At 41.0% G+C, this 72089-nt stretch overlaps 1 protein-coding gene across 1 annotated transcript; it reads right to left on the bottom strand.

The window, feature by feature from the left end:
* Positions 1–36847: 36847 nt before the first annotated feature.
* On the bottom strand, positions 36848–68953 carry Tspan8 (tetraspanin 8). Its single transcript, XM_032912565.1, has 8 exons — positions 68500–68953; positions 59610–59672; positions 54520–54657; positions 52585–52659; positions 52370–52477; positions 44692–44817; positions 42596–42679; positions 36848–37132 (listed from the first exon to the last, which is right to left on the bottom strand). The coding sequence occupies exons 1-8, from the start codon at positions 68557–68559 to the stop codon at positions 37079–37081; spliced, it is 708 nt and encodes a 235-aa protein (XP_032768456.1). The 5' UTR covers positions 68560–68953; the 3' UTR covers positions 36848–37078.
* Between the last annotated feature and the right edge of the window lie 3136 nt (positions 68954–72089).

The raw sequence follows: 72089 nt of genomic DNA, 5'->3' as shown, positions 1-72089 counted from the left end.
ACCTAACAACTCCTTCTCTAGACATATGCCTAACAAAAATGCCACCGCGTTCACCAAGGATGGGTAGTAGGACACTTGTAAAAGCACTAATTATAACAAGCAAAGCCTAAAGACTATTCCAACACTTTTCCATAATAAACTACACAGGCTATGCCTTAGTCCTCTACTGGATTCAATCTGCAATGGAATAGACAATTTCAACTGCATGCCATGAAATTATGGACCTCGCAAGAAACACTGTTCAATTCCATTTGTACTAAAGTACAGAATTTGGCAAGAGAGCTCTAGTGTGCAAGAAGTCAGTACTGTGATTACATGGGGGAGTCGTGCTAATAGGGAACCCAGGGTTCCAGCAATGTGCTGTTTCTTACTCTAGTGTTCTGTTCACTACCCATACTCTTATAGCCTACACGGTTCTCGTAGGTTACACGCCAATACCAACATTGTGAGTCCTCACAAGACATTTCCACGTCTTGTACAGGGGTTTACAACAAAATTCAAATATACACCTAGGTAGGTGTATATCAAGACATTAATTTTTAAAAGAAAAACAAAGTCAGTAAGGACTCAAAGTTGTAATATATTCAAATAAGACATGATGTTTAGTTATTTTAAAATATTTTGAATAGGTATTTATTCCATGTTATGCACATCTATTTTTAGATATTAATAAATGAAAAGAATATATTTGATGTGTCTCAGTTGTGAATGTCAGGCTACTATCTTGCCTATCTTAGGACTACTCCCATTTTTATTCTGTGTAAAACACAAAACCATGTGTCATTACACTTGTATGCCTGTCCTGAAAGTGACAAGTCTTTATTTCCAGTAGTAGGATTACAGTGATGGTGGTAAACTTTCCTACCCTTTCAAAATTTCTGTACTGAAGAATTTATTTCTTCTAAAATATAAAGATGCTTACCTCAATTGTTAGAAAAGAAAGCTTAAGTTACAACTTAATCCCCAACAACTTATTCATTAAGGTGAGCCGCTTGATGTTTTGTCAAAAAGCATGGGGGGAAACTTTATTATTAAGTTTCTCCGACCTCTGATTAATCAGTGAGGAAAGCCTACAACAGTGCCCTCGGCAAATGTCTGCCTACAGCAATACCAGGGACACCAGAAACAAAATGGAAACAGGAAGACAGACAGTGGCTCCAAACCCTTCCAACACACTCGCTAATGTCTTTCCTCTCATGGCAACAACTCCTCACTTTCCAACATCCACTTTTAGTTCCAAATTTCTTTATGGACTTGTAGGCCATCCCAGCCAAATGAGCTGTCCTCCTTCCCCTAGACCTCGGTATCATTTTTAATCAGTACAATGTGTTCGGTTCTTAACATAGCCTACCCAGGCTCTCTTCCCAATTAGGCACAAGGCTTTCAGAGCACAGAAAAAACAAAGTACATTTTTTTTTTACTTTCAAATAACTGTTCTATTGCTTTCCCACAAGAGCTTTGTCTTACAGATAAAATATTTGTTAGTTCGCAGTAAACGATGGGTTGACTGGTGGATCATGATGGACTTCTCTGTGAATGCTGGACGTTTAAGGACAGCTCTAATACCGGTTGTACCGAGGTAATTAAGTTCAGCCCTACCACTTCTGAAACAGTGTGTAAATATGTGAGAATCGAGAGTAGAGTTTACCCTTTGTAATGAAACTATTTTGGAGATCCAGTTCCTCTGATGGGCAAAGTGGGTCATATCTCATGAAAAGAACTAAAGAGAACTCTGGAAGCATGTGGAACGCAAGCCCATTAGTACCACAGCCCAGTCTGCAAGCATCAGAGGAAAGACAGTGGCTTCAAAGCCATGGTAAATGTATCAGGCCTTTTCTTTGTGAGGAAGTCTATTTGGATGAATCTCTGAGACACAGCCCCAAAGATCAATGCTAAAGTTGGGTGTAAAGCATGGAATCTGCTTGCAAACTGTAGATGTTACAATTGGGGGAGTTGAAGTAGAAGTTAGACACAGAGCAGAGTTCTCTCAACAGAGACGGGAGTTTCAGAAAACACATGGCCAGAACAATTGCACACTTGAAGGAAGCAGCATTTTGTTTCCCAGGGCTGAAATCTGCTGGAGGAGTCTCGGGCTCAGAGCAGGATATAGTTCTTTGCTTATAAAGAGCTCATATGGTGAAGCCATGGTAGGCAGACAATGGCCCTGAGAAAAGGTGGCTGACCCATGAGGATACCACTTCATTACGGAGCAGCAGACTGAAAGAGCTACTGGAAAGCAGAGCTCCACTGGAGGAAGGAAATCCCTTCCCTGGTGGCGTGCTCGGCAGGGTGTCCTATCTCCTGTGCCCTCCTATTGTTCTGCTCCCTGACGGGTGAGGTGAGCAGCTCTGCTCTTTGTACCATGATGCTCCGTCTCACCAGAGGCCTGTAGCCATGGAGTCAGCCAGCCATAGACTGACTCCTCTAGAACTGTAAGCCAGAATACACCTCCCTCTTTTCACCCGGTCTTCATCTATGTTTGTCACAGCCGCTAAAAGTCTGACTGATGGGGGAGGTATGGTGGAGTGAGGATTCTGGAACAGGTGAAGCACGGGACCACATCAACAAAGCAGTCTTTTGGCCTTAACTGCATAGATCTTCCAGTAGCGTTTTTACCTGACCCAAAGGTACCTGCTGTGTTTCTTTCAAGAGGTGTCAATGCTCATGTGCGGACTTAGCAGCTGTTGAATTCAAGAACAAAGAGAAAGGTTTCCTAATTTTCATGGGTTAAGAAAATGTCCCTTTTACTTTCTTCTGATTCAAAACAAAAGGGCAGAGAGTCAATTTCCATGATTCTGTTTCCATTTCTCCAGAGAATGAGCAGATATAAAAAGAAACTCATGTGAGATTTTGTTTTTTTCTTTATATTTTTATGGACGTTTCATTGATTATTGTCTAGGTCTTATTCCATTGAGCATAAAGCCAGCTGTCCTTATAATCTGTACCATTTGCAGTTCTGCGAGTGACTCACAGTGAGCTGGTTAGTGTGTACAAATGCCGCGCTGGAAGAGAGGAGGTGTGGGTTTATAAACAAAAGCGTCTCCTGGACTTGACGAGCCTCGGGATACAATAAAATGCTAATGGAAAGTTTCCAGAAGGAACCTAGAGGGACAGTAATAATAACCACGTAAACCGCCACTGGTTTATTAGGATTCCTTCATCCATCGTCACCGCACCTGCTCAGGAAGAGCAGGTCAGACGGAAGAGGTTTCTCCTAAGGCTAAGGATATAGGCAAAGAATTACAGAGAACAGGATGAACATTTCCCTGGTCTCAGACCTAGGCAGGATATAAAAGCATGCTTTTCTACATTTTGCCTTCAAACGCATATTCAAGTACATTTTTGAAGTGGCAGGTTTTGAAGAAAGAGGGACTCACTCGGGTTCTGCTGAAGTACACTGACTCTTTAGTCGTTTTTACTAAGTAAATTTGTCAATAGTAAATAATTGAAATTGGTTTCCAATCATTTTACATTCCTCATAAAGAATTGTTCTGAATACTTTATCTATTAATATACTATATTTAAAGTAATTGTCATATGTTGAAATTTCTAAAATAGTCTTAGAGTCAAGGGCTAAAACTACACACAGATAGATAGATGGATGGATAGATGAGTGAGTGGATGGGCAGCAGACAGACAGATGATAGGCATGGGTTTAACTGATTTAACCTTTTTTCTTTTTCCATTCTGCAGATATTCCTATGTTGTCTTAGCACTTTATGTCACTGGGGACAGCTTTGATCCCCTTCATTATATTGTGTGTGTGTGTGTGTGTGTGTGTGTGTGTATATATATACATACACATATATATGTATAATATTGTATTACACATATACTATTATATTGTGTTATATATACACTATATAATATATAGTATATAATATATAACATGTAATATACTATACAATATAATATAGACTATAGAATATGATATATGACATATATGATATGCAATGTACAATGTACAATATGCAATATAAGATTATGATATGTGATATATGATGTGAGATGTGATATTCAATGTGTGATATGCAATATATGACATATATATGTATATGTATGTGTATATATGTATATATATATTCACTACATGTATATAATGGAAATGAGATGAGTAAGATGCTCTCTTGGTGGCACTCCTGCCCTGGTCTGGCACATCCATGAGCCTTACATCCTCAGATCAAAGTGACATTTGTTTTTCTAACTACCAGAGAAAACAATCATCAGATACTTATTCAGAGCCTGTGGAAAAGTTCCAAACCTGTGAGCTACAGAGTTGATCTAAAAACATTTCAATTGGATGTTTTCCTCAAACTTTGTGCTCTTTCCCTTCATTTCTTCTTCTGTTTTATTTCCTCTCTTTGTGTCTTTGTATAAAATCTGGAATGTAAAAAAAACTAAGAATTATTTAAATATAAAACATAATTATAGCATTTATTAATGAGTCTAGCGGCATAAAATAGGGTTCTACTTCTCCTCAGTCATTGTTCATATACAGTCCCTTAAAGTTTTTGTTACTTCACACAGGGAGCTTACATTGTAAAAAAAAAATGTCCATTGTTTACAAAGAATAATTTTTAAGTAGTGGGAGATAAATGCCACCATCTAGTGTATGGTGGCGACTTCTGCCAAAATTCCCAAAGTCCGATTTATTTTTCAGTACCTCACCATCATATATAAAATAAATATTTTATAGTTTGAAAGATATGCCCACAGCTGGAGTAGGGGCGCTAATGTCACGGAAGACACCAAGGGTCTTCTGAATAGAATTAAGGCCTGCTCCACAGAGGTGCAATCTGTACCTTCAGAGCATGTGGAAGAGTAGGGGCAGAGAAGCTGTGACTAGACAGGCGACGGGCTTTTGAGGAGAGCCTACTAGTGTTATTGTGCTTATAGGACATTGTATTAAACTGACTATGAATTCTCTTTATACTCATAGACTAGAATGGTCTACAAACCTCATCAAAGAAACTATTGTATATTGCAGATGGAAATGAACTCAAAGACTTAACTGCCAAGGCTGAGAGAACAACTGACTATAAAATACTGAACCCTAAATGTGTCATATATATATATATGTATATGTATATATATATGTGTGTGTTTGTGTGTATATATATACACACACATGTATACATACATATATGTATGTATATATTATGCACCTCTCCTCTCAAGGCTCAGAGATTATTGCGGAAGAGAGGTAGGGAGAATGTGAGAACCAGAAGCTGTGGATGCACACAAGGAAACAATATTTTCTGGATACCATGGAGCATCTGAACGTATAAACTCACAGAGGTTCTGACAGCATGCACAGAACTGTACAGATTCAAGCCGACACAATCCCAGCATGAGTGGGTGGTAGCTATGAAGTCCCACACCTAGCCAAGAAGCTACTGATAATTGATGGCTACTGAGAAGGGGGAGGGAGGAAGGGGAGGAGGAGAGGGAGAGGGAGAGGGAAAGGGAGAGGAAGAGGGATAGGGAGAGGGAGGGAGAGAGGAAGAGAGAAATAGCTAATTTTATTCAAGGGTCTGATCTCAGGTAGGTCCAATACATGGCAGTGCATGGGTACACACTTCAGAGTCTACAGGCAACATTAATGGGACATGGTGGGAATTTTTTTTAAAATATGAGTACCGAAAGTTGAACGGAAACAAATGGGGAATAGATATAGAAAGAGTTGGGGGAAGGAGGTTGAAAACAAAATGTATGAAATTCTCAATAAATTAATTTAAAGCATTTTAAAGAATACATGATCTGTCTTTTACACAAAGAACAGAAAATGGAAAATCAACTGAAACTCCCAATTTGTCACTCGCTCTATGTAAAAAAAAAATTCTCTCCAATAAATCTGGAAGATGTTAACGATATTATCCCTGAAGCTAAAATGAGAGAACAGACAGCACAGTGGTGCCTGGCAGTTCTAAATAAAGCTGTTATGCAAAGTCTAACTATAAAGAGAAGAGCAACGACAGGAGGATCAAGGATTTACACCTACATCAGAGTCAACAGAAGACTTGACAAATGTTCGAACGACTCCTGGAGGATGTATGCTATGTCCCAGCCAATTTCCAGTGCCAGGATGTTGAAATGCATCAGAAAAATATCTTTGCTCAGTCACACTTGGCACTAAAAATCCTTGAGGACCAGAATCTGAGCTAATGAGAGAGAGAGAGAGAGAGAGAGAGAGAGAGAGAGAGAGAGAGAGAGAGAGAGAGGAGAGACGATCTCTAAAGTATCTAAAGCAAAGATGTAATTTCATGCATTTTTCTCAAACAAGAATTGTTTAGCGCCTCCTCTACGAACATTTCCCTAAGACTCTAACAACCACCTTCAGTTTACTGACTCACAATAAATTTGGAAAAGAGAAAAAGCCTGTTAGTTACATATGGCTAACAGAAGACATTTATTATTAAATGAGTATTAATGATGGTTAGAGGCAGTCCATGGTGCCATGGATATGTCTTAACTGTAGATTTCCGTTGTGTAAAAACACACATAGAATATTTTCCCTCCAGTTTTCATCCTGGAGAGAGCAAGGACGAACCTACATAACTTGAATTTTTCTAAGTCACTCTTGCAATAATGAACCCAGTCCTAGGACAACATTAATTCTCATAAGGGCAGAGACCTCCTGGCCTAAATGCCTCCTGAATGTGCACCCTTCACCACCATTCCTTTGAGCTTAAGCTAGAAACATAGGAGCTTTGCAAGCCACACGCCAGACATAGCACATTCCACTCCGGACTCCTAAGTCCCTTTGAATGCCCTCTCCACTGGAAAGGTTTTAAGTTCTCTGTGCAGCTGTGGGATCCCAGTTTCTGTCTTGATTTTCTGTCTTTGGCTAGGATCCATCTTTGGCTTGGATTAAGCATGTTGTGGTGAATCACAGTATTTTTAAACCGATAACATTTCAGCAGCGTGGGGATTGCAGTGCGATCACTAGTTTAAGGCCATATGAGAATGTCTAGCAAACATTAGGAGCTCTATAAATATCGGCGATTTTATAGGATTAGCCAATCAGCAGATCTGCAGAAGGAGCAAGATAAACAAGTGGACCACGAAGACATGGCAAACCATAAGAAGAACTAAAGGAATAGCAGAGGTGAATGACAGCTACTGCAACCTTCTCTTGAGGGGACGAGCCGAGGTCTTGCAAACACACACATCAAGACTATTGACTTGGCACACTTAAAGACAAATGATTAAAATAACTTTATTTAAAATTCATCAACTTGTGCAATCCAGGGTTAAATATCAAACCGCAGGTTTAAATATCACTGTATATACCAAAAGTGTCCAGAGATCAGTAAAATGGCTAAGTGGGTGAAGACACCTCCTGGTAAGCTTGACAACCTGACTTCTGTCCCTAGACCTCAGACGGTGGAAGGAGAGGACTAATCCATGCAAACTATCCCCCCAAAAAGTGGGTATTTCTACTACCCCTCTTTACCTACCCCTCCGCGTGGACCATGCTACAAAGCCACTGCCCAGGAGCCACCCCAGGAGCCACGGACAAAACACACACACACACACACACACACACACACACACACACACACACACACACACACACACACACATTAACTTTTTAACACACATTAACTTTAAAAAGCATTTTTAATATGTTTTTCAGGTCAATGGCCAGGCACATCTACGCCTCCTGTGGCTAACGTGCCCTTACTTTCACTCCCAGCTCAACACCTCTGAATCTTCCCTCCCCATAGTTGCATTTCTAATCTCCTGCCTGCTACTCCAGGCCCAGTCCAGGGGAAGTAGCCAATAGCCACTCCACCTGAGATCTCACATGGCTGGTGGCTCTTTCTCCCTCTGAAGCGTGGGGAATCCCTTTCTTCTCCTGAGTCTTCTAGCAAGCCTACTGGAACCAGGAAGTCCCGCCTCTTCCACCCAGCATTGGCCAGTAGCATCTTTATTGATTGATAAAGAACCAATTGGGGAACAGGACCTTCAGCATTACATGCAGAACGCCCCAGGCCCCATCAAAGCCTCAGAACCAACCCCTACATGGCACTTACATGTGTCTAGATAAATAAGTAAATAAATGTAAAAAAAAATTTTCAAACTAATGGGGCTATTGCCTCATAAAAATTTAAAAGACATGTTTCTGATACTATCAATCGCTTTTTGAAATCTAGACCATAGTTAAGAACTAGTTCTAGCAAAGGTATTTAAAATTTTTAAATCTTGAGGCCGGGTTTCTGTCATAGGAGAGTTTACCTTCTCTACAATATGTGGACCCAGGACAACAAGACATATGATTTAGTATAAATGGTGCCTCTTGATTTGGAGAGTCTGGCATCAGAAATGAGTAAACACACAGGATTACGCTCGTTAAGCGCAGGGAGAATTAGAACAAACTTCCCATTAAAAAAGACACAATGAACAGTACATGGATCCAGAAAGAATGGAACATTTTTGAAACTGGGACGGCAAAGGCCAGAAGTGAGAATTACAGTTACCCGTGGGTACAAGGACACATATTTAAAATGTAGCTAAGGACTGTGCTAGCTTAGTAAAGTTGTAGTTGTAGTATTTACTCAAGATCCATGACTTTACCAGCCCTGGAGAGTTGGCTAGGTTTCCGGTAGCAGACACGGTTGCCTTCTCGCTAGCAGGTCTTGAGCATGTTAGAGAGCGGTTGGTTACTGCCGAGGTATGAGTGCCACCCTGCCCTGTGAGGGCTGTTATGCTGGTTGGCGTCGTGGTTCGCAGGCATCTTGCCTCACAGAATAATAGTTGCTTCCTTCCTTCGGGAACTTGTATGGTACCTCCTGTACCATGAAAGTTAGACCCCAGAAAGGAGCTTTTAGGTCATTTCCAGTTCAGGAGTCTCTGGGCCCTGTAGGTGTGATCATTTTTGATTAATAGCTAAGCTCACAGTTCCAGATATTAAGAATTCACAAGGCTGGTATCTGGTGAGGGTTTGTTTGTTTGTTTTGCCACACTGTAGCAGTGGGCATTGCAGACAGAGCAAGTATGATAATCCAGACTGCCTTTCATCTTTATTCATTTTTTATTGAAGAATATTGTATTAGTAAAAATTTACTAGTAAAGTAAAATTACTAAAGAATTTCGTAAGTATTTTTTGTCATATTCAGACCTGCCCCCTGCTCTTCTCAGATCTATTCGCTCTTCCTCCCCACCCAAATTGTGTCCTGGGTGGTCATTGTCTGATCATTCTGACAGCCACTAATACTCATACTGGAACCCTTCCTCATTACTTTATTTAATTCTCAGTACCCGCCTAAGCACCACTAACATATGGATTTGAAGATTATGTTTGAGCATGTGGGTTTTGGAAGGACAGATTTTGAAAACAGTGTTGTCCTATTCTAATCATGACAAAGTAGTAGGTATGCCTAAATTGACACGCATTTTACAGAATGAGCTTCCAAAGTGTCAATGCCATCAAAAGCAGGGAAGGACTAAGGAATCACCACAGGTAAGAAGAAACAGACATAAACACTAAATGTAGTGGGGAATCCTCACTGGATCCTGAACAATACAGATTATATGGCTGTAGTGGAAAAACTGATGAAATTCAAAACCAGTGAAGCTCAGTTACTAGTCTTGCACCAACTATTATTCTGTATACTGTTCATAAATATATCATGATTATTAGAGTTGATAACATTAGAGAGAGTCGGTAAAATATTCATGTGAACTTTCTTTGTTAACTATAACTTTTCAAGAACTATAATATTATTCCAATATATTCCATTTATATAGTGTATGTGTATATGTATATATGTATTATGTATGTATACTTTCAGCTCTCCAAGCCTGTGTTCAACCAACTATGACAATGTCAGTGGAAGAGCCATAAAATACTCTCTCCTGGACATGGCATGAAGTCACACCTGCATATGGCTGGACCAGCAGGACACCATTTAGTTATGGATGAGGGAGGAGCTCATAGGGCCTAGTCCCTTACTATTGGCAGTTGATGGTTTCTGGAGGAGAAAACTGTATTGTCTTTAGTGAATCACTGAGGAGTTATTCATGATGCAGTGCATAGATTCATAGCCCAGGTCACATGTACAGTCCTGGTTAAACTCAGGGAGTCACAGGAAAGACATGATAGTTGAAGGGGTCTCGTTGGAGGAGAGGAGATACTAGGAGTGGAAGAGATATAAGGCAGGGCTGAGTGTGACCAGAACATGTTAAAGACGTATATGAAATTGTTAAAAGGATAAATCAATAAATAGAAGAACATGTTTGAGGAAAAAACCTCCCCTGTAGAAATATGTAAAGATGCTTTCTTTTCCTAGCCACTATTGTCTAAACAATATATTATAATACCTATTTATACAGTGCTAGGTTTATGAATAATCTAGAGATGATTTAAAGTATTTGGGAAAGTTATGCAGTATGGAAATATTACCCATTATACGTTCAAGACAGGAGCATGTGGCGATTTTGGTATCCAGACAGAGAGAAAGAGATCCTCAATGAATCCCCATGAATACTGAGGGATCACTGTATGTTTAAATGCATTTTGGTGGGGCTAAAGAGATGGCTCAGGGGTTAAGAGCACTGACTGCTCTTCCAGAGGTCATGAGTTCAATTCCCAGCAACCACATCGTGGTTCACAACCATCTGTCATGGGATCTGATACCCTCTTCACATAAAATAGATAAATCTTTAAGAAAAATAAAATGCATTTTCAAAAAAGTATTGAAATACAAAAGAGTATCAAAGTTCATAATTATTTATATAAAACTTGCATATTACTTATACATATATAATTAAATAAATTAAAAGTGAATGTCAGGATGAAAATCCTTCATATAGGAAAAAATTCGAATATTTGCCATCCCAAAGAACTCAAAAGTGAAATGGAAAATCGCAAAGGGCAGACATTGTCCAAGCACACGGATATAGTTGAATCCTAATATCTTTATGAAGTGCACAATCATATAAGATGAATATCTACCTTGAAATAAAATGATGGAGAAGCATATTGACCTTGTGGCTGAGAAATGGGCCAACGGGTGTCAAGCCCCAGCCCTTGTCTGTTGCTTAGTCAGTTACCCTTACAGAGCCATGGTCTCTTACCTGGCAAATATGCTGACCGGACATCACTTACCGACCTAGAAAGACTGGAAGGAGATTTTACAAGGTCCTTCAAATCAAAGCCTTTGCCAAGATACACTGAACACTGTCCCACACAGACATCTTTCTATGGTCTATAGAAAAAGGTAAACTATAAACTCAGTCTCTGAAAAACTGAAGTGTTCTAGAGCCTGGTGTGGTATAGGAAGTTTTCAGGTAACGGCGATATTTACTGAATGGCAAAGGCTTTTTCCACCATTACTCCTTAAAAAAATGAAGTTTTCTATATTTCATTCAAGTAGACTGGAAGAATTCAGAGTTAATAGCAGATGTATTTTGTTCCCCGGGGACATTATCCTGTCTGTACACAGTGGGTGGTAACAAACACTCTGGTTTCTCACCTGTAGAATGAAGGCATTGGTAGACACCCCTGGAAACTCTAATTCAGAAGTCTTTGGGGTAAACTAAATTCAGGTAAGAACTGGTTAATTCAAAGCAATGCTCTGCAGGGTTACAGTTGGAGTTTACCCAGAGAAACCATGTCTGCGTTGCTTATAAGATTACTGCAATTTTAGCACATGCTACACGAAAGTAAAATCCTATACAGCCTTTATAGTCTGTCCTTGCTGTCACAGAAAAACCCCAATACCTGTTAAGATCCTTGGGAAATTGCAGTCACGGTGATCAATGCCAAGAAGGCAAAGAAGCAATAAGCCACAATTAGAAAATGTCCAAAATGGTTAACATCCCAGAGATTATAACTGAAACGAACACAAGCAAATCCTCCACTCAACTATTAACTACTGTGACAAAGACACAGACGAGCGAGTGTCTCTCTCATGTACTCTCTCATGTGTATACCCAGGGGTGCCACAGCTGGATTGGGTGTTAGCTTTATTTTTAGCTTCGGGAGAGCATCCACCCTGATTTCCACAGTGGTTGGATTTGTTTGTACTCCCATGAGCAGTGAATAGGACTCTTCCCTTCCTTCTGTACGTCCTCAGCTACATACGTGTTTGCGTCCTTCTCTGCGGCCGTTCTGAAAGCTATGAGGTCAGATCTCAAAACACGTTTCCACTCACATGTCCCTGAGAGTTAAAACTGTCAAACACACTTCAGATACTTTTCTTGGTGGAGCTGGGTTGGCTGCGCATAGATCTTGAAACCAGAGAGGAGACCTTGAGAGGGGAAGAAGTGCTCTTAAGGAGGCCTGGAGGGGAAGAGGGCCATGGAATGCGTGCACATAAAGGCAGATGGAAGCTCTTGTGGGGAAGAAATGAGAGGGCAGGAGGCAGAGCAGGGCAGTGATACAGGAGAACGAATAGGAGCGAAAGCTACATCAACATGTCTTCATGACGTCCATGACTTGGTATGCTGAATAATTTATAAAACAAATACCCTCCATTCATGTAATTGTGTGTATGTGTGGTTTTAGGATTTTTTGTTGTTTTTCTCATAGGCCTGCATCAGGCTGAAAATAAACCTCATTGTTTTCAGGCGTATAAAATTTCCTAACTATCTCCAATAGGCAAAATCAAAGTAATCAACTTCTCTTCTCTTCAACTCGACCACTTCAGAGGGAAAGAACTAATAAATCTAGTTCAGACAAATCTGTTACATATCAGCCCAGAATAATTACCCAAGACCAGCTCGAACCCCATCCAACTGACCCCGATTGGCCAATCCTTTTTATCTCTGCGATGTTTACATAAATCTTATCTTAATCATCCTCACAGTTTGGCTTGGGTGTGCAAAAAGAATAACAACAATTTAAAAAGAACAAAATTATGTTAAACTCACTCTTACCAGTAGTTTTCTTAAAAAAAAAAAAAAAAAAGACCCTCTGACCAGGGCACCATGACGATATTTTCTGTTTGTGAGTTAAAAATCGAATCATATAGGAAAGCCTCCCTACTTTGCTTTCTCAGTTTCCTGAAGACAATCAGAGCTACTACGGTACCCTGGATATAATTGAGAGAATGGCTATTGCACCTTCAGGCTACCGTCTGTTGGGAGGGTTTATATTCGTTTATTATTTGTACGTGTTTCTGTAGCTAGTATGCATACATACACATATGTGTGTTTACCTGTGCCTGCCTGCACACGTGGACATGCATGTAGATTCTCAAAGCTAAAGTCAGATTGTAGCTCCAGAGAAATATGAATCTCTACACACAGAGGAATACACAGAAAGCTTATTAATAGCTTCCATCCATCCAGGACAAGTTTTCCCTTCCAATAAACTATGGGCATAAAAAAGAAAAATCACCTCTCAAAACTTCTGTGTGGTTGAGGCATGGCAGCCCAGGAGAGAACTCCCTCTTGAATCTATAAGGACAGGAGAGAGGCCCCCTTCGTTGAATGCTCCCCCATCGAAGAGAAGCTGTCTCTCTCTCCAATAGTTAAAAGACTCTTCTGAGCCTTGATCCTGTCTAATTGAGACACCAGCAAACCACCTTCAAAAGGACTCCCACACGTGCACCGGCACATGGGTGTGCTTCCACTGCAGGCTGTGCGGTGACTTAACTCTCCTCCTTTTAATGCTCACAGATTTAGACGACAATCCTACTCACAGTGGAAATAGCAGCCCACCTGGCTGCGTTTATCCCACTTCTATATTAAGGACAATGTGACCCAAAACCTTTATCTTCCGGCCTTAAACATCTCACACAGGCCCACTAGAAAATTTATTGTCATCTTAAAAAGACTTGTCATTTTCATTTAGTGTACCCCACTATAAAAACCAGCTCTGTACCTGGTGGCCATCTGGTCTCTGCGTACACATAGCAGGCCAAACTTTCCAGATTTCCTCTGTAAGGACGAATCCGATTAGGTGAAAAAGAGCTCTGGAAGATTTACAAGTTATTATTCTGAACACAAATGACATTTTCTTTAATAAGTGTTCCCAGACTAAATAAGCTTTGAACTCCGGATCAGCCTGGGTGCCTGGCTTTGTTTGCTGTGGTCACGTAGCCAACCAACATGATGATGATACCTTTGGCTATTTCCCGGGTTCTTTTTAATCATCAAAGCACGGTCTACAAAACAGACTCAAACGGCCCTTCCGCACCATGTCTGAAATGTCCAGGAATCACTGTGGGTGTTTATCAACACAAAAGGAACAGAATTCAATCAGGCCTTCAAGTTGTCCTAACTGCCAGTAGCCACCAAGGTCTCATATCACTAACGGGAGAGTGACTTCTTGAGAAGCCATCGGTGATATGCTAGTGACAACCCATGATGCTGAGGGCCTGGGAGGTGGACCATGCCTCTTCGATGGCTTATTAACAATTTCCTCTAAGTCAGTATGTCTCAAGTCAACGTGAACATTAGATGCACCTAAAAGGGGGAAGGGAGAGACGTCACTGAGTCAGAAACAAACTCAGCAGCTCCATGGACGTGCCCCTGATGTCATACTCTGACGCTTACTCACATCGCCACAGGACTGAAATGCCCAAACAAGCCAGTCTCTCAGTCATTTGACACACCAAGTGCAAACTACATCCTGGGATTTTTTTTAAAGAAAAATTAAGGTCATACTGACAGTGTTGTATGGAGTGGACGGGGTCACATCGCACAGGCAGAAGTGTAAAGAGTTCGTATTATTTATTTACTTACTTTTTAGTCTGTGAGGATAAAGCACAGGGCCTTACATATGTGGAGAAAGCAAGCACTATTGAGCAGTATCTCCAGGCCCACCTTAGATTTTATTATAAACGAGATGAAAAGTCATGAGATAAGGGTTTGATTGAGCCTGACATAATCTCATCGTACGTGGATTTTTTTCCCTGCTTTTTGGAGTATTAAATCAAATCAATGCCAGGGATATCACAAACCAACTTGGGGACGAGACCGTGGAAACTGTCGAGAACCTGCTTTGTCATTACCTGTGTCTGGGATCAGGGGAGCGGTGTACTTGCTGATTTACAACGTCAGGACTCCTTAAGGCTCTGTATCAGACAACTGACTGACCCCTCATGTTCAGAGGAGATGTGTCTGACTTCCTCCATTTAATTGAGCGTGAATTGACTGTTTCCTACCACTGACATTCCTTTTAAAATACAATAAAAGGAGTATAAGTAATCTGTCTTCCCAGCTAACATACATGTGCACTGTGCAGTGACTCGCACTCCACTGTGGGCTGTCTACAGGTTGGTAACAACCACAGCTTGTGAAGAAAACTTTGGTCTCTGGTACAAGTCCTGTTCAGATGATAACTAAAAAGAAAAAAGCGTCCCTGCTTTCCTTGTTAGTTGCAAAGCAAGCATTCCTCCTCTAGTTTAGATCTATGTGTGAGTCATAAGGCCATAGGATAAACTGTGATAGATGAACTGAAGACCTCAGTTGGTATTTTAATGGTAGCCGGACCTCAACTGAGAGTCAGCAGTAGCAGGCGTGTAGCTGGGGAGAAGCAAGAACTACAAAACACAATAGCACACACCTTGATAGAACCTTCTATTCTCTACTGCATGGCTTCAGTTGTTTTTCTGGCCATAAAAGGCTGTTCTGAAATGTGTTGCAAGAAAACATGGTAGGCTCAGAGCCAGAAGTGTCTGGGGAGAATCGACAGGAAGAAATCCGTGCAACGCAGCGTTTACGCTGAGCATCCTTCTTCCGGATCAACTGAGTCATTAATTTTAGCCAGTACATGTTAAACAAAAACCTTCAGAAGGTGATGTCACTGAAATACATGCGGAAAAATAATATGATCGTTATGACAAGAAAACTATAAAGATAAACGAAAAATCGTTTGAGATGAGGCAAACTCTGTTGAAAAGCTTTATTAAATTCTATCTTATTTCTTTCAGAAAAGAATCATACACTCCCATTCACTGACATTGTTAACTAGTTTGCTAGTGTTTGTAGCTATAACCCAGTGGCTAAGTCAGCTGTTCTCAACCTTCCCAATGTTTTGATGTTGAGATGACCCCCAGCCATGAAATTATTTCTTGCTACTTCACAGCTGTAATGCTGCTGTTATGAATTGTGATATATCTGATATGCAGCATATCTGATCTGTGACCCCAGTGAAAAGGTCGATTGACCCCCAAGGGTTGCAACCCACAGGTTGGGAATTGCACTAAATTGGCCAACAAAGATTCCCTGGGATTTGTAGTGAATGACAGTGGTTTTGTCTGTCTTCACTGTGTCCTTCTGTGGCTGCCTCCTTTCAGTTTGTCCTTTCCCCATCCGATGACATGTGTCAGTGCCCAGAATTACGCACTAATTTGTGCATAGTTGACTTTTCTCTCCTAGACTCACAGAGAAACTGACTCATGCAATGCTCTTCTTCAACAGCAAATCCCTGCCCTCTGCTGCATAAAGGAGTGGGTGAAAACATCCAAAATGACGGAAAACGATATCGACATTTGAAAGTTCAATCAGGCCTTAATTTTGTTTCATGGGACGTTTCTCTTTGTTTCTTTTAACATAAATTGTTATAATTGGCATACAATGTGAGAGTTCCGTGTATGAAAATTCCCTTTTGTCAAGTTTTTAAGAGCCAAATACTTGCAAATGTCTTATTTTAAGGGAAAAAAACCCAAAAAACTGATGTCAAGTAGCCCTTTCAAGCTTATTTCTAAAAACTACTCGGCAGATTTCTGATTTTTAAAAGACGAAGATAACAAATATATTAATATAATGGCTTTCCCCAAAACCGTCAGTCTAATCGATCAAATTTTATTCGCTTTTTTTCCCCCCTGTAATAAACATTTGGGAGACATTTTAAAGAGGAGGATACTGACGTTTTTCTGAGAGGAAATTTTGAAAACCTCGTGAAATTTTGTTGACTGGGAGACCGTTCTCTAGTCTACAAGAAAGACAGTTTTTCATCAACTTTGCTATTAAAGTGAGCACTTGTACCTCCCCACACAGTTCGACTGTCAGCGTTTTTTGTGAGGTCTAAAGTACCTGAATCCTTTCTGTTTTATGAAAGAACCCCAACCTAAACTCGTTTATGGGAGAAAGGTGGCTCGTTTCTCTAAGAAGTCAGAGTTTTGACTTAGACGGTGCAAACTGATCTGCGCAGCTGTAAAATGGTCTCTGCCCCCTTGGTTCAATCAGGAAACCTGGCTTTCAGCGCTAGCTTAGAAATGAAGCCCTGCTCTCAGCCAATCACAGAGGTGGACACAGAGTCCCACCCCTAACCAAGAGGCTCTGTACAGTTGATACCTGAGGCACAGCATGATTTAAATGTTTAGGGGATCCTCTTTGCACTCAGCTGAGAAATCAGCTGAAGACAGGAAAAGCAGTCAGGGACTTAGAATCCCAAGAGTGTGGGTGAAATTGCAAATCATTCTTCCAAGGGCAAACATTAGGAAAGCATTGACTATTTGACAGGGCCTGCGTATAGAAGGACCCAGAAACTCATACAGGACTTTTGAAATAACAAGGGTAACGAGCCCTTGACTTAAAGCAAGGAGGTGGCGTGTGAACATGATAATTCTAAACCCAAGAGAAAGACAGATTTGAGAGCGGGAAATTTTATATAGAGGTATTTTGAAATATATTAGGAAAAATTTACTATCAAGTTATTAGCAACTGCTTGTGTGTCTGCTTTTCCCACCTGACTATCCACAACTCAAGAGAAGCACCCGTTAATTTCTTTCAGTTGCCTATCACAACTTGCGCTTTTAGGTCGTTAATGAAGCAATGAAAAGAACGTGAGAGCCATTTATGAAACGAGTAGGAACTTTTATTAAGTTAGGTCTGAAGGGAGAGGATAGCACTGTGAGTTCTGTTTCTGAACATTGTCGTGAAACCATGTTGATTCAGGTCGAGAAGCGTTGAGAGCTGAAATCGATTGCTCTGGATCCAGTTTGAGAGGCCGGTAGTTGAAATCGATTGCTCTGGAGCTGATTTGAGATGCTGAGAGCTGAAATCGATTGCTCGCGATCCAGTATGAGACACGGAGAGCTGAAACCAATTGTTCTGGAGCCTTACAGAAACAGGCTTTGCCAGATTGAGGCACAACTTCAGAAAGAATCCTTCAAACTTGGTGGGTTTTACTCTAGTTTACTTTATCAGACTCATGACCTAGACTGAGCTTTTCTGTCAAGGATCAAATGGTCTGTGTTGTAGCCACTCGGCTCTGCCATTGTAGCACAAAAGCAGCTGTAGAGAATGAGTGCTGGGAATAAGACTTTCCATTTGGGCATTGAAATGTGAATTCCGTACAATGTCCTGTGTCAATAATTGTTTTTCTTTGTTCTTCTGCCAGCCATTTAAAACATACAAAGAATTTCTAGCTCACAGGGCACATAAAGTTAGGACAACAATGGGCCCAATCCAATCAACAGACCTCTATTCCCTCTCCACAGTTCCTGAGAAACCAATTGTGCTACATCAATACCAAAACCAAGTAAGTTGTGTTCCAAATTACACCCTCATAGTCTAGTGTCTTTCCTTTGCCAGCTTTTATTAAGATTATATGCTTTTTAAAAATCACAGTACCATCATGTTTTTACATTTGGAAACAAATATTCACTCCATTAGAACCTTTAAAGTAATTTAAGAGTAATATATTTTAAAAACAAGTTATTTATTCTACTTGTGATTATAAAACCAAGATTTCACCCTCTCTTTTAATCTTCCCTCTTTTACTCATAATCAAATTCACTATTTTATTATAATGAACAAGATGTCCCTAATTGTGCTCGCCTGTGCAGTGACTAGGCATGTATTTGTATTTGTTTGTTGAATCTATTAGTCAACAAGTTATGGTTTCTCTCCTGAGTAAGTAGATAGGAAGATAATGTGATTTAGCAATGTGGGAAAGGCTTTTTGCCATCAAATACATTCCTCTACTCTACCATGGGACAAAACCCCCAGAAATCTATTTGTTGGAATCTTGTCTCTCACCATGACAACATGCCATGACCAAGGCAACTTATAAAAGGAAGTGTTTAATTTAGGGCTTGGTTCAGTCCCAGAGTGTAGTAACGCCCACAAACCATCACGGCAGGGAGCATGGCAATAGGCGGGCATGGTGTTGTTAGAGCAATAGCTGAGAGCTTACAGGTTGAAACAACAACCATGAAGCAGAGAGAGAGAGAGAGAGAGAGAGAGAGAGAGAGAGAGAGAGAGAGAGAGAGAGAGAGAGAGAGAGCGCTAACTAGGAATGGTATGAGCTTTTGAAACCCCGGCGACACACCTTCTCCAACAGGGCTACACTTCATCCTTCTCAAATAGGTCTACCAATTGGGGACAAAGTATTTACATATCTGAGCCTATGGGAGCCACCCTCATTCAAGCCACCACTGATCATAATTAATCAAGTATTTATTTCTCTTTGTAAGGTCTTCTGTTTCATTTCTTAATTCTTGATTTAAAAAGAAAAGACTCACAAGATAGAAACACTTTTCAGACCCAACTGTGTGTCTACAGGGTAGGAAGAAGGTGGGAGGGCGGGTGGTCTACAGTGAGGTAGAGAGCTTTGGGAAAACCGTTACAAGGAAAGGTAAAACACGCAGAGAAGATATTTCTGAGTTCCCAATTATGTCCGAGATGATTTCCTCGTGTGAGTCAGAGCATAATGTTTCAATTCTTAAAAATATTAGCCTTCCTTTCATCTGACGCCACCCATTGATAAGATTACTAAGGGAGTAAATGGAGTTATTCCTATTTCCTGAGCCTTTTATCCCCTTTCAAAGAGTCAGCGTTCTGCACAATGGTAATAAATGAACCATGGTGGGGTTAGTTTGTGGAAAGTTTTACTTGACCTGTAACCTAGCTTTATAAATAATTCTGAACAGTCAGAAAGTCACTATGCTTGAAAGATAATTGCTCATTGAGGTAGCAAGTTAAACTCTGTTTAGGAAACAGAGCAAGAGTATGAAATCTACAAGGAAAGCTGTCTTCTAAGGTTGTCCCTTCTGGCTACAACGTAAATGCACAAGTTTACGCGTTTATTTATTTATTTACTGGTTCATTTACAAAGAAAAGGTTACATCTTCACTCATACATGCCATTGCATTGCATTCTCACTCACCCTTATCCTTCCTTTCCTTCCTGCTGGGCCCTCAGCTGCCCCTCCCCCTCCCCCTCCCCTGCCCTCCCCCTCTCCCTTACCTCCCCTCCCCCTCCCCCCTCTGTCAAATAGCATCTCCTTCTGCTTTCTGGATTTGCATGTCTCTTTTCCTCTCCTGTTCCCACCCCTCTCTCCCTTTAGGCTTCTCCTTTCTGCTTTCACACCTCACCACTGTCTATCTGCATATATAAAGAAAAATTAGGTGGATAATTTTATATAGGAATTTTTCACGTACTGGAATAATTATGTTACTATATAAAATCTAGAAGGCACTTAATGTATGCACTTAAAAAGAACAGGAAGAATCCCTTTGTATCTATTATAGGACTTTTGATTGTTGCTGCTGCTGCTGCTGTTGTTGGGACAATGGAGAGAAGGCCCAGGGAAGAGACAAGGTCAGGAGTAACAGGATGGATGCAAATCAAGAAGACAAAGTGCAAGGCAGAAAATGATGAGTGCTACCTTCCCAGGAAGACTGAAGAATACTTTGATGAATGTTAACCAAAGGAAGGACTAAAAGTCACAGGACACTAGAGCAAATCAAGGTTTTCTGCCCACCTCTGCCCTTGGTTATCAGCGAGATGGCCTTTCTGGTGTCTGTATTCCATTCATGTTCTTCAAAACCCATTATTAACAACTCCCACCCCAGGGCCGGGGACCTCAAGGAGGTGGTGGTGGAAAGAGTGTAGAGCCAGGGTGTAGAGCCGGGGTGTTAGTGGATGTACTTTGAGAATGAGTTATGGGTCATCAATAATAGCATGCCAGAGCTTCTTAATTTTAACTCTGACTTGGTAGCCATTGATCGGCACTTCCCCATCTCTCCCTTTCTTATTACGTTAACAGCAGTTCTCTTCTCAACCCACATAAGATCAATTTCCTACACACCAGTCGTCTATGTGTGGCTTGTTTCACCTACGTTAGGCTCTTGCATTACATAATAATTATTTCTGTCTGTACTCATATGTGCTAACCTGCCTCCTAATAGTACCTTTTTCTAATGCTCTGATGTCGTCTGTATTTTGTGGGGCATGGACTTGTCCATAGTGGATGTCTTACGTCTTTGAACTTCTTAAGTGTTTTAATTTTTCGTTTCCCCCATTATCATTCTCATGTCTGGGCTACTGTGTCTGGAAATTGTTGCTCAACCATTGTCCTCTACCTCTGACTTCACTTTTAGCAAGGACATGGGATTCTCTTTCTTCCTGTGCACATCTCTGTGTAATTCAGTCCTGGATGTTCTCCATGAGTAGTGTTAACCAGAGGCAAGCTTTCTTACTAACTTTGACACTTGTATGTTTTCGGGCGATGATGTAAGATTCACGTGACGGCATTCCTTTCTAAGTTCAATCCCAGAATCTTAAGGGAGAGTATTATGTACTTACGTTTATATTTATTTGTGTGTTTTTCTGTGTTTGTGTGTGTGCATGTGTGTGCACACATGTACCAGTATGCTACTGCAGTCATGTTAAAACCAGAAGAAAACTTACAGGTGTCAGGTTTTTCTTCTATTATGTGGGTCCTGGGAGTTAAACTCAGGTCACCAAGCTTATATCATATAACATGTTATATGTAGTCATATATTATGTGTAGTAATACAATATATTTAATATTATTTATATATGTTATATATTAGTATTTATATATTTATATTATATATTATATACACAAAATGTATTGTATAATATTGTTATATTATATATTGATATGTTATAATATATTATATATAATATTTATTATCACATATTATATAATTAATGTATGTTATATATCATGCTATATTGTTTATATGCATTAATCATATAATTGTTTATATGCATTAATTGTTTAATATTATTGTTTGTATATAATATGATATATATTAATATATTTATTTCCATGGAAAAACATATCTAAAGTTGTCTGCAATTTTTTCTGCAAATTTCATCAAATTTTCATACTACAAAATCACTAGAAATTTGAATCTATCCTGGTACCAAATAAACTTTTCCCAAGTAAAAATAGGAGTCCTATAAAAAGCATCTTCACTCCAGGTTGAAAATTTCTAAAATGTATTATAGAATTTCAAAATTATACATTCTAAGCCTATACATTGTCACCCCTTACCTTCTTTGAGTTTTTGATTGTGGAAAGGCAAACCTCAGTATTTAGTATGCACTATTTATTGACAATAGGATTTGTTAGTGGCTTTAAACCGTAGCTCTCCTGTAATCTACTGTTTAAATAATTTTATTAAATTCTTCAAAAAATTAAAAATAAAATTTAGATTACGAAAATCTCAGTTTAGTGCCCATTTCAGGAGATTTAGGTTGGTTGAAATGATCCAAGGTTTAAAAACTCAATCTAAGACGAGCTAAACGAGCAAAAGTGTACACCGTCAAACCGCAATATTCTCTATTTGGTCCTCGCTTCCTAACGCAGATTTTAACATTTGGTTACGTCTAAATGTGAAACTCAGCTTTTCTGACGGTAAAATATCGTTGTTTTCGTATCATTCATCCATAGCTTTCTCAGAGGCCGCCAGCAGAGACCCCAGCCCTGCCTCACACTGAACGACCTCCCAGAGTTTCCTCTCAAATCTTTTGGGGACGCTGCTACGGCTTTACAACCCTTATATATTAGATGCCTGCAGAGTCATAGTCATATGGAAAATGGCAAGGGAGGGTTCCACCAGCTTGAGCAATTAACTGGTGGACCCTCTGGTACCGTAGAATGCAGAGTCTGTGTCCCTCGGTGATCGAACATGGGAAAGAGGATTTGGAGAAAGTTTCCTGGGTAGCATTGTTTGGACCGTGCATCTCGAGACTCCGTTCTGAACGCATCTTTGAGGCTGTGATGGGCAGGGCTTGCTGATTTATGCAGTGACCACAAGACCTCTTTCTTATTGTCCCAGAACAAAATTCTTGCTTCCTTATTTGGTTGGTTGGTCGGTTGGTCGGTTGGTCAGTTTTTCTACAAGGTCTGGTCATAACCTTGCAAAATCTGGGATTGTGCCATCATACTGGGCGTATCCATTTTGTCCTATTCCAGATAAAGTTACTGTAAGCATTCCCATAAGAACCTCTATTAGTTATGTAGTGGAGAATGTCAGCTGTGCCTTAGGGTATTCTAACACTTAGCTTTTCTTACCAGTTGCCGGTGGTGACGGCTTTAGTTGATATTCTCCACACGCATGCGTGCTTTGTCATTCCAAGGCTCACAGCCCTTACCTTATCAGTCATTGAAATCGACCCAGCGGTGAGTCAGCCTATCTCACTGTGACCTGTAGCTCACGGTGATTAATACTGTATATGACTATGCTTTTTTATTGTTTTCTCTTTTTTATTGGATATTTTATTTATTTACATTTCAAATGTTATCCCCTTTCCTGGTTTCCCCTCCAGAACCCTCATATTCCATTCCCCTCCCCTGTTTCTATGAGGGTGCTCTCCCACCCACCCACCCCTTCCCACCTCCCTGCCCTGACATTCCCCTACAATGTGGGTTCCAGCCTTGGCAGGACTAAGGGCCTCTCCTCCCACTGATGCCCGACAAGGTCATCCTCTGCTATACATGTGGCTGGAGCCATCGGTCACTCCATAAGTTTTCTTGTCAACTGTGTTTTTAAGAATTTCCCATTTTTAAATTACGCTGCACTCTTAATGATTTGAAGGTCTTCTTTATCTATACCAAATGTGAGTCCTTTGACTTGAGTTCTAATGGAATCAATGGCTGACAGTATCCACGTCATAAATTGCCTATAGATCAGCGACGTTTTAAAAATCTCTCATTTTGACATGTTTGTAATTCAATTACTTTCCTTCCATCACTTATGTTTTAAAAATATTTTTACTGGTCTATCACATCTACTTTTAGTAATTAACCAATTACTTCTAGCAAACAGATGCTCTTCTATCGACGTAAGAAAATCTTTAGTCCAAAGTGATAAAGATATCCCATTGTCTTTTGGAAACTTAATTTCTTGCATCTAGCTCTATGGTCCATCTTGAATTGGTTTTTAAGTACTTGAAACATGTTTCCAGTAAATTGCAGTAATCCAGCCATTTATTGGAAAAGATTATATATGCCCATACTAAGTTATAGATTTTCCAGCAACCGATTCACTACCACCACCACCACCACCACTACTACCACCACCACCACCATCACCACTATCATCACCCACCCATCACCACCACCACCACCACCACCATCACCACCACCACCCACCACCACCACCACCACCACCACCATCACACCCCATCACCACCACCACCCTCCAGCTTTCTGCTGCTATATTGGGGACTTTCTATTTTTTTCCTACTATATTGACTGGTTTACTTTTAGATTCCACAAAGAAGGGTGGCTAGGAAGAGATTTAAATGATGGAGACAAAGGTCTTGCTTCTCCCCTGATTACTTTTTGATTTGTGCCCCTTCTCCTGGCCCTGTTCCCTTCCCCAGACCCTGACCCAGACCCAGACCCAGACCCAGGGCCCAGACCCAGACCCAGACCCCCAGACCCAGACCCAGACCCAGACCCAGACCCAGACCCTGCCTCAGCTCTAGCCTTGTCCCGTCTCCCTGCCCCCTACCCTGCCCCCAGACCCTTAACCCCTGCCACTGCCTTGGCTCCAGCCCCTGCCCATGCCCCCCTGCCCCTACACCAGCCCCTGCCTCCAATCCCCCCCTCCTCCCCCGTTCTTTCCCCCAGCCCCGCCCCTGCCAGGGTCTTCTGTGATAGATTTCTGTGAGTGGCACTTCAGCAGTTTTCTCCTTGGAGACCTAGGACCCTGTACCGCAAGCCTCCTCCTCTTCTAAGACCATAACCGCAGCTCCAACTCGACATTGGCCTCAGAAGCCTTTTCTCTCACTTTCTCTGCTTTTCTCTTTGATCCCGCAGCCAGACGCTTTCTGCACTTGCTACACCCGACGGTTCTCTGTTTCCTCTTTTAGTGCCTAGTAACATTTTACTCGGTGCACAGCGATTTATATTAAATTCCCCATTCACTTTACAGTGTGGTTTCCATCTCCTGACACCATCTGTTTACTGAGATGTGGTTGGAAAAGCCCTGTGAACAAGGTGACCTCATATAAATGGAAAGGTATGCTTCTGGCCTCTGTTCTAGGTCATGGGGCTGCTTGTCTATTCCCATTCCAGTACACTCTGTCTTAGCTATGCTATTTCTGCACTGCATTACAGCTTCTTTTGCTGGAAAGCATTGCTTTGGTTCTTCTAGACATGGAAATTTCACCAGAATTTTAGAATTAATTCACTGGTTGTTATTACAAAATATGTTGAGGCTTTCAGGGTTTCCTATGAATCTATGAAACAATTTAAAATGAGTGGATATCGCAATGTTTTTTATATAAAATCAAGGGGTATATCCATGGGTATAGCATGTCTCTCTACCTCTCATAATTTCATTTCACATAGTTCATTAATTTAATTGCAGGTGTATGATTATTTTGATCTTGCTATGAAATATTTTACCCATTTCCCACGTATGTGTTGCTGGCACATAAAGTAATTTTTATTGATATTATATCCACTAAGCTAATTAATTTTTATTAATTTCAGTAGATTATAGTTCTATTCCCCTTTTTGTAAATATGAGAAGCTATGATTTGAAAGGACTTTATTCTCTTAAACTGGGTTGTCCAATGCTTCCCACAAAGTTCTATAATATCTTATTTGCTCTTTTTAGTAGCTGGAGAATCGTAATGCTGTCTTCCTTCTCCTTCCTTACATTAGAACACGACAAATGTTTTCTTCTCTATTTTGTCCTGATTGCAAGCTTATAATTTGCTATTTTTTTCCCAAAGCAGAATCAGCTTGTCAGGACAGTAGATCTGGCTCAGCAGTGAGGGCGAGCACTGCTCTTTCAAAAGACCTGATTTTGAGATGCAGCTCCCATGTCAGGTGGCACAGCTGTCTCTAACGCCAGCTCTAATGCAATCTGATGCCTCTACTCTCCACAAGCACCCACAACCACATACACAAACTCACACAGACACACAAATACAGAAATTAAAAATTATATATTTTTTAAAATGTTAACTTAATTTCTTGATTTTTTTTCTTAGTAATTTTTTTAAAAAAAATCTTATCTTGGTATTTTTTCCTTTCCATTCTTTTAGAGATGGTTTCTTCTGGGTGGTGGTGGCACATGTCTTTAATCCCAGCAGGAACCAGGTAGAAGTAGGTGGGTCTCAAGTTTGAAGCTAGCCTGGTCTACAGAGTAAGGATAGCCAGGGCTACCCAGGGGAACCTTGTCTTGGAAACAACAAAACAAACAAACAAAAGTGGAAGCATTCCTGTAAGCAATTCCTTCCACTGAAAAATTAAATCTTCTTTTTTAAAAAAAGAATAGTTGAATATTCCTTCAATGCATTGATTTAACTGCACCTGATTTCCAAATGCCATGCTTTTCTTTCTACGCAGTTTAACGTGTTTTAAGCCAATATAGCTTTCTTGGCAAGTTCTAGGACAATAGGAGATCCTGTTTCGAAAGTCTTGTTTCAAAGTCATTATTTTCTTAATACATTATACTTCTATTAGAAGTTAAAACTCTGGTTATTTATAAATGTCTTCTGATAGACACTATTAAAACAGAGTTTCCTTACCTAGCCAGGAACTCCTTAGCCCAGGGACCTTTAGTTTAGATCTCTAAGGCCCTCAGCAGTGAGCCCCCTTTGACACTGCCCGCATACTGCCACCCCACCCCACGGATGGTAGCATCCACCCAGAGGTCAGAGCTGATGACTTACCATGCTTGCTGGGTCCGGTTCCTCCATTTCCCACTTGGAGGCCATTACTAATCTTGGAATATTTGCCTCATGGCAAGATCTGGCAGATATGTTTTTAATATTGAGAAATAAACAGAAATGGTCAGCCAAAGGCACAGGCCTCAGATCAGATCCATTTCGTGTGGCCTGGCGTGCAGAGGCACGGCTCCTTTGTTGGTTGCTAAAATTTTAAATTATGTCAAGAGGATTTCTACCCATTACCCCAAATCCTACATTTGACTTTGACAAATTGAACGCTGTTTGTAGCTATTTTTATCCACAGGCAAGAGTATGGGGCTGGAGAGATCGCTTAACAGTTAATGCTCTTCCAGAGGTCCTGAGTTCAATTCCAGGCAACCACATGGTGGCTCACAACCATCTGTAGTGGGATCTGATGCTCTCTTCTGGTGTGTCTGAAGACAGCGACAATGCACATATGTGTAATGAATAAATAAAAATCTTAAAAGAGAAAAGAGTCTGCTTTGCGGAAGCAGCAGTACAGTGATGGCAGTAAGTTAGCCTTCTGGTACTGTAGCACAATTCCTAAAATAAGCTACTCACAAAAGTGGAAGACTTATGCCCGCTCACAGTCTTGGAGGTAGCATCCGTTGTCTGGCTTTAGGGGCTGTGGAGAGGTATACCAAGTTAGGGTTGCGTGATGACCGTTTTGAATATTGGAAAATAACTTGATAAATATTCAGAAGTTGAGCCTGATTCCTTCATGGGAGAGAATGAGAGCGAAAGAAAAACATTGGCATCTTACAGCCCCCCTTTGACTATGTATCCCTAATGAACAGAAGATCTCCCATGAGGCCCCACTTCTTAAAGGTCCCACTACCTCCCTCAGTGTGAAGACTAGGTCTTTAACATATGGGCCGTTGAGGGAACAGTATCCAAGCCACAGCAGGTGGCTTTCATACAAATTGTCTTTGTATTGTACAGGCTTCAAATGGTGTGAAGGAGGAAGGACAGGGTGCAGGGACTGGATGGTGAAGGAATGGAATTCAAACCCTAGGAACGATGAGTACCACTTTCCCACAGGCATATCTGAGGCAAAGATTCAAGTTGAAGACAGAAGAAGATGATCATTCTGCATCAGCCAGAACAGTGCAAGGTAGATCAGGGCAAGACTAGCGTATGATGCTGGAATACCATAGCTTTACCTTATTAGAGTCACAAAGAGTCACTCAGTCACCCAGAATTCCACTCTTCCTTCCAGGGAGGAAGCCCTGGAATCTGTGAGGTTTTTAAATAGGTTCAAGGGTAAGAAAATATGCAAGAATTGGTTGGTGTGTTTTCAAGTTAATTGTGTACTTGTAGGTGGAATACAGGTCCTTCACAAATAGGACTCTGGAAGATTGTAGAGAATGCAGCAGCAGAAGGGAGCAAATATCTGAGGAGCAGAAAACCTTTCCCAGCTTCCATGGGGCCCCTGAAATGAGCAGTTCTCAGACTCTGATAAAAAAAGGAAATAGGAAAGGAAAGGAAAAGAAAGGAAAAGGAAAAGGAAAAGGGAAGGACATGACTGCTCCTAGGTAGGGTGAAGGAGAAAGTTTTTTTTAATAGATATGTGGGAGATCACAGCCAGAAGCAGGCACATCTGGGAGAATCCAGAGTGGTCATGACTCTGAACCATATTGGGAGAGGGGGAGAAGGAGAGAAGGGAACCAAGTACAGCATCCAGGAGGCCAAAGGTCAGAAAAGCAGCAAAAAAGATACAGATAACCAATCAAAATGTCTGAATGATCTAGGGATGAGCCTCTAGGGAAAGGCAGTCCAGCCCCTAGGCTGGCGAGTTCAGGGTAAAGGGCAGGTACGCAGGCCACACCCTATAACAGGTAGAAACTGAGGAGTGCTGGGAGAGCCTGGAGTCCATCTCCGCTTTGAAACGCTGAATAGACACCGCAGCTGCTTGTCCTGGGTTTGAGACTTAGCTATCACTGTGTGTTACCTCAGAATCTTGACGGACTGATCCAGACATTGAAACATTTCCTGTAGAGTGTCTAAGGTTGAGGCTGACGAGGAGCAGATATCTACTATACATATGTCCCCTCTAGTCCTACCTCCTGATTCTTTCATTCTCATACAGTGAGTAAATAAGTCACACAGAGAATTTTAATTATCTTTCCAATATTTTACCCCACAACAGCAAGTAATCCAACCTGTAAATGTAACCTATGAGCCTGAGGGAAGAGGAATTCGAGTAGCTGATCTAGGGGTCTCACAATCATGCATATCTGTCTTTCCTTTGCTTCTCTTCCCCCCGACAGGGTATAACGTTCATCATTCTTTAACCAGCTACATCAGTGTCATTTGACCCTAAAGATCATTACTTGGGAGAAAAAGCTAGGTGGTAAGGAAAAGAAAAGTTCTGCTTTAGATTTCTCCAACATACGGTATTTCCAAGATTTTTTTAGATCTATTTTTATAGCTGGATGTGTCCCAGAAAAGAAAGTTGGCTTTTCCCTCAGAAACTTGTTTCTTCTATTGAAGGATTTGTAAGATCTTTGGATATTTCGAAAGGACTTTCCAGTGTGGAGATTTTTGAGCCACTGAGGGATAATTACCTAAGATTTAATAAAAGAAATGGGGGAGGGGGGTACTGGAGCTAGCAGCACATACCGCAGCCCAAGCCCAACACAGTGCCAGCTTTTAGGCCCAGGAGAACCTCATCCTTAACTCAGCAAGCACTGGTCACACGCTAAAGCTTATTATCCGTCATTATGCACATCTGATACTTTATTTTAGTTCAGAGTATTTGTTTGGCTTACTATGCGTTACTTTCCCAGCTCTGTACTAAAGCGTTTTTTTTTTCTTTTTTAACTCAAAGCGTTCAGTTGTCGATTATTATGCCTTTTGTTTATGAACTAATTAATACTTTCTCGGTTGTTTACAACATTCCCAATAGTTCTCATCTTCGCTTTTTGCCAAGAACACTAACCTGAGTTCCAACAATCACAGTTTCTTCAGGGAACAGCATGTTCTATTGGAATCACTTGAAATAGTGTCACAAATTGCTCTTGGAGATCCCGCGAGCCAGGTGTGCTCCACTCAGTCACTTATTGCTCTTGGCTTGGCCGCAGCTGATGCTCAGACTGTATTAAGCAGACGTGACTTATTTAGGCTTTGTTTGCCAGCACAGCGGACCATGCCCCCGCTCTGCTCATCCGAACACATGCTGTTAAACATCAGGACGATGGCCAGCTCCAATCTCCTCCATTTGCCGTCTTTCCCTTGCCGAGGTTTAGTTCCTGGCGCCCTGTCTCTGCTCTGCGAGGCTCCACTATTTAGCACACTATCTGGAGGGCAGCCTTGGATGAGAGTCTGAGCAAAGGATTTATCCTTTTCTAGAGGAGTTATTGTCAAAATCCATTTCAAATTACACGGCTTTGAAGACGAAGTTGTTGATGAGCCTACATGCGCTTTGAAGTCTGAAGGAGCTTCGTTGTCAAAATCAAAATTTGATTGACATGTTTTTAAAATAATTTAGTTGTAATAGCTTGTGTAATCATGATATCATAGATACTGACACTTATTAAGGGCTAATCATACTGTACATGCTGAACAATTTATGTATGTTATCGTAGTTAATATTACAGCTCTGTAGAGACCTCTCTTCATTCTCAGTTCTTGGATGAGTCACAGGAACATGAACATATCCAGCATCACTCAGTGGCTGGATGGGGAAGCTGGATTATGGGGACCTTAAAGAATCTGCTTCCAGATTCTGTAATTTGGAGTCTCCATCCCTTGTAACAGAAGAAGGAGACGAAAGAGGTAACCAGACCAGCTCCTCTCATGGAAAGGAACACTACATTCGCATCTTTTTGAAGGCAGATGAATTGGTTGTAAGTGACATGGGTATGGCCACTTTAATGTCTTTTAAAATTTATTTCTTCTTATTTATTCAAAAGATATTGTTTGGGCAAACATCTACTACTTGTCAAGCTATAATTGGCTAGATCATGTGGGTAGGGATGAACAAATTTCTTTTTCGAATTAGTCTCCTCAGGTAAAAGATATGGCCTCAGAAACAAGTGTGTATAGCAAATGTCATGACAGGACACACATAGTAGAAGGTTGAGGAGAGGGGAAGACACAGCACTGGATTATGGCACTGTCCACATAACCAGATGTTCTCATAATATCCCTGGCAATTTGGCTTCTCCAGAAAGATTCTTAAACTCAAATTTTAATCAGTTCATATTTTTTCCAGGATATGTATTGGGACTTAATAATGTAAAACAGGACCAGGGTACCTGAGTTTGCATCTTGACTCCAGTAAATTTGAATGACTTGCTTAACATCCCTGCATTTCACTTTCCTCTGCTGAACACTAAGAATAATAGCTTTAGTAAGAGAATTGTTGAGGATGATATGAGCTAGAATTCTTGTGAAAGAATATTATATATATATTAGTTATATTGATTATATATAAGTAAAATAACATTTTAGCTATTTATATATATATATTAGTTACCTTGTAATTATGTGTGTGTATATATATATAAATATATATATATATACATACATAAAATTATAAGTAAACACTTTGACCTATCTTTAAGGTAATCATGGCTACCTTCTTTCAGATGGAGCAGGAAACAATAATAACTGTATTTACTGATTGAACTGTTAATGTATTCTGGTTATCATGCTAGGATCTGTTATATACATTTAATTCAGCATCCCAGGAGTCCTCAAAATCGAATAATAAAATACAGACAAAAAGTAGCTAAGACATATCAGGACTTGGATATTTAAATGGAAAACTTAACTTAGTCTCTTTTTTTCAACCCGGAAATGCACCATACAGAAGGTGAGACTCCAGCCAGACCTTAATGGAACCCAACTAAATGGTGTGAAGGTCATTAGCAGGGTGGTAGTCAGGCAGAGATGAGAACTTGGGAGGTACGCATGTAAAAGAACCTTGAGAGGATCGGGGGACGTAGACTTGGCCCAGAGGAAGAGCTGTAAAAGCCACAGAGGACCATCAATGTATCTTAGAACTTGAGCATACAGTGGCACAGTAACGTTTGTATTCTAGACAGGTCACTCCAGTGCCACCAAAGGCAATGGGTTAGAAGGAAGTAAAGTAAGTGTGGAAAACCCCATTGAAAGACCATTACACTAAAGCTGGAGATGGCTGGTGAGTTACGAGTGCTCCCTGCCCTTGCAGAAGACGAGAGTTCAGTTCCCAGCACTCATCAGTCATCTCACAACTGCCCATAAGTCTAGCTCCAGGGAACCCAGGGCCAGTGTTCACCTTTAGCTGCTGACACACACCCAAATGAACACACACATAGATACACAATGAATAATAAACACGCATATAGACACACACAAGTGAATAATGAAGCATTTTAAGAGGGGACTGTTACAATGATTTTACTTGAGGAGAGATCATGAAAAGAAAGTAGGGCAGTAATGAAGGGAGAAGCAGAGAGGTGAGCAGATTTGAGAAACGTGTCTGTTAATTTGGATTTCATGTATCCAAATCAGTGCCATGTATAATCTTAAAAAAAAAATAATAATAGAATACCTATACATCTCTGAATTTGGAGAAACATTTCCAATTTGTTGAATGAACAGTTTAGTGGGGAAATATTTTTTTCATTTTGTCCTTGCTACGATTCTTCAGTGATTAATGAAATTTTACATATTTTAAAATATTCCGGTTTGATCTTGGAGCCATGAAGTCAAAGATGGATTTATTTTTAAATCAGAATCAACATCATTCAGGGAAGGAAAAGCTTCCTTTATAATCACATTCAGAACCAAAACAAATTTTAAAAGCAAGCAAATTATCCTAAGAAAATAAACATCTTAAAACATTCAAAGCAGAAGTCTGGACGCATTTCAGCAGCTGATACACACAGAGGAATGTCTGGAAATGTTAATATCTTCCTGATAAAATTCATCACTTAAAGAAGAGGAAATTCAAGTGGCTCGTGAAGGTCACAAAGTTGTCAAACTCTAGATCCTTTTAATAGCGGCATCAGGAGACTGTCTCCAGGTAGGGCCCTAGTACCGTTGCTGCTGTTTCTCCACAGATGGCTCTCCAGTCGGGCTCTCTCCACCCTGCGCAGTGTGACAGACATTTTGGACTTGGTACTTTTAGCTGTCAGTCAAGCTTGCATGTAACATACTGTGTGGTAGTCTTCGCAGCCTCTGCCCACCAGATGCCAGCAACACCCTCCTCCACTCAACACGCTGATAACCAAAACTGTCTCCAGACGTTGACGAATATCCCCCGTGGGGAGCGGGGAAGGGCCCCAATTGAGAACAATTGTTCTCAAGCCCTCTCTGTCCTTGAAATACCATACACTTTAGCCAAGAACGGGGGTGGGGGTTACAGACTCTAGCACTTCTTCGTTTATTATGTTCACCGTGTTTATGCGGTTTTCTCAAAAAGTTGGGCATCGTCTGCCATTGCGGTGAGGATCTTTTCTGTTTCCGCCTTCCGTTGGGTTTTTCCCCATTCCTAGCTATGCTTTTCACGAGTGGGCACTGTCCTCCCTTCTCGTCTTGCTCATAAGTGGATCCAGCCAGTAGAGAGATGGCAAAAGAATGGAGTTGATGAAACAGAAGTAGTGATGTCAAGCTGCTATGTGATTTCCATGGCTCTTAATCCATCCAGTTGGTCAAATCCTTCCTCAGCCTGTTGTCACTCCCCGATTCCATCCTCTACCCTGGATCCCAGCGATATTTCTGTCCTTTGCCCCTGCGTTTGTCGGCAGTGTCTTTCAGTTGCTAATCTCAAGTTTACCTCTCTTTACCGTGGGACTGGATAACTTTCCCACCACCTACGAAACTAATTGCACACAGAATGTGTTATATTCCCCTACGTTTTGTGTATTTATTTATTTATTTATTTATTTATTTATTTACATTCCAAGCACTGTCCCCCTCCAGGTCCTCCCTCCCCTTCTCCTCTGAGAAGGTGGGGCCCCCTAGATATCCCCCCACCCTGGCACATCAAAATCTCTGGATGTGCCTAATCTGTCAGAGACTTGATACAGTCAGTGTTTTAAAGCCCCAATTCCCATTGTGGAAGGAAGTAACTCATGCTAAATATGGTCATGGGGTAGAACTTTCATCTGATAGCATCTTTGTCCTCTAGGAAAAACAGACCTGACCCCACGCTCTCCACTTTCTTTTAAACCCCCCTTCCAACATGAGGACACAACAAGGAGTCATCTGCAATGCAAAAAAAGAATTCTCACCAAGAACTGAACCTACCAACATCTTGGTCTTATATTTTTCAGCTTCCAGAACTCTGAACAATTCTGCCTTGTAAGGCACTCCACCAACTCTGCATTTTGTTATGGCAGCACACTATGCCTGGAGTATTTGTCTGTTTCTTGTACTATGCCTGTATTATTTGAAGGGGCTAGAGGGCTTCTGTTTTCCTACCAAGCCTAAATAACAAAGGTCTTTATATCCCCAAGACAATATACTGTCATGTCAAAAGAAACTTTAATACTTTTCTTAACTGTTTTTTTCAGAAACATTGTAAGTTGTTTTTTGTTGTTGAGGGGGTTTTTTGTTTGTTTGTTTGTTTGTTCCGTCATGCTCAGAAGAAGGGAATGAGTCAACCGTATTTATCTTGTATGAGCATAAATGATCATAACTACTTTAGAAACTATGACATAAAAAATAAAGGTCCTGAGTCATTTGGAACCAGTCCTAATTCCCTTACTTACTTCCTGTGTGGCCCTAAATTAGTGTCTCTAGGCTACGCTTTCAGTGATTGAAAATCAGTCTAGTGATAGTAACAGCATAAGAGGGTTGTTCTGTGTAAAGTGTTTAGAATATGCTTAGAGATTGAGAAAACACTCAGTAAATCTAGTGTAAGACTCGAAGTGAGTCTGAACTACCGGGAGATCTCCCCAAGTGAGACAGGAGAACAGTTTGATGCAAATGCAAGAGGTTTATTTTCTGGCGTGTTGGGGTCAACCCTCAATCAGCCCCTCGTGGCAAGTGACTAGAAGATGACTCCAAATGGCTATAACAAGCAGTTTTTATACTTTTTAGAGGTGCAGGTTACATCAGCAAGGTTACAGTTTAAACTTATTGGTTGAGCATATTGACCTTTGAATCTATTGGCTAGCAAGGATAGGCAGATTATGACATGCATTTGAACTCTGAGACCAGAGGGTCAGGTGACTATCAGTCAGTATAGTCTGCGGATTTTCAAGAATGTTCCTGCTCCTCCCAAGAACTGTGGGTGGTAAATGGAACTTGGCCTAGCCTTGACCTGAGGCAGATGGGTGTAAGACTGGCAAAAGCCCCTAGGGTCCTTCACTAGAACTCTTAGCTATAACTTACCATGTGCCAGTTCTGGTGTGAACTACTATGTAGTAAGGATCTAGACACAAATAAGGAGCAATGTCCTCAAAGAGTTTCCATATAGAATGGGCATGAACAGAACAGTAATTATGAAAAGATGGCAAATTAATAGTCTGCTATCAGGAAGCCAACTTGATGAACTTTGGGCTCTGGGAGACTTGGTCAAGGGCTCAGTCTCTCTTGTGGCAATCAGTAAGCATTTGCCTAACTTCTCTAAGCCTTCATGGTCTCGCCAGAGAAATGGGCATAATCGTGGTGTCAATTTCATAGGGATGTGCGGGAAGAAGTGAGACAATAAATGCAGTCTATTACAGAGCTCTTGGCAGACGACACATTTCCACAGAAGAGCTATTACTTTTATCATTAATGGGAGAGTACAGATTAGGGGTATCCAACCTACCAAGAAATTTACTACTTGTTGCCTGACACTTTGAGCAACTGAACAATGACTGTCTTCCATGGTTCTCCCCATGCTCAGAGGAGGGAAACAAGTGCATCCTACTTTTCTAGTTGAGAAGAGTCACAGCTACTTTAGAAAATGTCTTGACAAAACCTATTAACCCTTAATACATGCATGCAAATCAGTTCCCCACCTGTATGTATACGGGCACACACGCACACAAGAACATTTATATCAGCTTTGTTGTAATAGGACAACCCATTAGCAAAAGAATGGGTCAATGCACCGAGTGCTGTTCATCCATACACAATGGAATTTCGTATCGAAATGAGAGTAAGCTACACACGCATGCCACAATATGGATACCACAGACAAAAGAGTTGAGAAAGCAAGCCAGAATGTGCAGCTTCTTATTCTACTTAGAGGAAGTTTAAAAAAAGGAAAATTGATCTATGGGTCACAGGAATCAGAGCAACTGTGACTATTTTAAAAAAAATACTAAGTGGACCAGTGTACTGATAACTTGTTTCTCTAACCATGCAAGACAGAAACACTGACATGCTTTGCAATGTCCAAGGTGCAAATACTCCCAGCGTCATGGATGGACTACAGGCTCCAATAGACCTCAGTGAATAGATTTGCAAAGAGATACAAATGTGAATTCCCTACTCTGCTAACAGAATTGGGAGGTGGCACTCGAGAGCAATGTGATGTGCTAAGACTTTCTATCTTTCTTGGACACAGGCACATGTTATGATTTTTACTGCATGTTATATTTCAGTAGAATGTAAAAGTAAAAACGAACTTCCACAAACTAGAAAGAAAGCATGGTTTTAACTGTCATGTCCCATAGGAAGATGCCGAGAGGGACCAGGGCAGTCTAAGGTTAGGATACAGGCACTTTTTTTTTTTGATGTTTAGAGTGCATCTGAAGCAAAACACAGACACCATAAAGGCAGAAATAGTTTTTGGCTTTTTTTCACTGTGGTGATTTGCACAGCTGGACCATCCTTAAGTAGGGCAACTTTGGACAATCTCATCAACAGCGGTTGATATACCTGATAAAACAGCTGTGTTTTTGAAAAGTATCCCAGATTCACTACCCTAGAGTCTGTGATCTTGTCACTTAGAAATGTGGTCCCTCCCCTGGGAAGCTCCAGTTGAACATCACTAGAAGCACAGAGCTGCTTAGTTAGACACAACGGCCGGGCACCAGAAGGCATCAGCACGAACACTTTTTATTGTGAGAAAAAAAAAAATACACGACCACTTTTATTATGTCCTTCACAGTTAAATGAGCTGAGTACATGTGAAGATACCTGTAGTCTGCCTAAGTGAGAGCGCATCAAGAAGACATCTGCTCCTGGTATGTACAGTACTCGAGTATTTAAAGTTACAAAGCCAAAGCAAAAACTTAAATGGTGTCTGTAATGACTGAGGAAGTCCGCAGATTCATTTGCTTCCAATTTGGCAGTAGAGCACCATAGAAAACACCAAACCAAGAATCTAGAAACAAAGCACAGGATTAATGTGGACGCTAAAGAATAACATGGAAAATGAAAGCTGTCAACTGAATGGGAAATTAATACCAAAGTCTGAGTACAGCTGTCTCTCCCCATTCTCTCTCTCTGTCCGTCCATCCATCCATCCATCCATCTACCTACCTGTCTATCTCTGTATGTGTCTCTGTCTCTGAATCTGTGTGTATGTTGTGTGTGTGTGTGTGTGTGTGTGTGTGTGTGTGTGTGTGTGTGTGTGTGTGTGTGTGTGTGTGTAAGTAAGTGCACCAGGTTTTTCCAGCTTGTCAGCCAATTTTCAATGGCCGTACTTAATAGTGCAGTATCAGCTACTCCAGGATGGTCTCCTCTTGTGGTATGCACATATCTTTCTGTAAGCACTTCCCTCTAAGCTCACAGCCTGCAGGCACTAAATATACTTATTGATTCCATTGAAAGACCATGGTCATCTGGTTTGGATCATCTGCACAGAAATCAAGGAGTCTAAAATTTCTTTTACTAAAGTGTTAGGCAATGCTTAGAAGTGAGAAAAAAAACGAGTAAATGTTTGAAGAAGGAAAAAAAAACTGTAAACTATGGGTAACAGCTTGAGTCCGGAATTTTCTTCTGAAGAAACAAAACACAGGCGAAAATCTAGAGCGTGAATCCCATCTCATTAGTTCTTCCAAGAGTCAGGACCCTCAAAACCGGCTCTAGTTGGCTCTGTACTTGGTGACTTAAATGCTTCGGTTTTGATGTGGAAATGATAGACGTAACCTGTGTGTGGTTAGATGGAAATCATAGCCCTTCCCTGTCTCCTTTGAAAGGAGGCTGGGGGAGAGAAAGGTGACATTTGCTGAGTCACCTTAAACTCTCCCCCTGAGTTTCTCACTAACATCATCCTAGAAGTATAATTCAAAGGAGGACTGCAATCAACTTTTTTCTGTCTTAATAGAAAAAAAGAGCAACAGATAGCCGTTCTCTGGAGCCTCTATTCAGGATGTTCTGAGAGGCAGGGCTCGAAAGTCATTTAATTGTTTTGCCTTTATCCCAAGCCTTTCTGCTGGGAAACAAGAAATGAAGAAAATGCCTAAAAGACAGAGTGCCAGCATCTACAGTGTATTGCCTTGAGATGAATGCCTAACGCCTTGAGTCAGCGAAGGCCTCAGGTTGAAGAACTGAATAAAACACTCCTGCATGGTTCTTTATATCTGTGTCTTATCACTGATAGTACACTTCTTTCCTGTCTTTATATCAGGTAAGAACATTTATGTTCAGAAAAACAGAAGAGAAATTAACCATTTTATGATGTGTATACTAAAACTTACGACAAACTTGCTGCTAAGTCTTTTTTTATGCTTAGACTATGTTTAGACTCCCACATGCTGAAGCTGTTTTTCCAAAAGTGGTAAAAAGACCGTTTTCTGAATGGCTTTGTTCCTCTGAGGAAGCCCTTCAACCTTTTAAGTGATGTATAGTCCACTTTTTATTTAGTGAATGTAAAACCGAAAAATGCTTACCACTTTTCAATAAGAATAATAATCTGTTTAAGTCTAGTTAAGGATTCCAAAAATCCACAGATGATTTTTTTTTCCAGAACCGAGTAGGAGCATCCTATCTTAATTCCTAGTGTGCACTGTGAGAGGAACCCCTTAAATACGGTCTTAACAAAGCTCCCTAAGGTCGAAATAGAAGACATGATTTTTCTTTTTCTTAGAAGATATTTGCATATATTTTCTGCATTAGTTCTGTGGGAAATTGATTCTATTTTCTGAAAAATGTTTATGAGAAGATATTTTCTCTCTATGCATCTTGGCATTTCCTTGACCTTGGAGGCAGAGAACGTAAGTGCTAAGAGGCTCGCCTAATGATTCGAAGACTGAAGTCGAATTGGGGCCAGGTTTCTCCTGACTGGATAACAGAGGACCATTTGCAAAGGTCTCTTGATTCGGGCACTAAATATTTTTCTTTTACATCAAACTCTAAAGGGAAGACAGACTTTAGACTGGGAAACCAAACAAGGAAATTACCCAACAATTCTTTCAGTCAGCTATTTTCCGTATCTACTGATAGTCCAGGCATCACAATTTAACCCCTCACTCACAGCTAAACATTACAACAGCAGCACACACAGCCCCATGTGGTAAATTACTGCGTGTAACATTTTTATTTAGCTGTTTGACTGGAAAGACATAGGAGAATTAAAAACGCCCGTAAGTGTGTAGCAAACACAAAGAGTATATCAAATCCATAAAATATTGATATGTGCTGCTCCTTTTGCAACCGAGTTTCCCACTTGCCCTGTTAAGATCCCTGGCAATGGCTTTGGCTATGATATGCAAGCCACCAATCTTCCCAGCCAATCGTGTCCCTGTTATTTTTGGCTCAGCTTCAACAAACCTCTTAAGCTGTATTCTGTCATCTCATCTCTCTAATGTGACGCTAGCATGAAATTTAATACTTAACTTCATTTAAGGCCTGCTCTCCCGATCTTAGTTCTTAGTGATTAAGCCCAGGTCTCTGAGTGTATTAACCTCATGCCCACCAAACTGTATTCTTGGGCAGGATTTAAGTTCAACTCTGTCAAAGCACAAGTGTGTGTGTGTGTGTGTGTGTGTGTGTGTGTGTGTGTGTTTGTGTGTGTGTATGTGTAAGTGCATGTCTGTGTGACTGTGTCTGTGTGTATGTATGTATGTGTGTCTGTGTGTGTCTGTGTGTGTATGTATGTATGTGTGTATGCCATATGTTTATATGACTATGAATATATTTCTCACCTTTGTAGCCATTGCATCTTATTTCTAAACTATCATGAGGCCAGGATACAAGGTAAATGAGCAAAGGACATGGAATAAATGTTAGAATCTAGAGAAACAGACCTAATAATGCAGAATAACTTCTTTGACTTTCTATCAGATTCAAAGAAATTCATGCTGTACCAACACAGGATTTTTAATTTGGGCCATGAGAATGTAACCTACCTCCCTTTCTTTCTTTCTTTCTTTCTTTCTTTCTTTCTTTCTTTCTTTCTTTCTTTCTTTCTTCTTTCTTTCTTTCTTTCTTTCTTTTTTTTATGGTAGCAGTATTTTTTTTCTGACACTTGGCTGAGTAATGCCACTAAGAACCACTTAGAACATTATCTCAATTTACTCTCAAGAGAAATTCCTACCAAGTGGTGATGAGACGGGAGTTCGCAATCTGCTAAAGTGCCCAAAGCTACCAGTGCTCGGCATTCCACGAGGAGGAGATTAGCAGGGAGATTCCACATGGTGTTCAAATTCTCGCTACTGTATTGACAGAAACTCACAGGCAACTCTGATTCATTTGATATCTCCATGCCTCAAGATCTGAGATAATTCCATAAACGCTTCTTTGAAAATGTTTTATTTCATCTTCTTGGCAAATATCTGGAGGCCATATAAAAGCTCCCCTTCGGGTCGTAAAAAGAAATGCCAAGAAGCCCATCAAGGTAAAAATCTGATGGAGAATGTATTTGTCAGCATCAATAATTGAATTGATGGAGTAATACAGCAGCCTCGCCCAGAGCTTTCCTGGCGATATCTCCAAGTCTACTTATAGTACCTGAGCTGGGAAAAGGCAAGGCAACGACTTGCGGTGTTGAGAAATTCTCAGATTTCTCTAGAATGAATTAGAGGAGAAGTATTTCTTCATGCCTTTGAGTTTAGCTTGTTTCCTGTCTCAAGATCGTGGCTGGAAAGGAGCAGTCGCAGGGGCTGCGCCTTTGCTTTGGGTTCCCATTTTCTGCTGAGCTCACTCGAGGAATGTTTAACACTTGTACTAGTTCTTGATGCAAAAGGGACACCTACAACTATGAATTATATACATTTTTTTTCTCAAAACAAGACTTTTAGAAATAGCAGCCTCCACCCTCCTCCATGTACAGGAATTTAATCCTACCTATTCCAGGCTCAAGAATGAGTCTAAGAGGTACTGTGCCCTGGGCAGTGTCTACCTGGTGCTTTTTAAACACCCTCAGTTCGGTTCATCATGAGGATATGCTACTGCCAAGCACAGCCTCGGCTAGGTTCATGTTCTTAGAGAAGGGTCTTTGGGAGCAGCAAAAACAAATGACTTGAACTCAAATCATGGTTCAAGGTGGTAGCCTAGGTTCCAGACTGTTCTCTCTCTGTGTCTCCCTGTCTCTGTCTCTGTCTCTGTCTCTGTCTCTCTCTCTCTCTCTGTGTGTGTGTGTGTGTGTGTGTGTGTGTGTGTGTGTGTGTGTGTGTTCTGCTCTGTTTTAGACAGCTTTTTCTTGCTATTCTAAAAACTCTGGTTGAGACAGATAGCTTTTTGCTTCAGACAGCTCTCTTTGCTAGTATAACTTCTAAAAGCTCTCTAGATAGCTCATGGGCTTTCTGATCATAGTCAGAAAAGCTGCTATAAAAAAAAGTTCTTGGATCTTTCCACCAAGTCAGAAATCTTGTTAGAAAAATTAAAAAAAAAAAATTCTTGGGTTTTTCTGATCAAAACCAGAAAGCCAGAAACAGTTCTAGAAGAGCCATGTTCATTCTTCAGACAGCTGCTAGGAAACATTTTAAAAGGGCTGTATCAGCTGTCTAAGTAATGCTTGGGATTTCTGACTAAGAAATCCTGTTAGAAAAATTCTAAAGGAGACGTGTTCGCTCTCCATGGATTTTTCCAACCAAAATCAGAAATCCTGTTCGAAAGAAATTCTTTAGGTGCTGTTTTCACTCTGGCTAGAGAAAAATTCTAAAACTTGCTGTCACTTTCTGTTAGCTCATCTCATGCACACCAAAACCCCAGTTTTTTAATTTAGATACCAATTCAGTTATTTATTCCAGGTTCCCCTTTGAATCCTATGAATCAGCATCCTGTGACCCCAGCCCCTTAATTCTTAGGAGACAGCAAACATACATTTTGTTTTAACACTGCAAAGGAATGCAGAGATTCGCCTGTCTCTCTGTTAAGCAGAGACAGTAAACTAGCTGGGTGGGACCCTGTCCTGAAATTACCATTTCTACCAGTTGGCTCACAGAGCAGCTGCTTTTGTCTCTTTAGATTCGTGAAGGCCCTCATAAATACATATTACACCCTTATATTTTGCCTAGTTGAGAAATTACATATTTTTGAACGCATGTTTTTAGAGTTCTTTCCCACAGCCCTAAGGGCTGCCCTGAAGGTCTCAGCTTTTACCATACTGCTGAGACATTAGCCACACCTTTGCCTCTCTGACTCATATTACCTCAGATTATCATGGGGTCATTAACAGGGAGGACATTCCTCAAAGGAGGAATGTAAAGATATGTGCAGTATTATACAAACAAGCCTTATTGCCCACAGCAGTTATTGACACTCCTGGAGGCCACCTCTGCTGGTCTTGTCCCAGGGGCAGAAACCGTGTCATTCTGTCCCCACCCAGGCCATGCTGGACCCACATGTTACAATGTTACAATTATTACAAATGCATGCAGAGATGATCACTGCTATACTGTACCTCGATAACTGCCAGTCCAAAGGCAATTCCAATGACAATAATAATGTTTTTTTCAACCAGATCTTTTATCAGAGAAAGGCAGGTCTGTTAAAAAGAAGAAGAAGAAAAGAAAAAGAAAAGAAAACATTGCTTTTAGTGAAATATTGATCTCAGATTAAGTTTTTGATTCTTCTGGCTGACGTTTCATATTGTTACCAAGGTCAACAAAGAGGAATTGAACTATTTCTCCTACCCCAGCCTTCACTCTTACTCTGTGCACTAAAGAACATCTGAGCCAACTTTCCTTTTTTTCTTTAGCTACGTAGCTCCTGACTGTGGGGACTGACACAACAAAGCGACACTGTGCAAGCGCTCAGTGTCAAGCGCTCCAGCACAGACGACATGCTCAGGAGTAGCTGGCCAACAAATAATGAACCAGACAGTGTTTTTTTGTGTGCTTTTATAGGTTATAGTTTGGTAGGCAGAAGGATTGGGGTTAAACTCTTTCCTTGGGGGTTTTGCTGTTGTCCTGTATTTTTGTTTGTTCGTTTGTTTGTTGAAAAATAACTTAAAATTGGGATGGTAGGGTAAAGGAAAGGATCTGGAAGACTTGCGGAAGGGAAAAATATGATCAAAATATATTTAAATAAAATATGTCTTAAATATTAAAAATATAATGAAAATGATTTGCTGAAAATTTTTTAAAAATTAAGTCGATTTGTAACAATTTATCTCCAAGCTGTAATTTTCAGAAACAAAGAAAATCATGGATTATGTGGATTTGTGACCTGCAGCAGGGAAGTCTACTGTTGAGATCCCAGCTACGTATGTGCAGCTATTCCTCTGAAAAACAACGGATGTCAAGTCCTCTAATAATAAGTATGACTTCTATTTTTAATCTTTGGAGGGTCCACTATGTGTGCTGTTATGATATTACTTTAAGAAAGTGACTTTTTCCTCTGCGACTTGGTATTTTTCTTTCCATTTGTTAATGACACTGACAGCTGGTAAAGAAAAACAACGCCAGATGGGGAAATAACCTTCGGGTCTCATAGAAGCTAAAGTACTGTGAGTTGGAGTAGCTTTCAGGAATCTCTCATGACTAGATTATACTCATTTGCTGAAGCTGTTCTGATGCTACAAAGGTATAACTGATACAGAGTTGTCTCTGAAGAAGGGTTATTGGTGCCAACCTAACATTAGTGCCAACAGTGTTTCTGCTAAGCGTCTCTCGGCAGAAGGGACAGCTATTTGCTTGCTTATTATTTATTCGTTTATTTTTACGTGAATTTGGTGTTTCGCCTGCCTGCATGTGTGCATGAGGGTGTTGGGCCCCCCGGGACTGGAGTTACAGACAGTTGCGAGCTGCCATGTGGGCGCTGGGAGTTGAAATCGGGTCCTCTGGAAGAGCAGTCTTCACTGCGGAGCCAGCCCTAATGTGAAAAGCCTTCTGACGAGAGATCCTTGAGTCAATTTTTTTTAAATCTTCCATTAGAAAGCACATGAAAAAGAGACAGTGGTACCTACAACTCACACGCTTTGGAAGCACATAACATATAGAAGATGGAAACTCACCATTTAAGTCGATTTCAAATACTCAAAGCAATTTCTCAATTGCAGCGAGAAGTGGATAAACCAGCAAACCCAGGTAACATTTGGAAACAGAAGCCCCAGACATCACATCCTTTATCTCTACTTACAAGGATTCTTGGGAAAAGGTATTATAACTAGGGGGGGGGGGGAGACTGACTCTTGAAAACTAAAGTAAAAATATGAATTTCTAGAACTTTAATTAAGATTAAAAAAATAATAAGAGGACAGTAACTGTAGTTACCAAAGACAGAATAAAATAAACTTTTATGTTAGCTTGTACTTGACCTAACTTTGACCCATGAAAGTGAGATTTGAATGATGGTAAGCTTAAAGAAAAAAAATACTTTCATTTAAAAATGTCTTCTTTTATAGTTAATAAAGATTAGCTTTATATTTGGGCAACTGAATAGTTTCATATTTCAGTTCCCCTGGTGCTTGCTGTATTTTAAGTTTTTACAGAGACTGTTATTGTGAAAAGAATACATCAGAACTATTGATTGTGCCAAACTGAATCTTACTCTTACCGTTCGATAGACACTCTGTCCACTATAACTTTCACAATCAGATCCTGTACATTGGCATGACTCTTTTGCATCTGGAAAATTGTTTCCCCAGTCAGCAGCTCCAAATCTCAAGCCACAGCACTTAAACTGTGAAGAGAAAGGCAGAAGGAAACGCAGTCATGAACCAGAAACATCATCGCACATTGAGTTGTTCTCCTGAGTGCCACGACGAAGAGGTGCCTTGTGCTAAAATATCAATTTTATTTTATTGTATGTTATGTGCATTGTGCTTGCACACTTTTGCCCGCACACGAGCTAGTGTCTCGGTGTGTGTGAGTGTGTCCATGCACGTGTGCAAGCATGGGCTAGTATGTGACAGGTGTGTCATGTGCACGTGGAAGCCAGAGAAGGCATGGGATCCGTTAGAACTTCGTTGAAGGGAGATACAGCCAGTTCTGAGCCAGCTGGCATGGAAGCTGGGACTTGACCTCCAGTCCTCTGAAAGCATCAAGTGCTCCCTGACCACTGCGCTTCCTCTACAGCACTCCTTATGCTAACGCATGATATGTCATCTTATCCATACAGAATACACATACACACACTAAACTAAAACTAAATAAATAAACAAATAAAATCTACTTTTAGGAAGAAATAAATGTTTAGATTTTGGTCTGAACATTCATAGAGGGGAAAAATGACTAAAACAGTAAAAGTTGGAAGAAACTGGAAATAAAGTTTAGAAAAACAAAATTCCTAACTTAGTTTTCACAACAAAAGGGTCTGCTCTAGGTATCCTATGTTCACACATACACACAAAATGTCAAGTTCTCAACTTAGAGAAATTTCACATGCTGCCCAAAAGTTTTGGAAATTTTTAAAAATAACTGTTTTTCAAACCTCTGCACCAGAGACATTTCAAAGGGCAGAGAATTCCAGGACCTCCCTGAGATCGAATTTTCATAGAGATCTTTGAAATAGAGAGCACGAGCAAAAAGATCAACGGTTCAGAAAAAATGTCATAGAGACGGAAGCGCAGACTAAAGTCCCTGAAGGGGAAGAGGACGTGGCTGTGGGCCCAGGAAGGAAGCAAAGAAGTGGGCGTGATACAGAACACTACTGGATGAGGAAGAGAAAGGAAATAGTTCCATCTCCTTCTAACTCGTCTCCTGGAGAGAACGCTTTATGAAGAAACTGTTAGGAGCAGTTATTAAACCACCACCACAACAAATACTGGCTGATTTTTCCCAGTATGAATTTAATTCCAGCACATGAGGAAACAGAATCGGCAGATAGCTATGAGTTAGTGGCCAATCTGATTTACATGGTTAGTTCCAGGACAATCAGGATTGTGTGTGTGTGTGTGTGTGTGTGTGTGTGTGTGTGTGTGTGTGTGTGTGTGTGCTTTCTTATTTCAAAGATCTCTATGAAAATTCAGTCTCAGGGAAGTCCTGGAACTCTCTGTTCTTTGAAATGTCTCTGGTGCAGAGATCACAAAAAACAATTATTTTTGAGACAGACTCAAAAAGAAATCATCCGGGCACATATGTTTACTCTCAGCAGTTGGGAGGCATAAAATTCAGAAATTTTAAAAGGAATTGTTGTTTTCATTATAGGAAATAACTGTTCCTAACAGTTTCTTCATAAAGTGTTCTCTCCAGTAGATGAGTTAGAAAATTTTTAGGCCAGCCTGGTCAATAGAGTAAATTCCAGGACAGTCAGGGCTACATAGAGAAACCCTGTATTGAAAAACAACCAACGTATGCCTTATCTTGAGGCCCACGTCAGAAGAGGGAGCCCATGCCCTAGACTGAGCCTGGAGAGCCAAGAGAACTAGAGTAGAACCAAACATAAGTAGCCAAAAAAAATTCCATAAATTGATTCTTAATCATATTCTGCTAGTCTCGTAGACATTGTCCAGCCATCATCACAGATGCTTTTCCAGCAGAACATTATACAGAGAAACATTATACTCACAGAGAGACATTATACAGAGAAAGAACCTAAATTGGTGATGTCCATTGAGTCCCTCCGCTTAGAGATTGGAGAATCCCAAAGAGGGGAGAGAAAGAAAGACAGAAAGGAGGAATGGATGGGGAGTAGTCAAGGATATCAGTAGAACATGGTCAGTGAAAGAAACAGGGCTCATTTGGGCTCACAGAGACTGGAGTGGCAAGCGGGGGCCCTGCATGGGTCTGCATCAGGTCCTCTACATATAAGTTATGGCTGGGTTGTTTGCTATTTCTGTGGGACTCCTAAGAGTGGGAGTGTGTGTATCTGGCTCCTTTGCTCTTGGAGCTCTGTTGCTCCTATTCGGTTGCCTTGTCCAGCCTTGATAATAGGAGTTCTGTTTCAGTGAATCTCGTTTGTCATATCTGGTCATTGTCTCTTGGAGACCTGCTCTTTTCTGAAGAGGAAATGGAGGGGGAGTGGGTCTGGGAGAGAGAGGAGGTGGGTGGGAGCTAGAAGGAGTGAAGGGAGTGAGTCTGGGAGGGGAACTGTGGTTGGGATGTATTGTTTGAAAGAAGAATCGATTTTCAATTTTTTTTAAAAAAAAAAGAGAGAAAGAGAAAAGAACAGGTTTCTAAGAGATAGCAACCAAACATAACAAAATATTATATAATAAGATGAAGCAAAAACTTTCATATCAAAGTTGGACACAGCAACCTGACAAGAGGAGAGTCCCAAGAGCAGCAAAAGAGTCAGAGACCCCCTCACTCCCAGCCAGGAGTCTCATGAAGGCACTAAGCTAACAGCTATGATGTATCTGCATAGGACCCAGTGTAGACCCGTGGAGGCCCTGTGCTTGCTGCAATCATTTCTGTGAGCACACACGCATGCACCTTGCTGAGTTAACTCAGAGGGCCTTCTTTTCCTGGTGTCCTCCATACCCACTGGCTCTTACAATCTTCCCACCTCCTCTTCTGCAGGATTCCCTGAGCCCTGAGGGAGGATTGGATGAAGACTTCCAGTTTAGACTATCTCTCTGGAATGTATTTTATGAGAAAAGAATCTATTTTAATAAAAGAAAGAAAGAAGAAAAAGCAAAACAATAAAATAGGCAAAAAAAACTTTCATTGAATGGTTGGGGTTAGGTGGCCGTATCATTCATATTTAAAGCCCACTCTGCCAATATTTCAGTGGCTGATAATGGGACCTAATATCCAGATTGGCTGCAAGGATAAAGAACAAATGCATATGAAGGGGAAGTCTAGCACTCGGCGTTTAGAATCTACTTTCAAAGGCATTAACTGCTATACTTTTCTTTTCACTGTCTGTCATATTGTTTGTACTATGCCCCCAGGTGAACATGATTTCTTCAATATCATTACCAATGATGTAGAAAGAAGTGGGGAAAGTCTGTGTCAGACACTATAGAACACTGAAGTGGCAAAGAAGATCCAAATAATGAGTTTAAACTAACAAGTTCAACTAAGGCAAAGATAACGACTTGGGCTTTTGTTCAAGGACTGAGTTACACAAATGTTCTTGTGATAGAGAAAGAGCTGAAATTTTAGCTAGATCCAAGGTCAATATTAGCAAGGAGGGCTTTCTTCAACCAACTTCCTTGTTCCCTTAAGCAAGACAACTAGTCACTTATCCCTCCTGATTATTCTGAATAATATTAATCAATGTGCACTTGCTGTATAAAATAGCAGGTAAATCCCATATATGTAAAATCACTCTGTATTTGAAATACCACATAATTGATGATTGATAAAGAGGCACAGAGAGATAAAGGATAAAGGATAGAAGGTAGAAAGGCTAAATAAATGACTTGCTATGGTAGCCACTCTCTAGACCTACAGTAGAGCAGTTAGGGAAGAAGTGTTGTCAGAACAAATTGTAAGTTGTGTGAACGTTGGGTGTAAAAAAAACCAGAGTTAATGACACATCATTAACTATATAAATACTTATCAAGATTCAGAGGGGCCACATTCCATTGTAGGTTAACAAATGTGGGAATTCCCTGAAATCCAGAGAAAGCCAGGCAGCATCTGAAACTTCTGTCCATATGCATTGTGTGTGTATATGAAACAGAGTTTGGAGCAGGACTTGTTAGCATTTCTTCCAGGTTCCATGCAATAGCTTGGCTTGCTAACTGCTTTCTGTCTCTGTCTCTGTCTCTGTCTCTGTCTCTGTCTCTGTCTCTCTCTCTCTCTCTCTCTCTCACACACACACACACACACACACACACACACACACACACACACACATTTCTCTCTGGCCCCTTTCTCTCTCTCCCTCTCCTTACCCTCCCAACACCCACCCCCAGTACTTCTCTCTGTGTGTTCCCAGCTGACCCTTCTTTCTCTTTCCTCTCTGTTTCTGTCCCCTCTCTTTCTCTGCTTCCCCTAGCTTTTCATGCCCCAAAATAAATTTCATTTTATACCAGACGTGTACCGCAGTATGGGCCCACTAAGGCACCCCCTCCTGCTGCATCATGCTACCACATTACAAAACATATCAGGACCCCTTTCCCAGAGAAACCTAATTTAAACAAAGATAGCTAAATGGATGAGCAAACAAAAATCAGGTTCCGGGTGCAATGTGCAAAGTCTTAGGCACTAAGTGTACACATTTAATAAAGCGTAGTTGGCACAGAGGCCTTAAATCCCTGGAAATGGGCAGTAAATGTCACTCAACACCTGCCCCAGAATCTCTTCGGATTTCTATGATCTTCAGTCCCAGGACATCTTACTGGAGAGGACCAAGTTGCTCTGTGCTCTGTCCCCATGGAAGGATTGAGCTTGTGAATCTTGTAGGAGGGGCATGGGACAGCAAAGGGTACAGTCATGGGGGAAGTTAAGGCATCAATATCTCTCACAGGAACTTAGATCGGAGCTCATATGGCTTATGTCATATTTCTGTGCTCGAAAACAAATGTTTTAAGCAGAATTTTTATAAGCTGGAATCTGTCCAAACAGGAACTGATAAATAATGAGGGAACAATGCCATATGATAAATAGCCTAAGAAATCAAGGATGTTTCAGCTTGAAAAACAAACTTTGGGAGTCAAACAACAGCTGTGTTTTAAAAGGTCACAGCATTTACAGACATCCATAGACTTTCCTATGAGATTCAGAAATAATTAAGACTAAGTGAGATGAATTCTAGAGTGATTTTTTAATTGAATAGCACACTGATTACCAGATCAATATTTAAGTGAGATGAGCAAAAAGTAGGTAGACTTTCAACTCAATATTTAAATGCTAGATGATAAATGCAAAATATTTCAACTGAGGAAAAATCAGGTTAGATAACCTGTAAAATCCAGCCCTCCTCTAATGTTCTATGACAAGCCACATCTGCAGTGAATACTACATACAGTTATTATAATGAGGTTTCTAAAATGTAAATGTGTGGCTAGGAAGCCTCTCACAAAATAAAATTTAGTCGTTCTTGAAAGTGTATGTATTCACAAAGGGAAAGAAATGAAGTGCACTCCAAGAACGTGTAACAATTTTAATACAGGAAGACAGAGTAGCCCAAGGGACCTTGACTAGATAAACCCACTCTGACACAGCTTCCTCAAGAAGTTGAACTTAGTACAGATTAGGAAGTAAACCAGATAATTGAATGTCTTTAGTGCCTCTGTTAGTTTTGACTTTACCTTAAAGACAAAAGAAGGAAAAAGAGAGAGAGAGAGAGAGAGAGAGAGAGAGAGAGAGAGAGAGAGAGAGAAACAGAGAGGAGGGGAGGAGAAGAAGGAAGAAAAAGAGGGAGGAAAAGAGGAAGAAAGCTAGTGGAGAAGAGAAAGAATAAAGGAAAAGGGCTAGGGGCCCCAATTAAAAAAATAAAATGTCCTCATGCACAGTACAGACTCACTTATAAGTGAATATTAACCATAAAGCCAAGATGTCCATGGTACAATCCACAGACCTGAAGAAGTCAAACGAGAAGGAAAGCCCAATCATGGATGTTTGAATCTCACTTAGAAGGGGAATAAAATAATCACAGGAGGCAGTTGGAGGGAGGGGGCTAGATGGGAGAGGGGATAGGGAGGGAAATAGCTGGTTCAGGATCAGGTGTGGGGGAAGACAGGCGGGCCAGAGGGCTGGAGCATGAATGGAAACCAGCAGCTGACAGGGGTTGAGGGGGTGGGAGTGGGAGGCATCTCTGGCATGTGCCAGATGGGGGAGGCTCCCAGGAGTTTGTGGGGGTGACCATAGCTGAGACTTCTAGCAGTGATATGTATCCTGAAGGGGCCAAATCTTGTCTCTAGGCATGGCCCAATGAAGCAATAAGGACACCAACCCACCCACAAAACTTTCAAACCAAAAACGTGTTCTATCTACAAGGAGGTCAGGGACAAAGATGGCGCAGAGACTGAGTGAATGGCCAATCGATGACTGGCCCAACTTGAGACCCATCCCTTGGGCAAGCATCGATCCCTGACACTATTAATAATATTCGTTATGCTTGTAGACAGGAGCCTAGCATAGCTATCCTCCAAGAGGCTCTACCCAGCAGCCAATGGGCACAGATGCAGAGACCCACAGCCAAACATTAGGTGGAGCTCTGGGAGTCCTATGGAAAATTTGGGGGAAGCACTGAGGGACCCAGAGGGGATAGGAATTCCACAGGAAGACCAACAGAGTCATCTGACTTGACTCTTGGGGGCTCTCAGAAACTGAACCACCAACCAAAGAGCAGACACAGGGTGGGCCTAGCCCCCCTGCACATATATAATAGATGTGCAACTTGGTCTTTATGGGGATCTCCCAACAACTGGAGCAGTGGTTGTCCCTAAATCTGTTACCTGCCTGTGGATCCTGTTCCCCTAATTGGGCAACCTTGTCTGGCCTCACTGGGAAAGGACGGCCTAGCCCTGCAGGGACTTGTTGTGCCTGAGTTGGGTGATACCCGCCATGGGTGTAGGGGGCTTCCATATTGTCAGAGCAGAAAGGAGAAGGGAGAGAGGAGCTATGAGGAGGTATCCTGGGAAGAAGGGGCAGCAATCTGGATGTAAAGTAAGTGAATGGATGGATGGATGGATGGACAAGACAAGCAAACAAACAAGAATCCCAATTAACAAACAATAAATGTCTTTTCTGTCTTTTACGTATAAAATACTCAGTCTCAGGCATTTTGTCATAGCAATAAAATAAACCAAAATAAACCAGAACACTAGTTCATATGAATGTGAGGAGCACACTGTCAGTTTTAAGTGGGGAGAGGTAGGCTCCACAGCACAACTCATTTAGACCATAAATATTAAAGTAGTTATTGGTTTGTCCCATAAGAGCTTAATTTGTTGTACACACACCTTCTTAATTTATGCCCTAAAATTGCTTCAAGTCCCAAGGGACTAGAAACTGTTACAAATACTTTTTTTTTTATTACATTTTAAAATGACAATTAGTCAAAAATCTTCAAAATGGGCAATTTCCACAGGACACAACAATTTAAAAAATTAAATATTGGGCTGAAGAGATGGCTCAGTGGTTCAGAGCATTGGCTATGGTTTCAAAGGACCTGGGTTTGATTCTCAGCACCCAACAGGGCAGCTTCCCACCACCCATAACTCTAGTTCCCTGGGGATCCAATGCCCTCTTCGGATTCTACAGGCATGAGAAACACGTGTGGACATACAAGCAGCAAACACCACAGATAGAAAATAGTAATAACTTTTTTAATTTAAAATTAACCGTTGAATAATTGTACTCGAATTCCCAAGTGGCCAAAACATTCCATTTACCTCTGACTGAAATGCAATCATGGCCTTCTGTACTTCTTTTGCCTCATTGCTTGTTTCTGACAAAAGCTTGGCATTTTCATACAGCGTTTCATTCAGAATGCGGCTAGACTGAAAATTGGGAGAGAAATATATCGTTAAATTATTTATGTCATAGTGTAGAATTTCAATGTTTCAGTCTTTTCCATGATGTTGTCAAACATCGTCTGTGAACTTACCTCAGATTTGAAAGTAGCTCCTAGGATACCTGCGGCTACTTGCAGAAGCAGAATCAGGAGCAAGCCGATAAAAAACTGAAAGACGAGACAGGGACCTGTTATTCTCAGAGCAGTGGGTAACTTCCAACAGCATATCCAATGTCATGTGACCCCTGGCAGCCAGAATAACCTCAGAAATGGAGTACCAGCCTCTGTCCCCCTTTATTATACTATGGTATTGAAATGACAGACTTGCGATCCATTACTAGCCAGAAACGTCTGCTTCAAAAATGGATCAAGGAAAGTGGTTGCAATTAAATCTCATCGGAAAGACCCCTGGTCTATTCTAGCCTATTAAAGGGGGGTCGGTTTGAAAGCCTAGAGGATCCAAGTGTTGTTTTCTCCACTCCTGTTTAATTCAAGGTGAAAACTTGCATAAAACTGGCCTCCAAACAGTATCTTCACTGTGGAAATCACTGGATCCTTGTTCCCTGTGCACATCCTGAACTCTGCCTGGAGGATAGCAGCCCACATACCGGTCTGTTTGGAAAACAAGTTCTTCGAGTAATTAAATTTCCCAAATGGCAAAAGAGGCCTCCTTACTCAAACAGCTCTGGCAGGAGATGTTACTGGAGTCCTGTTAACCTTGCCTCTGCCTTCCTTCATAGCAAACCGCTAAGCGCCATCCCTCTCAGACAGGCACAATCCTTATTTTATTAGAGAAGCAAGCTTAGTTCATTCGAATTCATACCTGATAAATACGATTTTCTAATAGTTTGACAAGATCTGCCCATTGCTTTTTAGTGTATAAGTTTAAAAGTGAATGCCTATGAGCTAATCCACCCTTCTGGAAAATTCTCACCGACAAATCTGATTATCTCTCTTGCAATGTTGTTGCACACCATGTACTTTATGACTTGGCTGCCGCCGACACAAATACATCTCCTACTATTACTGAAAACAGCCTCTGCCCACTCCAGCCACACCCAAGACACTCCTATTTCTCAAACATTGCAGCCCTGGACCCCAGGCTCTCTTCCTGGAGTCAACAACACACCCTCCCCCACACAGACAGCGTGTTCACTTCCACCTCCCCTTCCCAACCTCACTCTTCTCCTCTTCCACCACTCTCACTGATTCTTCCCACAATGGGGTCTATCTTAGGGTTCTCTGTATCACTGAACACAGTGTCTGACATACAGAAACATGGTCTCGTTGCATGAACGACGTTGCATCTTCCTTTAGACTCTAAAGTTTAGAGTAAACTCAGATTTAAGCCGACGGATTGGCGTATGCTGTGTGAAACTGTATGTCTGTCCTTCCTCACGCACTTAAGGCACTCTCTAATTGGCTTTAATGAAAATCTGATGACCAATCAGCTGGGCAGGAAGTGGAAGGTGGGACTTCCTGGAAGGGAAAAGGGAACTCTGGGAAGGAAAAAGAAGAAAGGTCTTGGCTGGGGATTTAGCTCAGTGGTAGAGTGCTTGCCTAGCAAGCACAAGGCCCTGGGTTCGGTCCCCAGCTCCGGGAGTGGGGTGGGGGTGGAGAAAGGTCTTTTTTCAGGAGACATGGGAGGAATCGGTCCTTATTACAGGCCTGGGAAGTATAGCTTAGCTCTCCATGTGGCTGAATGAAGCTAGTAGGTTGGGTTAACATACATGCGCTAGTTGAGAGACTGCTCAACTAAGGCTTTGAAATATTAAAGGGTTTCCGTGTGGTTACTTGGGGAAAAGCCGGTTAAGGATAATTGCAGCCATATTAATTTCCAACATTAACTAATATAAACCGAACATAATAATGTTTTAAGGTACACTGATGTAATCTAAAACCTATGCCATAGTATCTCCCAGAACCAGATTCTCTAAAATAAATTAGGGTTTCATCGAGTTTGGCATGCCCAAGTCTCGTGACAGATCACAGATAACCCATGGGGTCTGAAGGGTGATGTTTGCCCACCAAGAGAAGCATGCAGCGACTTTCTTTCACAGCTCCGCAGCATCCCAGGAAACCCAGAACCATGATGATGGACCCAACTGCAATCAAGATATTCACAGCAATGAAGGGGTTCGTGCCATTGTCACCGGATGTGATAATCTAAAAAAAAGAAGAAGAAAAGAATTGGTGTATGGATTCCTTCCCTTGATATTTATTTTTCTCATTTTCCAAATACTCTTTGGGTGCCCACTGGGTGCCAGGCCCTGTTCTGAAACCCTAAGAAGCTTTTGTGATCTAAATCAGTAATAAAAAAAAGAAAAAAAAGAATTGCTGCCCTGGCACAGCTCACATCTTATTAAAGTTGTTGCTAACAATTTAAAAAGGAAAGATGCTTTTAGTCCTTTTTTATGGGCTCCTTTGTTCACACTTTGTATATTTTATACCTAGAATAGTATTATAAAGCCTTTGTTTTATGATAACCTAATTATTTTGACTAGAAAACATCTCAAGATCCCCAGGTTCACGCTGGTTACAACACGAAGGAAGTTCAGAATCATGTGGCACTGAAGGTGCTGTGTGTCTTTAAATGAGCAAATGCTGTAAGATCTGTTCATGTGAGGCTGAAGGACAGGCAAAGGCTGCGGTGACCAAAATCAGAGTGGTTTGCCTTTGAGCAGACTAGGACAGAAGGCAGGAAGTGGTGAAAGGCACACTGGGAAAGGGCTCCGGTTAACAAACACGCCCTTACATCTTGGTAAGAATGCAGTAAGCCCACTTCCTACAAGTCTACATCAAATCTTGTCTTCTCATTTTCAGAAGGACCTAACCCAGAAACTTTAATTTTACCTGACTGTCAAATTATGGGATGTTGAAGAGATGTTATTTTAGGACTATTTACAGTCGGTGGACTACTCGTCTGGTATAATTCAGGTCTTCCGTATGCAATCCAAGTATACTCTTATACGTAAACCTCAGAGTGCCCCAAACCCTGGGCCACTTATTTTCCTTCATGCATTGACATGTGCATTCCTTAATGTGATGGACAGCAGTCAATCACAGATAAAGATGGAAATCATGTGCCAGTGTTACACATGGATGCTGTGTACAGCCCTTGTGCTCCCTTCCTAGGTACTGGGCCAAGGAAGCAAGACTCTGTCCTCTCAAATCTACCAGAGCGCTCATGGCTCACCTGTTTTAACAATCAGTGCAAAAGTACATGGTGCCACCAGTGATCCTTCTGTTTTGAAGGCTTTTAAAATCCAGTCATAACCCATTTACTCGATGGTAGGAGTAATTAAGAAGGAGTGTACTTAAATTATGCAAGTCTAATTGCAACTATCAATACTCTACTTGGGGTCCAATTGCACAAATTTGTAACCCCAAGAAAAGTAAGTATACAAGTCTCTAGGCCCATTTTTAGTTTATAAAAGGGAAAAGACCGACCGGTTCTGTGATTTCTAAAGCCTCCTTTGCCTTTAAAAGTATTCATGTACACACCATGCTTCAGATTTACAGCTTGCTTGTGTTCTATTTTGTTTTTTATTTGGGGGGGCTGTTGTATGGTTCATTGTTAAGACGGGAGCCAGACTTCGTAGGAGGCAGAATTAGGGTAGATAGACCATTATGCTCTCGTGGACGACCCCTCATCGGTGAGTATATAAGCAGCATGCACTGGGCTTGGTGAGTTGTTACAACATCAGCAAAAGTAAAGGAAAACTTTGGGAGGGGTGAGAAGTAGACCAGGAGGAGTGAGGGAGGATGGATATAATCCAAAATACCTTGTATGGAAGGAAGTATGAGATTCACAAAGGATTGGTAAAATATATATTTTTTCAAAAGGGTTAGGAAATTACTAAAGCCAGAGAAATCACTGTTAATAAGCAGGCACAAGGTCAGAGACAAAATATATGTGCCAGGAAAACTTCTTTGGGAAGGTCGTTCTGGATGCTCTCCAGGCCATGCTATGACATCTACACAGGTAAAAGACTCTAGTAAGGTGTTTAGAAGTCAGGAGAGAAAGCCCGTTCACAGTGATACTCGGACTTGTCAGGGAGCGTAAGTAGTGCAGCTGACACCTGTGTAGGCAGTAGTAAGGACAGAGCTGCATGCTGACCCACTAGCAGTCACCACTGCAAGTGTCACCCAACAAACGCCTCTTCTTGTTGAAGAATGAACTGGATATCTGAGCTCAGTGTTTGTTACAGCTGGAACCTAGCAATGCTAACAAAGCTGCCCCATATAAACAGAGCCCGTGTTTCTTAAGGAAACGGGGGAAATCCTAAAGGAGGCCTGGTTAGTCTGAAAGATGAGGATATTAGGATCTTCTTTTGATTCAAAGAGATGTCCTAAGACAAGGGTGGTACCCTTGTTTTTTGGCCTTGGGAGCTATTGAATTTATCCATTTAAAAAAACAAAACTATTCTCCCAAGGCACGTTAGCAGAAAGAGATGTCACCCCTCTGCCTTTCTTGGATGTGTTTGTGCTCATGTTAGCCCTTGTAAAACGACTCATTCTATTTTCCTAGTAATAAAATTCAGCTCTTCGCTCAGTGTTGACTCTTCGCTACTCACTGCAGATAAACAGGAATCAACTGACTTCCTGTGAGCCAGGCTGGTTGGTGTTATCCTGGGACTGACTTTTGTTCTGGGTAAAAAGCTGACAGCCCAAAGATCTAACTGTAACTGGCGGTGCTGCCTAGCCCCCTCACTCAGTCCATTTCCCTCCCAGATGTGGACTCCCATTCTCTCAAGGACAACAGCTCTCTCTTAATCCGTTCAATGTGTGTTACTTCTTAACAGACTAAACACCACATTTGCTTAACAGAAACACTGGGGAGAAAGAAAATGTTGAGCACAAATCAAATAACAATATAAAATTCAGGCTGCAGACATATCTTCAAAAGTCTAAAGTATCCTCAAAATAATGGTTGGTTGTTAGTCTTTGTTTTTAATTATGAGCCTCAAAGTCAGGCAGATTATATGCACCTCTTCCTCCTCTCAGACACCAACCAGATCCTGGGGCCATCAGACGCTTAGAGCCACATTTATCAGTATAAATAATAAATGGAATTCCGATGAACAGGGAGGCAAGACTTTGTGCTCCACCCATCCTGCCCTACTTTATTCATCGGGTAAAGTACAGAAGGAGGAAATACCTAACCGCCTTGGATGCTCTGGATTCTCTTGGGATAGAAGAAAGTAAATAAGAGGGAGCTAGATAAAGAGAGAAAGAGAGAGAAGAGAAGGAGGAGGAAAAGGGGGAAGATGGGGAAGAGAGAGGACAGGATAGAGAGCCGGGTATATTTATAGAAAATCTACCCTTATTTTAAAAAAGGAGGCAAACTAACATTGTTTGCTTTTAACCCTTCTTTCCACTAAATTGTGTCCAAAGGCATCTAGTCACACCATGATACAATGTGTTTAAATGATTATAAAGCTTTGTCCTCACTTCTGGCTTAATAGTATCATTGTAACATTCCATAGGAATCAGAATTCTTCTTAAGGGAGGAAAACTATTGAAGCAAAACCTTTGAAAAGGCTCTAACAATAGAAGTTCTGTCGGAGACAAGAGCCTGCCTTCACAACCTTGAGCAAACTGCTCTGAAGGAACTGGAAAACAGTAAAGCAGGTAGCAGGGTCACTCTTTGAACTGAGAAGGCAGAAGAGAATGAAGCTAAGAGATCAGGAAATGAAGCCAGCGTGCTATTTTGGGTAAATCTGGATCAACAACCCGCCCCACACCCTGCTGCTTTCTTCTTCCTCCTGCATTTGGAAAATGGGATAGAAATAGTACACCATTGAGTCCGATGGCTGGAGCTGGAATTGTGCCTACAAACCAAACTTCCAAACCTGGGGACACACCGATAAGAACGCTGTCCCTAGGGTGGAAAGGTGTGTCATGGGAACAGATGGGTCTTGATGACTGCATGGTCAAGAAGCTGAACACTATCCTGGTCACACTAGTGTGACAACCTTGTGTTGAAATGGTTGCCTCAAGTTCTAGTTGCAAGAGGTAAATACCAACTATCCCTGAGCTGTGCTGCCCTTGAAATCTGGAGTCACATTTGTCCCCAGGAAAACATCTCGTCTCCTTCCATTCGGGACCAACCACTTTGGAGTCAACCACATGATAATCAGATGTGCTATAGACATTGTTCTTGGTGGAGAAGAAAGGTATTCTGGCCTTTCAGTAGTGAAGGAGGCAAGATTCTACTTAAACCCCTTCCAACATCTCCCTGTGTTGAATGAAGTCCTTCTAATTTGAGAATAATGATACTAGAATTTGGGAGAGTGCCCCACCTGGGTTTGATATATGTTTCCAAGGAAATTGGGGTCATTGCTCAGGGTTTGCAGTTTCAGTGATAAAACAGTTTAAGAATGGGCTCAGAAGAAACCTCAAGGATAATTTTATTTGAGTTTCAAAGCAAAACCGAAGTATAAATTTTGGCAGCTTCTTGGAGGAGGAAGATGGCTAAGAGGAAAAGAGAAAGTCATGTTATTTGATTTGAGCTGCCATGGTCAGCCATGCCAGTTGGGCAAACAGCTATATGGAAGAAACAGGCTGGGGGTGGGGTGGGGTGGCTTTAGAGTAGACATCATGTCAGGACTGCACTGGATGACACAGATAAAGGACTCAGAGGAGCAAGTGGGCTTAACCCAGCTGCATGTCCACGCTCCATTATTGACTACACAGAGGGCTGGGATTCTGCAAAGGCAAAATACATTATCTCATTGAAGTGATAACTCTTCCTACATTTTCAAAATGGCTTAGGGTAAATAAGCCTTCCTGAGGACTGGCCCCTTGGCCAAGTGATTAGCCCAATTGGATTGACTAACTTGTTTGGGGGTAGTTTGTACCCATGCCAGAGAATGGCTTTCCCTTGATGTACATGGATGCCTCTGTACCCTTAGCACCCCTCTCAGCCCTCCAGGACCATGCCATGCAAGGCACACAATAAGGAATTTTGACTGCCTAAATTATAAACCTATGCAGCGTCACACATGGTAAGAAAGGCATTTAAGGGGAACATTATAGGGCATTTACTCTCTGTCGCTTTCATTGTCTTGACTTCTCATCATGGAGATAAAGCTGCTTTGTGCGTCTACATTTACCTCTTTGCCGTCTTTGCTTACTCTCAACCAGATGGCTAGACCCAGGATCAGTGTACCACATACCTGTAGAAAGGGAAAAATAAGAAGAATGTTAGAACGCAAAGACGCGATCAAATGCTAATTCCATAAACTCCACTTGTATGGCTGCTGGGATAGTTCATTAATACCCAGGCCATTACATTCCAAAGTGTTCCATAGCAATATATAGGAATGGTAAGAATCACTGTCCACTCATAATAGTATGAGAAGAGACCACTGATAATCACAGTCCATTCATAGTATGACAAGAAGAGACCACTGCTAGGTGGTAACCGATATTTCACAGGATTTAACTCCAATTGTGTGGAATTTTCCCTATGATTTAAAGATAAGATATCCTTAATATATCCTGGATTTGACTTTTGGACTCTTATCTTGGACCAAGAAAGAAAAGCATAACTCTCTAACCATTCAATATGCATTCAGTATTTCTGAGGAAGATAGGTGTTTGTAAAGGCAGAGAATAGTAGAACATTTGACAAAATGTGAAATTAAGCAGTGATGGTATATTAATTAATATTTTAAAACTCCGATAAATTTTTTAAAAAAATAAATTATTTTAGGTAGTAAAGCTTACCCAGAGAAGGGAAACAACGGGGAATAGTATTTAAAGTCTTAAATTCCTTTAATGGCTTTTCCAGATTATTTCATTTGGGCCATGGCCAACACATAAAATGTGAAACACATTTTACTTTAGTGTAAGGAAAACTCTTGCCTCTCAAGGTCAATATATATATATATATATATATATATATATATATATATATCCTCAAAAAATCAAAGATGTATTGTTAGATAGATATGTTAAGAGCAGCCCCAGTAACATACCAGACATAGTAGGCCTTGGAGGACTTTCTAGGTGTTTCTGACTGGCCGTACTCTAAAAAATAAAGTCTGAGTTCTCCAAAACCCAGTGACCCTGGACTGTCCTTGCTTTCATGTATGCATGGTTGAACCATATGCCTGCGACCCTCAAGTCGAACCCCGAGTGCTTTCTCATTGAATTTGCAGTAGAAATAAGGTAAAGGGGCTTGTTAAAAGAATAGGGAGTGCATTGAGTCGCTGAGGAAACACTGACTCTCTCCTGCCTCAAAGACCTCAGAGACCTGGAAAGTCCAAACTGATTTTTAAGATAAAGTAGCAGCACCTGATAGGTTATAGTCACAAGGTTGAAACTCCAGACCAACTCCTAAACCTTTCCTACATGCCTTAAGTACTACAAAAAATTGCCCCAATTATTCCAATGTGATTAAAAAAGACTCGTCCACTAGCCTATAACTCATGCAATTAACTATCTTACATAGATGCTATACAAATAAATTAATAAAAGTTTAGAGTTGCAAGTCCTGCTTCCCCTTCCTCCCACTAGAGCCAATATTGACAAAGAAAGATAAGGGCCCAGGTTAGCTAATCAGAGGGTGAGAATTAGTGTAAGTAAAACGGGGCTTTTTGATAGTGATTTTATAACAAGCACATTTTTCTTGCTAGTTAATTGGCTTCCTTGTTCACATTTTCTGTTTTTTAATTCTCCCATCACCAGTGTGTTTATACTGATCATCTTTTTAAGTTTTTGTTCTTAAGAGTTTGATATAGTTTTCATCCCCCAACTCACAAGCCATCCTGCCTCTCTTCCCAACCAATTTCATGTTTCTTTCTCTCTCTTAAAAATAAAAACAAAAGAAAAATCCACTGAAAAGCATGGAGTCTGATTTGGGCTGGCCAACGGCGACGAGCAGCCTGGAGTATGTCTGCTACGCCTGGTATCACGCCACTGAGGAGAACTAATGTTTTCCTCTCTCGCCTGCTGCTGTTTGTGAGTAGCTTCTTGGCTAGGGCTGGGAGTCTCTGCCCACTTCTTTGTGCTGGGATTTTGCCTCCCTCAAGCTTGTGCGGGTCTCAAACATGCTTTCGTTGTCTCTGTGAGTTCTTATATGTATCTTCGCTGTCATGTATGTTTCTTTAAAATCACCCTCCACCTCTGCTTCTACCCCCTCATCTGCATAGACGCAGTCTATATGGGAGAAATATGATTTTAAAAAGAAATCCCATTCGGGGATGGGCACTCTGATGTCTCACTTGGTATATTGTTTGTCCCTCTGTTAATTATCATCTGCTCCAAGAAGCTTCTCTGATGAGGGTTGAGGGATACCCTGATCTATATGTCTTCTATCAAGTTGGTGAAGTACAGAGCAGTTCTATTCCCATTGCCTTGAGATGGACCACTACGGTGAGGGCCCCCCGGAGGCCTCCTGCATCCTTCTCCGTTTGCTCTAAAGATGTGTTAAGTTGTTGAACTATGTCTCGCTCTGCATATTTGTGCTTGTAGCACTGGGAAGCGGAAGGCATTATAAGTTGACTCCAGACCTGGCATCAGTGGCCACAGAGAGCTGAGTGACCCATCTTTACTCTGGCTTCATGTTCAGGAGAACCCCTGTGGTTTTCACCCAGTTCTCACTTGACATCTTTGGATTTTACAATTAGGATGTGGTTGCTCTGAAGCAGTATTCAGAAAAGGCAGGCAATTTTGATATTGACGGATGGGCAAGCAATGGCCTGATTCGTATTTCCTTAGACTCTCGCATAAGCCTGTGTTTCAATGACTATATTTAGAATTGGGACTTTTAGGAGATAATTTAGGATAAATGAGGCCATCAAAAGTAGAATCCTAATTCAGTGAGGTTGAGGACTTTACAAGAGAGATCTGTCTCTTTTCTCACATGGGAAGGACCATGTGAGAAAAAGTGAGAATGCAGGGGATCCTTGATGGACACCCAATGGGCCTGCACTTCAATCTTAGACCTCTTAGCTCTCAGAATGCAAGAAATGAATTTCGGTAGTTTCAACTATCTGTGTTAATTTCTTATGGAGGCCTGTATTGGCTGGTTCTGTGTGTCACCTTGACATAAGCTGGAGTTATCACAGAGAAAGGAGCCTCCCTTGAGGAAATGCCTCCATGAGATCCAGCTGTAAGGCATTTTCTCATCTAGTGATCAAGGGGGGAGGGCCATTGTGAATGGTGCCATCCCTGGCCTGGTAGTCTTGGGTTCTATAAGAGAGCAAGCTGAGCAAGTCAGGGGAGATGAGCCAGTAAGTAGCATCCCTCCATGGCCTCTGCATCAGCTCCTGCCTCTGTATGAGTTCCTGTCCTGACTTCCTTTGGTGATGAACAGCAATGTGGAAGTGTAAGCTGAATAAACCCTTTCCGCCCCAACTTGCTCCTTGGTCATGATGGTTTGTGCAAGAATACAAACTCTGACTAAGACAAAGCCCAAGTCTGACTAAGACAGGAAATATTCTGGAATCAACAAAATGTCAGAAAGAGAATGACCAGATGCCATCTGGAACTAACTTCTGATTTGAGCTCTGTAGGAGTTGACGGAAATTCATATAGTACCTAGAGACCCAAGCTCAGCTTACAATAGCCCCCAATGGTCATTAGTGAAGAAGAGTGTGTATAATCAACAGCAGCAGGTTTGAAGCCACTTGGGTGGGGATATTTGGAGTCTCAACTGTCTACAGTAGAGGCCAGCATCAATGAGAGTATGGTTCCCTTATTCCCACAGACTTCTTTCCTTGTGAGAAAAGAAGAGCATAGAGTAGGACTAAAATTATGCTTATGTTTTAAAAGCTTACTATGCACCAAATACAATCATTTGAGGGGCAAGTTTTTATATTAAAAAGCAATATGAGACATCATTGGGATAAAAAATAATATCAATTAAACTACTGCATACCAATCCTTGCTTCTAAGTTGTCATAAAGTTTCTTAGTTAATCTTTACAGTTAATGGTAAAAGTGCCACCCTCGGTCTATGCCACTCTGTCTATGCCACCCTCAGTCTATACATGCAGGAAGTGGAGCAGATAAGAGCCAACGAGCATATGTTAGCACACAAAGCAATAGGGTGGGGAGGTTCAGGATCTGAATCATGATTTGTGTGAATATACACTTTATTCCATTTCTTTAACTGTGTTTGAAGAATTATTGTCTTATCATAAATCCTTCTGTATTAGTTCCTCCTCTGTTCCAAAATTCAACATAGAAAATTATTCATCACGATATGAAATAATTCCATATCTTATTCATTAAAATGCCTGAGTTGTTGGTTGAAACATCGCTTTTCATAAGCACCTATTGTTATTTTGAGTCCTTTGTGCACACAGTGATCTAAGGAGGTAGAATGAGCTATGGTCATCATTTGTGTAAATGACAACCTATGAAGTACTGAGAAGCAAGTCCCTCCAAGGAAGGACAGCTGGTGATGGGGCACCTATTTGACCTAAGTTCACTACAACTGCACCTTTACCCCTTTGCTGTTCCCATAGTTCAACTGAATAGCATTAACTGTACAATGACAAGCAGCTACTGTATTGACAATGGCCATAGATTTCAGCCACAGTTAATTGTTTATTGTGGGGCTTTTCAAACGCTGATAGAATAAAATATAATAGTGTCCCATTATTCATGTCCCTTTATCTCACAGACATGTCTGCTTTGCATCCAAGCTCCTGTAGAGAGAGTATCTTGTGTATTGTATGGATGCATTGCCTGTACGGCCCATGGTTTAGGCAGGAAATAGAAGGTAGGACATCTGGGAGCAATAAAGAATTCTGGGATAAGGCCAGGCAGAAAAAGATCTATTAGGGAAGATGTTAGGACACAGATGCATGGTACCTGAGTATAGCCATGTGGTAGAATGTAGCTGAACATAAATGGGTTATCTTAAGTTACGATTCTAGTCAGAGAAAAGCCTGGCTAAATGTCAAGATATTTGTAAATATGTTTTGAGTCTGAGTCTCATTTCTGGGAACATGGAGCTGGGGGGAAGAACAGAGAACCTAACTTCTACAGCTCTTAATGAAGCTGGGCACATCCAGTGTAGAAAAGACAATGAACATTGGATCACTGGTTCCTGGATTTGCTTCATGTTCACAGTATCTTCCAAAAAGTTCAATCTCCCTTATGCATTGATCACTTCTGATGCAAATGCCTTTGGCTGGCTGGCTGGCTTAAGCCCTTTTCCTCACTGTGCACATGTGAAGATTGGTAATGTGTCTCTGTGCTTTTTTGCATGAGACCTGATGGTCCCATGATGCTCTGTGTCTAGATTTTATTATCCTACATTTTCCCAAACTTCTGCTTACCCAGACACCCAGAAAACACTAAGCCTCTTGAATACTCCCGGGTCTGTCCTATCTAAGAAGGGTGTGAGAAAATTTGTCCATTTCCTGTTTGACTTATGACTCAAGGAAATAGGTTTGGTATCTGCAACTTTTCTATTACTGATAATACCCCCAATTCTCCCATTTGCAGCCATCTCCAGCATGATTAGGAATGATTTTTCGACTCATGTGTTTTTCTTTCATTATCAATTCTATCAACTGAAAACCACACATATTTGTGTGGCACATCAAATTTTCCCGGAAGAGAAACCAGTATGTTCAGATCAAATGACCATATGCCTATCTCAGAGATACTTCAGCATCTGGCCCCACTTTACCAAAACCAAGTTTCACAAGTTAAAACCAGAAAGAATGCATTTAAAAAAAAAAAACGCAAGGCCTCGGACATCTACGAGAAAACCACATCAATGGAAACGTTAAAATTTTTGCTTAAGTAAACATTAAGAATGTGACAAATCGTTAATTTCCTATGAAGGATCATAAGTTTCCAACTGAGAGCTCAGGGCTGAGGAGAGAGAGGAGAGTAAAGATAGGAATGTCCCCTCACCTCAGAAAGAGTGCCAGATGCCTACATTTTTATTTAAAATGCTGATGTGATATGTGGCTAAGAAGTCATCACTGGCCTTCCCAACTATTGCCCTCACCAACAGTCTCTATCTCGGACGTAGAGATTGCAGGTCCCACCACACATGGAAATGTGACAGAAGTTAGAGCTATCTAACTGAAATCTGTGGGGCCAGCAAGACTTTATGTGTGACCCTGGAGAACAGATTGTAGCCATAAAGTAATCAGAGCTCTCCAGGAAATCCGTGACAGTGTTGGGGAACATAATGGAACACTGGGGGACAGTTGCAGCTGACCTTGAACCTTTATCTTAAACCCATTACACATCCCCTTCCTGGATTATCCTCATAGCCTTCTTGGTTCACAGTCTGGGTCTATTCCGAACTCCTGTCGATGAATCAGACAAAGGATTCGAACCTCCACCTGCCTGTCACATGATTTGCTCATAAAGTAGAGATGTATTTCAACCTTTACCTAATTCGAATTGTTTCTGGTTTGTGTACTTTCAGGCACTTCTGTGTTTTTAAGTATCCTAAACCTTATGTGTTTATTAGTATATTAATATTTAGTCACCATAAGTGTATGGTATCATATATATCATAGAAATAGAAATGATGGCTGTAGTTCTGTATAAAATAAAGAGATCAGGACTTTTTAAGGAAGCAGGCAGCTCTAACGCTGGCCAGGAAGTGAGCAAATGACCCTGAAATATCTTGTCTCACTTAATAATAAAGAAGTTAGAAAACTATTATAATCATATCAGAAAGAATCACAAGCCAACTGGAAATGCCTCTTGGCGAAAATCCAGAATAAATTGTATATCGATAAGGATAAGAACTGAATTGGGCGATATTTTCACTTTATAAGGAAAATATCTTATTGTTAAATGGTATGAAAAAGTTAACTCGCTGTTTTGGAATGTGATAAAAAGTAAGAAGGAAGTGTTTCTGCCTCATTTGTGTGTGTCTTCATGATATATAAAATGTATGATATACATTCTCTTATATATACATTATATATGTGTGTGTGTCACACACACACACACACACACACACACACACACGATGCCCTGGAAACCAAATAGTACATTTCTATGAAGAAATAGTGATATCATTGATTATCAGCCACTTCATTCATGTCGTTATAAACCCAAAATGAACTTGAGCATCATCACAGACATGACAACATCATGTATTGTCAACTGGTCTAAGGCCATTGCTTATTTACAGAAATACAGAAGACAGAGAAACACAGCGAGGGGTGTCCTGGGTGTGTGGACAGCAAAATTCAGACAATAGAGCCCATGATAGGGCCAACGGAAATAGCTACACAAAAATTTCAAAAAGAGGGGAAATTACAAGGTCTGAGGAAGAAGCTACAGATTAAAATTGCCACACAAGTTGTATCAACTGACCGCGGTCTGTGGGCGCATTCTGGATCACAGTTCAAATAACGTGTTTGGAGCAATTAGAAACTTATACCCCGGTTAAGAAATTCTTACTAAAATTTTAAAGTATGAGAACGCTATTGTACATACATTACTGAATGTAATTTCCTTTCAAGATTCATGCTGATGTATTGATAGATGAATGATAACCCTAATATTTTCTTCATAATTGCCTGGGCAAGTGTCTGAGACTGTGCACACGCAGATTGGTTTCACCGTTTTACAAGGCCAAGTCATGGAGTTAATTTTCCAAATTTATCTTCATTTGTGAATGCTGGGAAGTTGGAAACAAAGTCAAAGCACGCATTCATTTCTTCCTTTATATTCGACTCCCAATGACTTTATTAATTCAAGAGAAGCCACATGTTTGCTGACTTTTTCAAATTTGTCATATATTCTTGAGTTTCAATATATTTCTCTAGTTTCTAGTAATTTCAAAAACAGTTCCCCTTTCTTAAGGAAAAGAAGGGTAAGTATAAAGAACAAAATAGTTTTATTCTCTTACTTATTTCTATAAATGAATGCTTATTTAATAAGTTTAATTCAACATTATGTCATCTTCATTCATTAGGGCTACTAGCCATTGAGTGGAAAGCCATTTCATACTCTAGTGTTATATTAGTTTATTTAAATCATTATTATTTCAGTGCAATGGAGGTAAGAGATTAGAGCTTGTCCTTCTCTTCTGGCTGGTCCATATCTCTATTTTATCTTCCCTTTACCCAAAGTTAAGAAAGAAGAGAAAATGAATTTATTGACCCGATACCAGCCATCGCTCTATTAAAGGCCAAAAGGCTCAGAAACAAAACCAGAGCTGCTTATTCTTAAATATGCCTGAACTACTTTTCAATTCAGAAACCATATAATTGTTTTCTGTTTGAGCACCCTGGGACATATCCATTCCTTTACTTGTGAACACATTTTAGTTACACCATACATGTGCATGTGAAAAGCTTCTCTCCCCAGAATCCTATCCCACCCCTTAAAATCGTATTTGGTTTTTTTTCAATGCTAAATGATGCTTTCAATGCCTTTGTTTTGGGGCCATCATCAGACGTAAGCAAGGCATACTTTGCAAGAAACAAACCCTGTTGTTTGAAAGGGTGGGTTGATGACACATCAAAATACTGACTTCAAAATACTAATATATAGTCACTGGTTTAGCGGAATCTTATGATTAAATACTCTTACTGCTTCTCCCCGGGGTATTTCAAGACCTTTTATTTCTTCTGGGGCCTCTGAAAATGATCCTCCCGCCCCGACACCCACTGGTTAGTCACCTGTTTTGAGCCCAGATGTCAAAGGGAGGGAACCAGAAGCCGAGCTAAATCAAACTGTTTGCTGATTGACATAGAACTAAGAATAATTGTCCTGTAATTAAAGGATATTTCCCCCTGTGTTTAGTCTTGCAACAATATGAAAACATTTTGGAAATGTTTATCTTCAAAGAACTTGAGTACGCTTTTTTTTTTTTTTTTTTTTAGTCATTGGCTTAGTTTGAGTTCCTCAAACCAGCGACAAACAAATCTAAACATTTCAATGGAGAATGTCTTTTCCTCCTTATCCTCTAGCTCTGTGCAAGTCTGTTCTTGGTTATGATATTTATCTCAAGTCCTCTTTCTTGTACAAGACTGATAATTAAAAGAAAACTACTTACCCAGAACAAGAAGTTGAAGAAAAACATGGAATACTTTAAACAGCCACTGACACCTGCCATTTCGGAGAAGGGGCAGCCACCCAGCTACAGTAGGACGAACCAGTCGTTACCAGGCTGTCCTGCGAAGGCTCTGAGAGATTTTGCCTGCAGAGATCCGTGTGCCTGCAGCTTCGGGTAGCAATAGAAAGCAAGGAAGTAGTCGGAGAGAAAAAAAAACCCAGTTATTAAAATGGATAAAAAATTAACCCACACCTTTAAATATCCCAAACGTTATCTTCAGGCAAGTACGTTCTTTTCCCTTCTTATGGCTGCTAAGGCATTGAGCCAGGATATTTATGACTGCTTCTCAAAATCCGCTCCCTCTAGAGTAAACAGATATCAAGTTAAGGGAGTGGCTGGGGCAGAGGTGGAGAATGGTACAGCTTGATAGTAGGTGGATGGGCTGGCGCTGCCCTCTCTTCTAACCCTGGGGAAATCGGCTGGGCTGCCCGCCGGGCTCTCAAGTAAATGGGCCTTGTGTTTCCTTTGTTTTGCATCACTTTTTTGATAGGAGCACAAAGTTCCTTTCAAATGCAGCAATAGGTATTTGGAAACCTGCAAAGCCTGCAGGCTTGGTTTCAGTAACCTCTTTTCCTCAACTTTGAGCGAGCAAGCAGCGGAACAACCTTTCTACAGCTGCAGTGTGTCTTGTTTGTTTGTTGTTGTTATTATTGTTGTTTTCCTTTCAAAGAAACCCCAGGGTGCTCCCTTAAATGCCTGCCACTTTCAAGAATTAAAGGGGAAGTAGTCTACCTTTGTGTGTTTGTGTGAAAAGAAAAAAAATAGAAGGAAGGAAACTCTGAGGAGCTACTCCTGACTACCTCTTTTGTGTTTACTTATGACTCAGTGACCAGGGCTGATAGCCTGGTTTGTTTTTAAGGTAGACTCAGGTTTCTTTCTTGTGAGAAATGACCTACAGCAACAGTTCCACTCCTAACTCTGGTTTCTGGGTTCTGGGCAATTGACAAAGAAAATTCATTCGGGAACATGCTCGTGGACTCATGAAAGCAGCCCATACAGGTCTTTCTGTGCTCATATGTGGCCTTCCCTGTGTAAATGCACAGTTCTGCAATCTATTGTTCTGAGGAAACAACCTGTGTCTTGGGCCTTTCCTTTCATACCTCTCAGAGGACCTCCCTTGCTCCCTAAGTAAAACAACTGTATACTTCAAGTGTTTGTTACCAAAGCAATTCCCTAAAAATCTTCATTGAATACAACTATAACAAGTAACTGGGGTTTTATTTTTATCTCTCTCTCTCTCTCTCTCTCTCTCTCTCACACACACACACACACACACACACACACGTCTTTCTAATTTTCATTAATATCTGACTTTACTCTGTAACCATAAAAATATATTCCTGATGGATTGTTAGTAGTAACATTAAGTGTAATCAGTGGAACTTAGGATTAGTTCCCCAAGCAATACCGAACATGGTTGATCAGTAGGAGAATGAGCTTCAGGACTCTGTTTCTGCTCACCCCAGCCCTGGGCCTACAGATGTATAGACTCAGCCTCACCAGCCTTTTACTTAGATGCTGGAGAATGAAACCCACGTCTCCATGTTACTTTCCTGGCAGAGCCACCATCTCCTCAGCCTATAACCATTATGATCTGAATAAACCTCTGTGCCCCATTACATTCAGGTATTAGTGCTTCTCCCCCATTTTGACCATTTATGTCTGACAAGCATATGTCTGAGGTCCTGACCCATTGCCCTCATTAGTCATAGATCTAACATTGGAGATAAAGGGGCATAGACCTGCGATCCAGAGCCTCAGAACGTTCCCTCAGTAGCTCCTACATTGAGCTCTGTAGGGAAATCTGAGTGTGGCATCCAGACCCCAATCCCCTTTCTGTATTTCAAACCTTTCTGGAACCTTTAACTTCCTATTCCATCATGGCGCTATGTGGCAACGCATGAATGCACGCAGCCATAGACTATCTTTCCAGAAAGATATCCTGAACCAGTATCACAGATGTGGGCATAGTTTCAGAAACTTGGAGATATATATATATATATATATATATATATATATATATATATATATGCAAATTCACTACTTCAAGAAAGTGTCACTCTGTTCACAAAGCTGGCTTGCGACAGAATCCCCTCTAGAAAGAAAACTATGTGATGGTTATCAGATCTGAATTCTGTCCCCCAGCCTCAACTGCTGAAGTGTGAAGTTTTCGTCATTTGTCACCTGGATTGCTACAGTTTGTGGTCTAGTTATCCCGTTTAGGTAGCAGGAGTAGGATGGAGTAGGGCGGAGTAGGGTGGAGAACGAGGTGGGGTTGGAAGTGTCCATCATAAATCTTATGAAAGATCAAACCAGGAAAGAGCGCCAAGGGCAAGTGGGCTATTGCAGCAAGAGATGACAACAGGGTCAAGGGCAGAAACTCCCAGTAACTTTCGGTAAAGTTGCCCTCTCATTGACACCCTACCAAGTCCTGTTACTCACAGTGAATGCACAGGGTAAACAAAGGCGGGGAGAATTCAAGTCTGATCATAGAAACCCTCTGTCACCCAGTCAGGTTGCTGATAGGCTGGAAATTCTGGGAGGAGAGAGAGGAGACTCTTCCTCTCCGGGTGGTGAAAGGGCGGGAGTAGGAATGTCAGGGCCCTGGTATTTAATACAGTATCTTCCAGGCTATCTGATTTTCACTTGGAAACTACTGTGATTTGAATGTGTCCCTGAAGGGTCACATGTTACAAGCTTAATCTCCAATATCATAGTGTCGAGAGGTGGAGTCTGTAAGAGGTCATCAGGTAATGAGGGATTTACAGTGTTCTGGTGGGAATGGGTTCTTAGCGCAAGAGTGGATTGTTTTGTAAAAGCATGGTCAGCCTTTATCATGCCCTTTCTGGCATAGCATGCTCTCCCCTAATCCCTTTTTCCTTTTTCTCTCTCACTGTCACCTCTTCCTGATCTCTCTCTCTCTCTCTCTCTCTCTCTCTCTCTCTCTCTCTCTCACACACACACACACACACACACACACACACACACACACACACTTACCACATGTATGCCTGAGCACATCCTCCTCTGAGTTTCCACCGTCTGCTGTAGAGTATTGCAGAACGAAGGCACTCATCCAACACAGTAAATGGACTTGAGTTTTCTAAGCTGCCAAACTGTAAGAAAGAAACCTCTCTTCTTCAAGACTTATTCATGCTGATATACTCTGTTTTAAAAGCATAAGACACACCTTTAAATTAGAACTTATTGAAAAAAATAGTCATAACACTTTCATCACCACAGTAAGGGCTCCTCTACAGGACGCACCCTAAACTCTATCCCTGAAACTATATTCTGGATGTCTTACAACTGTTGTGAACACAATGGTTTAGAAACCAAGGCTTAAAATATCTGATAAGAGGCACCATAGAAACTTGCAACGTGACCAAGGCAATGACGTTTCTTTGAAATCTAAAGATCTGGTTTCTTGGCATCCCACCTCTCTTTATGTATCTTTATGTATCTTTATGTCTCTTACTGTTATCTAAGCATTCCTCCTTGGATTTAATGCAGCATTTTACATATAGTGA

The sequence above is a fragment of the Rattus rattus genome, chromosome 1, assembly GCF_011064425.1.
Source record: "Rattus rattus isolate New Zealand chromosome 1, Rrattus_CSIRO_v1, whole genome shotgun sequence".
NCBI lineage: Eukaryota > Metazoa > Chordata > Mammalia > Rodentia > Muridae > Rattus > Rattus rattus.
Note: the sequence above shows the minus strand (reverse complement) of the source record. Positions and strands in the feature narration are given on the sequence as shown.

Excerpts from the sequence above, each read along its gene's own strand:
- Tspan8 (XM_032912565.1), bottom strand. The coding sequence starts at position 68,559 with ATGGCAGGTGTCAGTGGCTGTTTAAAGTATTCCATGTTTTTCTTCAAC. Across the intron at positions 42,680-44,691 it reads GACAGAGTGTCTATCGAACG|ACCTGCCTTTCTCTGATAAA; the intron begins GTAAGAGTAAGA and ends TCTTTTTAACAG. Across the intron at positions 37,133-42,595 it reads TTGGACTGGCAGTTATCGAG|ATTCTTGGTTTGGTGTTTTC; the intron begins GTACAGTATAGC and ends CTTTGTTTCTAG.